General features: G+C 30.3%; 1 protein-coding gene and 1 long non-coding RNA gene across 2 annotated transcripts in view; one reads left to right on the plus strand and one right to left on the minus strand.

Annotated features, from left to right (window-relative positions):
• The first annotated feature begins 5,289 nt into the window (after positions 1–5,289).
• LOC142320118 (uncharacterized) lies at positions 5,290–41,856 on the plus strand. Its single transcript, XR_012755292.1, has 3 exons — positions 5,290–5,395; positions 11,921–12,024; positions 39,457–41,856. It is a non-coding gene; the product is annotated as an uncharacterized LOC142320118 (long non-coding RNA).
• A 29,182-nt stretch (positions 41,857–71,038) lies between these two features.
• Positions 71,039–72,089, minus strand: part of LOC142320464 (proton-coupled amino acid transporter-like protein pathetic) — a 19,783-nt gene continuing 18,732 nt past the window's right edge. Inside the window, exon 5 of the mRNA XM_075358266.1 lies at positions 71,039–72,089. This exon is cut by the window's right edge and continues 1,658 nt beyond it. The gene's annotated coding sequence lies outside the window, so the exon portion shown is untranslated.

Consider the following 72,089-nt stretch of genomic DNA (forward strand, 5'->3'; position numbering starts at 1 on the left):
ACAGGGAAATGGATAGGATAAAGGTAGATATAGTAGGAATTAGCAAGGTTCGGTGAGAAGAGGAAAACAAAATTTAGTCAGGTGTTTTAGGAATAATTAACTCAGCTTCAAATAATGGGCAGGCAGGAGTAGGTTTCATAATGAACAAAAATATAGGGAAGAGAGTAGAGTATTTGCAAATGCATAGCGATAGAATCATTGTAATAAGGATAAAATCAAAACCTAAACCGACAACAATTGCTAATGTCTATATGCCTACAAGTGCTCATGATGATGATGAGTAGAGTGAGTATACAAAGAAATTGACGAGCAATTAAACACATAAAAGGGGATGAAAATTTAATAATAGTTGGAGATTGGAATGCAAGCATTGATAAAGGCAATGAAGGAATTACAGTGGGTGAATACGAGCCGGATAAAAGGAATGAAAGAGGGGACCGACTTGTAGAGTTTTGAACAAAGTATAATTACTAATTGCAGACGCCCAGTTTAAAAATCATAATAGAAGAATATACACATGGTAAAATCCAGGTGATACTGCAAGGTATCAGATAGATTGATTATATCATGGTTAAGTAAAGATTTAGAAATCAACTCCTAGACTGCAAAACTTACCCTGGAACAGACATTGATAGAGACCATAATTTAGTGATAATGAAATGTAGACTGGGGTTTGAAAACCTGAAGAAAAGGTGTCAGATGAATCTGTGGAATTTAGAGAAGCTTGATGAAGAGGAGGGGAAGAAGATTTTTGAGGAGGACATCACAAGAGATTTGAGTATAAATGATAAGGTAGAAAATGTAGAAAAAGAATGGGAGAATGTTAAAAAGGATATTCTTAAATTAGCAGAAGTGAACTTAGACGGAATAAAGAGAACTAGTAGAAAACCTTGGATTTCAGAGGATATATTGCAGTTGATGGATAATGTAGAAAATATAAGAATGCTAATGATAAAGAAAATAAAAGGAACTATCGACAATTAAGAAATACTATAAACAGGAAGTGCAAACTAGCTAAAGAAGAGTGGATTAAAGAAACGTGTTCAGAAGTGGAAAGAGAAATGAATATTGATAAAATAGACGGAGCATACAGGAAAGTAAGGAAAATTTTGGGGTACATAAATTAAAATCTAATGTGTAGAACAATAATGGTACATTGATTTATAATACGAAAGAAAAGGTCAATAGGTGGTTGGAATATATTGAAGAGTTATATGGAGGAAATGAATTAGAAAGTGGTATTATATAGGGAGAAGAAGAAGTCGGGAGAAACAATACTGAGATCTGAAGTTAAGAGAGCATTAAAATATTTGATTGGCAGAAAGACTCCTGGAATAAACGGAATACCTGTAGAATTACTGCACAGTGCAGGTAAGAAAGCGATAGTTAGATTATATAAAATGGTGTAGAAATAATGTAGATGGACCACTGAATATAAAAGTAGGAAGAGAAAAAGATTATGGAGGTAGAAGAACTTTAATATTGGGAAAAAAAAAAATAGTTAAAAGAAGGGACAGTTATAGGTCACATATTAAGTCGTCCTGGAATAGTCGTTTTAATATTGGAGGGACAGGTAGAAAGGAAAAATTTTGCAGGCAGGCAACGTTTGGAATATGTAAAACAAATTGTTAGGATTGTAGGATGTAGGGATTATACAAAAAGGAATGACTGGCACTAAATAGGAAATCTTGGAGAGCTGCATCAAACCAGTCAAATGACTGAAGACAAAAAAAAGGTTTTAAATAAAACAACACAGTCATTAATATTTCATGTGGTGCTACTGTACTGTATGTACAATGGCGAGTTTGAACAAAGTTGTTTGGTGTTCTCACAACAATGTTGAAATGACAAAAGCTCTGCCCCCCATTTACTTTTATATGTCGTAGGCAATGGAGATATATTTTAAATATTTGTGATATTATATTTTATTTGAGTACCTACTCAAATAGAAGAAAAGGTAAATAAATAAAGGTGAAGATAAATAAATTCACTTAATACTTGTATTGTTTTATAACATGTACATTATTATTATTAAATATTTACAAACAAATCTTTGTTATAAGAAAATAAATATTGGTTGATTATTCTGATTAAACTATAGTATGTTCTCACAAAAAAATTTAACCACAAACCATGGAAGCAAAATGAACTGTTCTGGCACTTGCCTTACAACCAAGGGAAACCATGGAAAAACCTTGGTCAGAACATCGACAATATTTTAAAACAATACAGCATTACAAAAAATTAAACGTTACAATCAGAAATAATTGTAATTTCTTCCAATTATATTACATTCTGAAATAAAATAAATTGAGAAAGAAAAATCTCATATTTTTTTGAACATATTCTTGTCAGGAAGGAGCTCTACATTAGTTAACATCAAACATTTACAATTGTCTTTACACATTCACGATTATAAATACAAATAAGAACAAACCCTTGTTTTGATATAAAAAAAAATTAAGTTTTAATACATTAATGTATATTTACTGAGCAACATGAAAGTTTTTATTCATAATATTTGTAATTAAAACTAAATATTTTTATTTTTTCTTTTGTAAAAGAAATAACCATTTTCACAATTACATATATAAATAGTATAAAAGTAATTAAATTAATAAAAAGTTTTTCAGTAATAAAATAATTGTTAATATAAATTTAACACACAACAAAATCAGAAAGAAATTAACCAAATAAATATTTAAAAAAATATTGTACTTGAAATAATAATTAACAATATTACTTTCAATGTCGAAAAAAAATTAATTTTACATAATATAAAACTAAGAATTATAATCTTAATAAAAAATATCTGCACAATATTTCCAAATAAGGATTTATAACATTACAATACATTTAATATAAAACAACGTGAATTAAAAAGATAAATTAGGATTTTGTTTTGATTTTCCTTGAAAATCTGATTTTCTGTATTAATTTTAATAATTAACTGACACAAAGTACACGAAAATGATTCGATTATGAAATCAGTTTAAAAGTATATCCTTCTGCAACCTCAAAATGTTAAACTTTGTTCAAAGTTTATAATCATGATCTCAGTAAGACAGATAAAATAGCACAGCCTGTTACTGGAATAAAAATTCATTTAACTTAATGTACGGAACCTTTTTACAGTTGTAAATGAGGTTTTTGTAATTTCATGAGCTGAATAAATATTTTAAAAGATGGTAAATCTGCGGTAATACAATGTCTGATTGATAGTATTTGGAATGTAGAGTATGCCAACAAATCTTTAAGTCTGCCTCATCAATTTCAGTGGATTTAAACATCCAACAAATCTTTTATTTTAAAGAAGTAATTTTCAATACATCGACAACAGTATTCAAAAGAATCAATATTTTAAATGTAAATAATATTACTGCAATACAACTCAATTGAATTTACACTGTATTCTTAAATTAATGCATCTTCTTAAGTTAGTTAATTTGCAAATGATTTTTATATTAAGTACCTTGTAAGAAGCTTTTTAGTTAATCTTTAAGACCATTGATATTTACAAACTGATGAAGGTAACAAAAATAATTATAATTTGATGAAATTTGCGACTGTCATATGAACAACTTAACAGATGTTATTCAACGATTTGGTTCCTTAATTTCTGAACTCAGTGATGTTATGATGAAATCTTAACTATAAGTGCTATACTCCCTCTGTCATGATGATCCTACATTTGATGAAATCTGCAAAGATATATAAATAGTCTTTTAAATACTTGTGTTAGAAAAAATTGTTAAAATAAATAAACATAATGGATTATGTTTCCGTCATTTCCCTGAAAAATGGAGCGGTCATTTCATGACCGCTCCATTTCTCAGAAATCTTTTAGATTTTTGCATCTTGGGATGCATGAAAAATATTGTATATAAAACAAAAATACATCTAATGAGGAATTAATTGTTCGCATTATGGATGCTGCCTAGTAACTTAAGGATAGCCCTGAAGAACTATGAAGAGCTACAAAAGCGAGCCAAGAAATATTTTGAAACTGGCAGGCTTGTTTTTGAATGTTTATTATAAACAGATAGGTACGATCTTCTGTATTGTTTCTAAATAAAATTCTAATTTTTCTAAACTTTCTTTGTTTTATTCAAATTATCTTACACCATTTTGTTCAGAATTAAGTTCTCTACAAATTTTATTTAAAGGTTTTAGATGTTTATTACACATTTAACAAATTTATTGTACGTCAAACATAAAAACGGGTTTTTTACCCTAATTTATTGATTTTCATCCCAGATTCCTTAAAAACTACTACAGATACAGTTGTGGTAGGTATTTTATTTCATTTTTAAGATAAAAAACCATTGAAATCACTAATTCTGCCCCCTAATCAATGTCCAAAAAATTTCAGTATGACCTGTTTCACCTTTTGGTGAAACAGGTCTTTCAACACCTCTTTCAGGGGTTGCTGAAGTCTGAGTGAAATCTGTCATTAACCATTACTCACAAACGAAGCATTTAAGGGCGTACATTTATATGAAATTTTCCATCAATTTAAGGTGTAGAATATGTTATGAAAATCTCGGGAGAACTTTTTTATACATCTATACAACTTGATTTCAATTTCTTTTTCTTCTTCTTTTTATAAAATTTAGTTTCCGCGAATCACAGTCGGGTATTACTTCTGAGGATGATATGTGAGTGTAGATGAAGTGTAGTCTAGTTCAGTTTTAGGTCGACCATTTCTGAGATGTGTGGTTAATTGAAATCCAACCACCAAAGAACACCGGTATCCGCGATCTAGTATTCAAATCTGTATTAAACTGACTTTACTAGGATTTGAATGTTGGAACTCGCGGCTACAAAATCAGCTGATTTGTGAAGTTCGCTACACCCAGTGGATGTAATGTCAATTTCAAAAAAAAAAAACTGCAAGTTGGCTATAGTTTCAAACGTTATGTAAGACTCCCTCTTGTATATATTGCTATGACCAACCGTTATTTTTCTATTGGAGCTAAAGAACATATTAATAATATAAAGAAAGTCTGTTTCGATAAATCCAATTATGCTAATCATATTTTATAAAATAAACATAATTACAACTAATTATTAAAAAAATAATTACAAATAATTTTATTAAAATATTAGATTTTCCCACCGATTATTATAAAACAAGCAATCTCGAAACATTATTGTAATAACAATAAATTAATAAAGGAACATATAAAATTTGAAGATGATTTTCTATTTAAATTAATAATTATCAAGTTTTCTAACTTATTTCCGTATACAATGACGTCCTATTCGTAGGTTATTAGTAATGTATAATTTTTTATTTACGTTTTTAATTTTAATGTTTTAAATTACAAAAAAAAAGTATCTCTTCTGCGGATTGTCGAATGACCCAAAGCCCTAAGGTTATAATATGATGTTGGTAAGGGTGATTTTTTTATTATAACAAATTATTTAACCTAACTTGCTAATTTATAAATAAATGTTTTTTCTGATCTGAAGAAATATAAAATTTGAAAAAAATTATAGTTTTATTTCAAGTTCATATTAACTATTTAATCAAACACATGAAATAATATTAATGTAAATACATCAATAATATGTTACTACAAAATAATTAACGGTTAAGAAATCGTTACTGAAAATTATTTCGAGCATATACTTATATCTGAAGTGGTCGCAGATAAATCATATGTTTGCCCATTTTTTAATTCATCAACAGAACAATATTGTTTTTGTAAAAGTAAATCTTTTAATTGTAAAATAAACTGATTGTACCTTTCTCACACAGTATGCGTCTAAGTAAGCTTAGTGTTTTGTAAAGGTTCTTCAGAGTAAAACGGTTCACTCAATTTTGTTAACAAACAAAACCAATTTTATCATCCCACAAGAATCTATCAAATAAAAAACCCAGACGTTTTGTTTACGGACAACAAAAATAGTATCAGTATCATTAATGGGAATTCTGGCCATGCTATCTGCAATGTTATGTTAGATGGATACATCTAGTGAATAATTTTTTAAAGCTGCAATTATGCAATTTTCAATTTATTTTTAATAATTATCTTTAGAAATAGGTAGTTGTGTTACCTGTGAGAACAATCACATCATTAATAAACAATAAAGAAAGCAAGAACTTTTATCTGAGGTGCTCCACATTCTACAACTTGAAGTGTGAACCTAAATTTACATGTGCATTTTTTGTCAAAAGATAAAATTTCTACTACCTGTTCACAATTTGTGAGGTACGATTTGAAATTAAATTTTCTCCTCTGATACTGATACTACAGTTACTAAGTAGTTTTATCGGTATAATAAATGTTTTAAAAATATATCAGAAAATTTAAAATTACATTTTTTTTATCTTAAAGAATTTAAAATACTTTCCAAAAACTGGGAAATTGCTACGTAGTACACCTGCTGTTAAGCTGTCCTGTCAGTACACTGCACAATAATATTTATAAAGAATAAACATAGCAATATACGTGACTTTCTATTAATTATCATGCATTTGAGTATGATATTTTAAGTACATTATAATACACATCTTACTCTGTTCAAGTAGCATTTAGGTAGGTAATACAGAACTTACTTTAAGAACCGATTCAATGTATGAAAAACAGAATAAAAATCCATTTATTACCATCAACCATTCTATCTATCTCTATCCATATTATCAATCCCTTTTTTGTTTTTTAAAAATTTATTTCTCATTAGTAAGTTTTAAATGAAAAAGATTTATAAGATTAAGAATTTAATATGGTACTTAGAACAAAGTAATGTATGATAACAGAATGATCTCGGAGGCAAATGTTAGATTTGAAGGCGTAATAAATCATGAAAGTGTATTTTATATGATATTGCTGATAATAGATTGGAAGTGACAAATTATGTCGATTGTAGACTACATCAACAGCAGCTGTAAGGTGAGTTTTTTTTCAGAAATTATATTTTGATAACAGAAACTTTCCCACCACTGTACCTCTCCTGAACAACATTGCAAAATGACAAGTTTGATTTAAAATACAATTTTTCTTTACTAGTCAATAAATAAACTGCCATGATTACATTAATTTTCAATGATTATCTCTTCATCTCATATGTACTATTAAATTATATTTTTTGGTTTAACCGTTAAGAATTTTATTATCACAAAATGACATCATTTATTAAAATATAATTTTTAGTTAAGGCAGAAACTACATGTAAGTGCAGGTACACAAATTTTTAGTGGATAACAAAGTAAATTATTTACTACCATAATTTACAGGTAAGTTGCAATTAAAAATCACACCTGAAAGTGAATTAATGATTTAAAGGGTTTTTGTCTCTGTGAGCTTTATTCTCTTAACACTTATTCAAAAAAAAATATATATAAGTGATCTTTGTATGGTTTGAAAATTATAATACTCTAGCAGATTTTGTAAATTCTGCAAAAGAATATCAGTGGTTATAAATATCATTTCCCAACAGTGAAAGTGGAGATGTCACTCTTACCCCAAAATACATAAAAAACTTTCTCATGAAAATTAAATAATCGTTTCTCTCTCTTTGATAGATACATTAAAACCTGCCACCATATGCTTCATCTCTTATATGAAGTAATTTGAAAGACAACCTGGAACTTTAGATGTTATCCAAATTAATCCCTTCATTACTAATATTTTATTGATTATTAAGACAAATTGTTATTCATACAATGGAATTTAATTACATTCATAAGCCTTTAAATATTATAATATCGAATCAAGAATCTATGAGTTAATTCCAAGTTTTCCTAATTTTTAAAAATGTTTTCTCTCAACTTAAAAAACCTATGAACTTTTTTTTTCTTTTTGCTAGAGCCCTTCTAATCTTTCCTTACACATGTCTTCACCCCCCTGTAAGAGCTGCTGGACATTCTTAAATGTACATTGATGTTACCACTTTTCTGCATAAAATTTTTAATGGTTTTTACTTATTGCATTGCACATTTTATATATTGTAATAAATAAATTGAAAACTCACCGATTACTGTTTCTTCTCCAATCTAATTTGATGAAAATGACAATTCTATCTATGATTAAAGTCAGGGATAAAAGTCCTCCATCTGACATTGCTGAAAAAGAAAACTTACCAATTTAGTTGTTATTAAATTACAAATAAGTAACAAAGTCTATAAGTTGTATTGGTATAAATTTTTGTTTAATGATATTTAGTTAACACAAAATTCAATCCACCTTAAAATTATAAAATTTAACTTTATGCTTTTTGTTATGAAGAAATTTGGTGAATTAAATTATAAGAAGTGTAAATTAATTCATCAAGACATCTAAGTTTAGTCTGTTGTGCTTTTAATATAATAATTTGCCTGCGATATAAGTCTCATAAGCAGACGGATATCACTCTGTTAAGGGGCCATTAAGAAAGTAGCTATTGCCTCAGCCTAAGAGATAAATCCAGAATTTTATCAAAGACAAAGCTCAAAGATGTAATCGATATTCATGGAATCTATTTGAGTTATAAGGGATTCCAATCGACTCAAGGAATCTAGTTCACAATAATTAATATTTTTATGTCTCTGAAGGAGTCATAACTCAACAGATAACCTACCTGACATGACACATATCTATTTCCAAAAAAACGCGGAGCCAATCTTAATAAAAACTGAACATCAATAGTTAGGCTTTCTGAGGAAAATGGATATTTTAATGGTTTTCCTGATGCCTTTCCCACAAAAATTATTGCATACCATCATGAAGCTGACTAAACTATAGCTGATATTCAGCCCTGAAATTGGTCCTTTCACTCTGTTCATCACATTGACCGGTTGTATAGTGTCATCATAAATTTAAAGAAATCAACTTTAATGGGAAACTTGTATCTCGCATGACTTGTATAGCACAGAATTCACAGATCAGGAATTTACAATTGACAATTGACAATTTACTTGTTCAACCACTTCTTCATTCTATTTAGTGCTGGTAAAGGAACAATTGATGAAAGACATGATGATATTGCTGTTTCCAACTGTGAGATGTGTTTTGTAATTCATTTTTTGTGAGCAAACTTACAGTTAAACTAAAATCTGTAGATTATAATCTCATGTTTATACTAATATTATGAGTGACATAGTCATGGTGCCAGAAAATCATGAACAGCTGAACATTGATTTGTAATCAAGAATTACCTTAAACCCGATTGATATTTAAATATTTATTTTAAAAAACGATAGAACCGGAGCTGTTATGATTTTATTTTATAATTTTTTTTTTATTTCTAGTTACTTAGGAAGAAATTGTACCTTGAAAAAAAAAATCAATAAAATAATTATAATCATTTATATATGTCATATGCCGTAAACAAAAGATTGAATGCGACAAGATACGAGATGCATGTCCCACAAAATAGCATTGGCATTCTCAAGAAAAAAGAATTTCATGCCGGGCATAGTAAGGAAAGTGAGGACTGAAACAATTGCCCATCATCTTCTACACAGAGTAGGCCAGTCCCACTAAAACGCAGAAAATCTTTCAGCTCTACAAGCAACACCTTCACTCCATTCACCACTGGGACTGGTCGTGTATGAAAATCATTATTCTTAATGAAATAGAAAGCAATTGTACCGCTTATCTCTTTTGTGGTTTATATGCATCAGTACATTGCGATTGTGACAGATTATGTAATTCAATAACTGAAGATAAAACTTCTGCTAGGTCAAAGAAAATTATTTGCGAAATGTACCTCACAGTTGGGAACAGTAACATCATGTGTTTCATCGACTACTCTTTTACCAGCTTTAAATGAATGAACATGTAATTAAATTATCCATAGCTGATTGGTGTTAGCGTATTATATACTTTGCTTCTACTTACTAAAAATGTAATTAATTCTTATAATCTAATATCATTGTAGATGTAAAATAGTTAATAAAAATTATTTTTTTTAAATTATTAAAACATTTCTCCTGACATTAGGTATTCGTGTGTGATCCTCGTATGTCCCAACCGTAACCGGCAGAGGACCACTTCCTCATGATGAGAGTTTCTGCAAGAGGAGCCCCATGGCAACACTGAATCCTTAATCCATTGCGAGTTTGTTATCGACGGTAGCCGTCCAGTCGCGTTGCCACCTCACTCGCAGTGATTGTTTTATATGATTGATAAAATCAAAGGTACTAACTCGGGTGGTGAAAGGAGGCTGAATACACGCTTCCTTGGCAGCAGAATCTGCTCTTTCGTTACCTAGAATTCCAACGTGGCTGGGGATCCAGCAAAAACCTACCTCCCTGTTGCGTTTATTTAACTCAGCGATTTTATCATAAATGTCAATGACGATAGGATGTTTGGAATAAAGATTTTCCAACGCCTGGAGATCACTGTACGAGTCACTGCAAATAAGAATGCTCCTATATTTAGGGCCAACGATACTTAGAGCCCTATCCACAGCGAGTAGTTCTGCGGTGAACACACTCATAACACCGGGTAGGCCAAACATATAGGACTGTTCATTGATAACAAAAGCACAACCAACATTACCGCCATGCTTCGACCCATCAGTATGTATCACCACGCCTGGGTTCGACTTGGCGAGGAGAAACTGAAACATCTGCCGGAAAACAATAGGTGGTGTGGAACGCTTATCGTACGTTGTAAGATCAAATGTAAAATTTACATGGTTTATTCTCCACGGGGGGTTCAAGCACGGACATGATGGAAAGAACAAGGGAGAGTCAACACTCATATGCTGCAGCAGACGTCGTGTACAGACACCCACAGGCGCAGTACAACGCGGACGTTCCTCATATTAGGATTCTTAAGAACTGGGTCAAAAGCTGGGTGATTCGGCTGTCCACTGAGACAGCCGAATCATACAGACATCTGTTGTTGCCTACTACAGAGCTTAACATTTTATTCAGTCTAACTTCAATTGTCTATAATGTGTGTTGTGTTCACACAGTTATTAGTGTTTTGCTATATTTTCATAAATTCTTTATAGTACTGAAAAGATTTTTTTCTCATTTTTATTTGCTACATTGCCTCTAAAACGTTGGTGGATGCTCAAATCATCCAGACAATTATTGTTACATTAGAGGTAAATGTACGCATAAATCTCAAAGAAAAACTTATCTCTGAATCGATAAAAACTGCCTGTTAATTTTGATTGCGCACTCAGGGATCAAGATAAAATCTGGGTGCCCCATGTTAAAAAATAATAAGAAAATAAATGATGCATTTCATTCTATAAAAATATTAAATATGATTTTTAAAAAAATAATATAAAAATTAGTAAAAGGATCAGGTGGTATACTGATATCCTGTATCGATTTTTGTTACCATTCAACATTATTCTTAGCTGAAAATTTTAGCTCGGCCAAGTAGGTTCATATAACACATATTCCTGGATGCGATATAGATTTGTTACCATCTACATCAGTGAACCTTAATTCAGAATAATGTTTTTGCATTTATTCTTGGTAAAGCGCTCTGATCTTGTATAAGAGGAATCCTTGCTGCCTTAAAAGGGGCTTAGAATTTTTTTAAGCGAGTTGTCTTGTTTAGCAATCTTCCTTTCTCACCTTCTATCTTCAACTTTTTTTCTTTTATTTTCTTCTACCTTGATCTATTTAAAGGGTGTTTTTCAATGATTTCTCAATGGATATCTACCCGATGCGGGGTCTGTAAAAAATTCACTGTTCTTTGTATCTATCTAGTCTGGAAGAAGGTATAGCTTTTCTTGTGTACCTACCTAGCTAGTGATTCTATTTCTGTAAAAAATGTCTATATAAATACTTGTACCTCAGGTTAAATATTTAAGAAATAAAAATGGACCACCTAATCATTCCTAATAAATATTTTTGTTAGAAAAAATTAAGTGCTATCATACATGAAATGAATTAAATAACTAAAACAAAACTACTTAATTTCACAACCGCTAATTGAATTTGTCTTATTTTCTTTTGTTTCAGGTAACTCAACGGTTCATTTAATATTCTAAGGGAGAGCTGCCATGTAAGTGGCCCTCCTTACATTGTGGTACTCCCTTTTATTGTAGGATAATTTTCTACTAAAGGTACTTACTTTTGTTATTATTGTTTAATATAAATTTTCATGTTAAAAATAAGTTGTATAGTTTTTAAGTTGATAGTATAATATTCTTATAAAATTGCGGTAGGTGCCTAGTCCCAGTAGGGTCCCCTGATAGGAACTTTCCTTTAGGGAATTTTTTATGTCTATTTTTGTGCATGTTTCTATTTCAGGTTCAACATAAATTTTACATTAAAATTACTTAGATAAGCAGTGTAAATTAAGTTTTATGAAAATAGATATAAATTTTGTATATGCTGTGTATGTTTTTTCAGGTACAACGTAGATATTATTTTATTATTAGTTAAGTCGCGTCCGCGATCCCAATGTAAAACTTGTAACTTTAATTAGACGATGCACTCAAATCATTTTTGATTGTGTCTTTAAACGCCAAAAATACTATCCTCGTGCTAACAAAACAAGTGTTGACTGCAACAACTTCAGTTTTGTCCTACAATTCGATTTACTCAAAGACCTCGAAACAGATTTACAAAGTTAGTAAGCCTCTGATAAAAACATACCGTTCTCTCTTTGCTCTGATCCGTATTTGGGAGTGAGGTCGATGCCTAATCACAGACAATGACTCGAGGCCTCCTTGTACATTTCTGATGCACTTTGACCTTCAGCGTCAAGGTGCATTGCACCTTGTACAAGGGAGTCCTTGCACAAGGACATGTAGGGAGTCCTACATGACAAAACATCCTTGTCGGACTCCCTTTCTTATTACGGCTTCTTTCTTATGTTCTTCGATTATTACTGTTCCAGTTTGGTTCCTGTAAATGTCAGCAATTGCTCTTCTATCTCTATACTTGAACCGTAAACTTTTTAAAATGCTGAACATAGCATTTTTAACCTGGCGATAATGTTCAGTACTCTTTCGTTATATGTTACCCAAAAATTCTTGCACAAATCACTCAAAAATAATTATCATGTTAAAAAACCAATTTTAAATCGAGAAAAAATGTTTTTCAATTTTTGAAAAAACTTTGTCAAATTTTTTCTATATTTTTTTTTTAAATTATCGGAACGTAAAATTATAATTTTACATTTAGACCGTATATTGTAAAAATCGGAGGGGCTCTGCCCCCCCCCCACATGATCCCCTTGAACAATCATTATACAGAGTGATTCAGGAGGATAAGGCAATACTTTGACAACTCATTCTTGAGGCTAAAAATAAGAAAAAAGTTCACATAAACATAGCTCCGAAAACGCTTTGTTAGCGAGTTATACAGAGTGAAAGACTTCGCTCGAGTTTCAGTTCCTCCGGTAAATTAAGGCTTTCTGAAATTCTGGGAAGGTCAATTAAGGGGCAAATTCAATTGTTTCTTACGGTTTTTGAGCTGGGAAATCAAAAAAATAGGTCCCAGAACTGTATCTGTCATAGTTTCTAAGGTATCCCGTGTAACAACATTATAAGTATACTACTTATAAGAATTTTTACGTATTTTTCAAATTTACCTTATGCTTCAAAGTAATTGATAGTGATTTAAGGGGAGGTAATACAAAATTAAGGAATTTCTTTTTCATTTTGCCTCTAATTCAAGCATATTTTTTCGGGTAAAACCTGAATTACAGCTTTGGAATTTTTCAGTTGTGAATTTTTGTTTCAATTCTTAATGCTGGCTTTCAGATGGGTATTTACGTTAGAGAATTTTTTTTATTTCATTTTTTGGCTTCATCATTAGAATCATTATTTGAGTTTCAAGTAAGCATTGGGTGTGTGTGTGTTTATAAATAGTGAGTTAATCGTTCGATTATTTTGTTGTTAAATACAAAATGGCCTCGAAAAACCAAATATATAGTTTGAAAAGCTGCAACTCGTCAAGGAAGAAAAGAAATGGGGAAAAAGCACGTGTTAATATAGAACCAAGTGCTAATTTGGATTAAGTTCAGGTAACATTTGTAGGTTGTCAAATTTCAAGCAGTGTACTAGTAATGTAGCACACACATGTATTAATATGTCGATAAACAGCCCACTGTTTTTGATAGTTGCATATGAAAATGTTTTACCTGTAAAGCAAAAGCTTGTCCGTTGGTAGAAGTACTAAATCGGTAATTATAATTAGAAACATTAAAATAGAAAACTTTAGTTTTCTTCAGTTTCTCCTCTTCTCCCCCTACACACACACATATACACAATATTGATACCACGATGTATATTAATATAACATTTAAATTTAAAATTGACTACTCTTTCATTTAGACAAAATCACCGTTGAATACAGTGCTTCCATTTCATCTAATCAATTTTAAAGTAAAAAATTCACTCTTTTAAATTAATTAATTTAAATTATAATTACAGGTACTTCTTACACTACCCATTAGGCACTTAAAGAACATAGGTGTAAACAAATAAAGATTTTTAAAACAGTGTACAGTAAGGCCTTTGAACAGTAACATTTTCTGTAAAAGTTTGCTTAGTGTTATAATAGCTTTCACCCGTAGCTGTTACCACTTCATTTGTAAAAGGTTAGAAGACCTTATAAACAAAAGAGATTAATGTAAAATACAGGTATTTACTGAAAAAAGGTGGAAGAATGTTTTCCTAGTCGTACCACACATTACCTGTACAATAGCATTTTGCAAAATTATAATCAGGTGAAGATAGCCAATAAGTTGATCCCCAGCAATGCAATCCATAGTTAATTTTGAATGAACTATATCAAAGTAGATTTGATGAAGATCATGTAAACAAATACCTCTTAAAAAATCTTTACTCGTATATGTAAATTCCTTGATAATTTGCAGTCTACCATCAACCCTAAGTATTTAATACATTCACCCAAGATACGACTGAAAAGTGACATTGTATTTGAATACGAGCACAATCAACACTGGCATATTAATGGAGCTAATAATCTGGAAGCAGATGATAAAAAAGAAATTAGATATTTAATTTTTAAAGCATTCCAGATAAGTCTGTCACCTATCAATATTCTTAGATGAATGTACTAGAGCAACATCTGCAAAAGATATATAGCTTTCTCTTACTGTAAAATTTTTGTGAAATAGGTCTTTAAGAATAATAAATAGAATAGGTCCTTAATAATCGGGCTATGGGGATTATACAATTCACCGGAAGATTATTCCTCATAACAATCGCCCACAATTATGCATTTGCTTCTGCCTTATAGATGATATGCAAACATTTTAAAGCTAGATCTCTAATTTAAGTTATATACATTTTAAAAATGAATTTGATGACTAATCGTATCAAGTACTTTATAAATACTAAGAAATAATACAGAAATATGCATTGCAAATTCAGTACTCCCCCTCCCTACTGAAACCCAAATCACTTTCTTTTTTTTTGTCTTCAGTCATTTGACTGGTTTGATGCAGCTCTCCAAGATTCCCTATCTGGTGCTAGTCGTTTCATTTCAGTATACCCTCTACATCCTACATCCCCAACAATTTGTTTTACATATTCCAAACGTGGCCCGCCTCCACAATTTTTCCCTTCTACCTGTCCTTCCAATATTAAAGCGACTATTCCAGGATGCCTTAGTATGTGGCCTATAAAGTCTGTCTCTTCTTTTAACTATATTTTTCCAAACACTTCTTTCTTCATCTATTTGCCACAATACCTCTTCATTTGTCACTTTATCCACCCGTAAGAAAATTAAATTTCCTTAATTTTTGGTGTAAACAAGTTATATTTCTTACTGAAGGCTCGTTTAGCTTGTGCTATTCAGCATTTTATATCGCTCCTGCTTTGTCCATCTTTAGTAATTCTACTTCCCAAATAACAAAATTCTTCTACCTCAATAATCTTTTCTCCACCTATTTTCACATTCAGTGGTCCATCTTTGTAATTTCTACTACATTTCATTACTTTTGTTCTGTTCTTGTTTATTTTCATGCGATAGTTCTTGCGTAGGACTTCATCTATGCCGTTCATTGTTTCTTCTAAATCCTTTTTACTCTCGGCTAGAATTACTATATCATCAGTAAATCGTAGCATCTTTATCTTTTCACCTTGTACTGTTACTCCGAATCTAAATTGTTCTTTAACATCATTAACTGCTAGTTCCATGTAAAGATTAAAAAGTAACGGAGATAGCGAACATCCTTGTCAGACTCCCTTTCTTATTACGGCTTCTTTCTTATGTTCTTCAATTATTACTGTTGCTGTTTGGTTCTTGTACATGTTAGCAATTGTTCTTCTATCTCTGTATTTGAACCCTAATTTTTTTTAAATGCTGAACATTTTATTCCAGTCTATGTTATTGAATGCCTTTTCTAGGTCTATAAATGCCAAGTATGTCGGTTTGTTTTTCTTTAATCTTCCTTCTACTATTAATCTGAGGCCTAAAATTGCTTCCCTTGTCCCTATACTTTTCCTGAAACCAAATTGGTCTTCTCCTAACACTTCCTCCACTCTCCTCTCAATTCTTCTGTATAGAATTCTAGTTAAGATTTTTGATGAGATGACTAGTTAAGCTAATCCAGTTTGTATAATCTATCAATCGCTTCCTCACCTGCACTGCGCAGTAATTCTAAGATATTCCGTCTATTCCAGGAGCCTTTCTGCCATTTAAAACCTTTAATGCTCTCTTAAATTCAGATCTTAGTATTGTTTCTCCCATTTCATCCTCCTCAACTTCCTCTTCTTCCTCTATAACACCATTTTCTAATTCATTTCCTCCATAAAACTCTTCAATATATTTCACCCATCTATCGACTTTACCTTTCGTATTATATATTGGTGTACCATCTTTGTTTAACACATTATTAGATTTTAATTTATGTACCCCAAAATTTTCCTTAACTTTCCTGTATGCTTCGTCTATTTTACCAATGTTCATTTCTCTTTCCACTTCTGAACACTTTTCTTTAATCTACTCTTCTTTCGCCAGTTTGCACTTCCTGTATAGCATTTCTTAATTGCCGATAGTTCCCTGTACTCTCTTCATCACTAGCATTCTTATATTTTCTACGTTCATCCATCAGCTGCAATATATCGTCTGAAACCCAAGGTTTTCTACCAGTTCTCTTTATTCCGCCTAAGTTTGCTTCTGCTGATTTAAGAATTTCCTTTTTAACATTCTCACATTCTTCTTCTACATTTTCTACCTTATCTTTTTTACTCAGCCCTCTTGCAATGTCCTTGTTTATTTCTTGTCTTCTTTATAGCAGATAAGATAGAGGGATTACATTAACTGAAATTTACTTAACATGAGTAGAGAGATCTTATCGAAAAAAGAGGAAAAACTTCCTTTTATGATGAAATTTTTTTAATGCATATAATCAAATATTTCTTCAAACTCTGTTTATGGAAATCCCTTTATTTTAAAAAAACAATCAACCCAAGTATTTAATAAAATTCACCTGAGATATCACTTAACAGTCGCATTCTATACAAGCACAGCCACCATTAACATACCGTTAATGGTGACTGTGCTTATTAGTTCCATTAACATACCGTTAATGGCACTAATAAGCTGAAGCAGATTGTGAAGTAAAAAGTAGATATTTGATTTTTAAAGTGTTATGAACTAATTTACTGACATAAAACTATAAGCCTAAATTATCCAGATCACTCTGCATTATAGTTTGCAACCTATCAAGATTCTTATGAATATACTAGAGTAGTATCATCTGCAAAAGATGTAGCTTTGCCATAAAATTTATCTTAAAATTTATTTATTTTTTTGATAGTAGGACGTTAATAAAAATTATAAATAAACTAGATCTAAGAACCATGTTCATTAAAAATAGCAATTTTACCTTCAGCAGAAACAACATTTATGTATGTTTTTTATATCTTTTATTTAATAGTAAGCATAGAAGTATACTGGTTTTTTAATTCTCCACTGATTCTTTGCAGGTAATTCCCTCATATTTTTAAAATGTTTTTTAGCTGCCATAATCCACATATATATATTTTTCTTAAACTTTCAGTCTTAGTTTTGTGGCTTTGAAAATTTTATGCCATATCCTATATAACCTGTCTCTGAAAAATGGTAATGCACAGTCCAACCTTATCCATGGTTTAAAATAAATAAATAGATTTATTTCAAAATAAATAACAGATTTTGATTGATTAATAAACCCTAATATTTTTTTTTTTTTGTCTTCAGTCATTTGACTGAAGACATTTGACTGCACCTCTCCAAGATTCCCTATCTAGTGCTAGTCATTTCATTTCATTTCAGTATATACCCCCTACATCCTACATTCCTAACAATTTGTTTTACATATTCCAAACGTTGCCTGCCTGCACAATTTTTTTCTTTTACCTGTCCCTCCAATATTAAAGCGACTATTCCAAGATGCCTTAACATGTAGCATATAACTTTCTCTTCTTTTAACTGTATTTTTCCAAATACTTCTTTCATCATCAATCTGCCACAACATCTGTTCATTTGTTGCTTTATACACCCATCTGATTTTTAACATTCTTCTGTAGCACCACATTTCAAAAGCTTTTAATCTTTTCTTCTCAGGTACTTCGATTTTCAGTTTCTCTTCCATATAAAGCTACACTCCAAACTTTCAAAACTCCTTTCCCCATTTAAATTAATTTTTGATGTAAAGAAATTATATTTCTGACTGAAGGCTTGTTTCGCCTGTACTATTTGGCATTTTATATCACTCCTGCTTCATCCATCTTTAGTAATTCTACTTCCCAAATTACAAAATTCTTCTACCTCCACAATCTTTTCTCTTCGTATCATTCAGTGGTCCATCTTCGTTATTTCTACTACATTTCATTACTTTTGTTTTGTTCTTGTTTATTTTCATGCGGTAGTTCTTACATAGGACTTCATCCATGCTGTTCATTGTTTCTTCCAAATCTTTTTTACTGTCACCTAGAATTACTATATCATCAGTAAATCGTAGCATCTTTATCTTTTCACCTTGTACTGTTACTCCGAATCTAAATTGTTCTTTAACATCATTAACTGCTAGTTCTATGTAAAGATTAAAAAAGTAATGGGGATAGGGAACATCCTTGTCAGACTCCCTTTTTTTATTACGGCTTCTTTCTTATGTTCTTCTATTATTACTGTTGCTGTTTGGTTCCTGTAAATATTCGAATTTGTTCTTCTATCTGTGTACTTGAATCCTAATTTTTTTAAATTCTGTACATTTTATTTCAGTCTACGTTATCAAATGCCTTTTTTAGGTCTATAAATGCCAAGCATGCTGGTTTGTTTTTCTTTAATCATCCTTCTACTATTAATCAGGGTGCTAAAATTACTTCCTTTGTCCCTGTACTTTTCCTGAAACCAAATTGGTGCTCTACTAACACTTCTTCCACTCTCCTCTCAATACTTCTGTATAGAATTCTAGTTAAGATTTTTGATGAGATGACTAGTTAAGCTAATTTTTATGTATTCTTCACATTTATCTGCTCCTGTTTTCTTTGGTATCATGACAGTAACACTCTTTTTGAAGTCTGACGGAACTTTCCCTTTTATGTAAATATTACACACCAGTTTGTATGATCTCTCAATCGCTTCCACACCTGCAGTACACAGTAATTCTGCAGGTATTCTCTCTATTCCATGAGCCTTTCTGCCATTCAATTCTTTTAATGCTCTCTTAAATTCAGATCTCAGTATTGTTTCTCCCCTTTCATCCTCTATAACACAATTTTCTAATTTCCTCCTTATAACAATTCAATATATTCCATTCCACCCACATATTTATTTTTCTTTTTGTACTATAAATCGGTGTACCATCTTTGTTTAACACATTATTAGATTTTAATTTATGTACTCTAAAATTTTCCTTTACTTTCCTGTATGCTCTGTCTATTTTACCAATGATCATTTCTCTTTCCATTTCTGAACATTTTTCTTTAATCCACACTTCTTTCGCTAGTTATCACTTCCTGTTTAAAATATTTCTTAATTGTCGATAGTTCCTTTTACTTTTTTCATCACTAGCATTGTTATATTTTCTATGTTCATCCATCAGCTGCAATATGTTGTCTGAAATCAGGTTTTCTACCAGTTCTCTTTGTTCCACCTAAGTTCACTTTCGTTGATTTAAGAATTTACTTTTTAACATTTTCCCATTCTTCTTCTTCTACATTTTCTACCTTACCATTTTTATTTAGACCTCTTTCGATGTCCTCCTCAAAAATCTTCTTTACCTCCTCTTCCACAAGCTTCTCTAAATTCCACCGATTCATCTGACACTTTTCTTCAGGATTCTAAACCCAAATCTACATTTCATTAACACTAAATTATGGTTGCTATTAATGCCGGATACTTTGCAGTATAACCAGGCTTTTTCCATGTGTATATTCTTCTTTTAAGATTTTTAAACTGGGTGTTGGCAATTACTAAATAATAGTTCATGCAAAACTCTGTAAGTCGGCCCCCTCTTGTATTCCTTCTGCCCAACCCGTATTCACCCACTATATTTCCTATTATCTGAACGTAAGTATTATCTGAGCGGTAATTACTAAAGGCTAATCAGGAAAAAGAAAGACCCATTCATTTCTAAGGTAACATGTGTAGAGCGTTTAACTTACAGTTATTTCTGGAAACTCTTTACCAGAATTACATAAAACAGATAGGTTCATTTTTATCAGAAATACTTGTAATATTGTTTAATAATATAAAACAGGAATAAAACCGATAAACAATAATATTATCGTACAAAGGACTATAGATAATCGATTTGTACGATATTCTGAAAATCTCCATTTGTCCTGAGTAGATTTTTCAATTTGGAATGGGGGTGACCGTGTCGCTCGTTAATGTACCTATAGCTTATATTACATCAGGATATCTTGATTACGACCGAAAACAGTGTGAAGGATAAGAAACCGTATATAGGATAAGAAACCGAAGAGCTGTTAATATTAAAATTAATATAATCTGTTTCGCCAGACCTTGAACCATCGACTATCCTACAGGAAGGTTAGTGCTAACCGTTCTTGCAGCTTCAGCGTGTAAGAGTTAAATGAATGAATGAGGCTAAATACAAAATGTATTCTCAAAGATTATTTTTGTTCTTATTCCTTTATGGAGGTTTGAATAAAACAAATACATCGTACAGAAATACTTTAGCTGTCTAATGAGCATTAAATTATGTGAAAGAATATACACCACATCTACCCTTGGAATAAAATTTTGATGTATGCAACCTACAAAGTTCATATTTCTTTTTCTAGGGGGAAACGTCGCCTGTTTACAAATCAGCGTTGCAAAATTCATTCAAATCGATCAATTCAGTCTGGAGATAACAAAAGAAAGGTAGATACATACAACCTTCCACAATTGTTAATCTCTAAAATAGTGTATTCGGTTATGATATTATAACGGCTGAATATTATACCATATATGAAAGTATACAGACTAGAAAGTATACAACCGGGAAAGTAAATTATCAAAATCGGCCACACGGGTTGGTCTAGTGATGAACTCGTCATCGCAAATCAGCTGATTTCAAGGTCGAGAGTTCTAAGTTTTAAATCCTAGTAAAGGCAGTAGTTTTATAAGGATTTGAAAACTAGATCGTGGATACCGGTGCTCTTTGGTGGTTTTTTGTAACCTCAGGATCCACCGTTAGGCATTCTTCAGAGGATGAGATGGTTTGTAGCGTGTGTGAAAATGCCACGCCTGATCGGGATTCGAACCCGGGTGGTCGGGTTTTAATTAACCACACATCTCAGGAACGGTCGACCTGAGACTGTACAAGACTACACTTCATTCATTCATATCATCCTCTGAAGTAATACCTTACGGTGGTTCCGGAGGATAAAAATAAAAAAATTATATATATATATATATAATTTGTTTTTCCATTACGGAATGGAATGGAACGTAAAAGTGGCGGGAGTATCACAATTCTCCGTACGAATCGCAGAGCCTGGACAGTGTTCCTTGCTGCTATATGATACTATAATCGGGTGTGTTTCAGGGGTTTTCTTTTAATGTCGGTTACAGGTTTTAATTTTTGTTTTATTTGTGGACAGATTTAGTAATTTGCGTATTTTCCATTATTATAACAAGATATCGTATGTACTGAAGTATACAATTGCATGTGTTGACATCACTGATCGATTAATAATCATTTGCAGTTTGTCTTATAGCGTTTTACGGAGTGATTTAATAGATATTAAATTATTAGTATTATATATATATATATGTTGGTTATTCACTTTTGTTTATGTAACTATGTAAGTAATTTTATCCCATGCTAATATAAGTTAATAGGATATAAATGAGATTTTGTATTGATAAATTGGTAGTGTGGGCTTCAACTTAGGATTAAAATTCATTTGAGTTTCTTTGTAAAATTGTTTACGTAGCAACATACTAAATATCATATATCGTGGATTTATTATTAGTCGTTTTTAATTAGTAATTTTCTCTCTATTTATTGGAGATTATAATACTTATTTTCTTATCCGTTACTTTTCGATATTGATAAAAAAGAACAATTGATAGTTTGTAACAGACTTTTGAAGCTTTCATTTATGTTACAATTAATGGAAAACGGATCTGTTTCATGATAACTACTAACAAATGTCAATCGTTTTTAGTAGTGTCGGGTAGAAGTCGCTAAAATAACCGGAGATAGGTTACAAAGAACTATTGTAACGCTGAACAGAACAAGTAAACCATCACAACTAAGTACATATACCTACTTAATTTCGCAAATCATCGATTCTTAAAAAGTGCGAGAAATTAACATCTCGCAAAAATAAGAATTATAAATAATTTATGAAACAAAAAAAGCATATGATTATTGTAATCCTAAACCTTATTCAAGTTCTCAGAAGTCGATAATTCACATTGAATTTTCATACGCATGAGTGTTTACATTCCTTTAAGCAGATTGTAGTCCTTTTGTAAATCTATATCTTACCTGTTTTTCAGATTGAATGTTTCCTTCTTTCACCATCTTTCTCGCATAATGACATCTAGTTTTGTTTTTCTGTGGAACATCACTATATTTTTAAGTTTAATAGTACTCTGATTATCTATTAAGAGAGTTGGCTTTGGATTAAATAATAAATTATCTGAAATCTCTTTTTACAAAATTAAAATGGGCCTTTGTTGTTTGAATCTGTGTTCCAGATGCAATATTCAAGGCAAAGCTTAAGTGTGGAATTTTGCCTGAAGCTAGATAATTTAAGCTTCCAATCATTTGTTCACCGTTGGAGTTTAGAGGAGAGTTTCCAGGTTCCCAACCAAGTTCAATTGGAAAGATTAAGGTTTACAGTTGCTAAACCCATATTTTTGTAGAATTATCTTTACATATACTGATTGGTGCATCTCTATAGATTTGCCTGTTACAGTAATGTATATCTCAAGATAATTTTCCACTTGATTTGATTTTAATTTAAATCAAGAATTTAACTTTGTTATTAGGCTAATGATCATTGAAGAAGGGCCTGTAATAACTGTCATCTACATGAAAAGACACCAAGTTTTCTTTACTGTGGTATGTGCAACATCTACCTTGCTTCTTCTAGACCGTATTACTATAAGAAGTGTGTTAGGTGTTTATATAGACATTTAGAAACTTGTTTAAGACCAATAACTCTTACCAGCTCAATTTCATTTATATGTAACAAATTTTTCTTTTTTTTTTCTTATTATATAAGAAAAAACATTGTTTATTAACTATTATTGTATATCTATTGTTTTACATATATTCAACATGAATTTTTTAAAAACAAAATCCTAAATTAATATCAGATTTTGATAATAGAAATGTGTGTCTTACTATTCTTGATTTTTATTTTTTGTCTTCAGTCATTTGACTGGTTTGATGCAGCTCTCCAAGATTCCCTATCTAGTGCTAGTCGTTTCATTTCAGTATACCCTCTACATCCTACATCCCCAACAATTTGTTTTACATACTCCAAACGTGGCCTGCCTACACAATTTTTCCCTTCTACCTGTCCTTCCAATATTAAAGCGACTATTCCAGGATGCCTTAGTATGTGGCCTATAAGTCTGTCTCTTCTTTTAACTATATTTTTCCAAATGCTTCTTTCTTCATCTATTTGCCGCAATACCTCTTCATTTGTCACTTTATCCACCCATCTGATTTTTAACATTCTCCTATAGCACCGCATTTCAAAAGCTTCTAATCTTTTCTTCTCAGATACTCCGATTGTCCAAGTTTCACTTCCATATAAAGCGACACTCCAAACATACACTTTCAAAAATCTTTTCCTGACATTTAAATTAATTTTTGATGTAAACAAATTATATTTCTTACTGAAGGCTCGTTTAGCTTGTGCTATTCGGCATTTTATATCGCTCCTGCTTCGTCCATCTTTAGTAATTTTACTTCCCAAATAACAAAATTCTTCTACCTCCATAATCTTTTCTCCTCCTATTTTCACATTCAGCGGTCCATCTTTGTTATTTCTACTACATTTCATTACTTTTGTTTTGTTCTTGTTTATTTTCACGCGATAGATCTTGCGTAGGACTTCATCTATGCCGTTCATTGTTTCTTTTAAATCCTTTTTACTCTCGGCTAGAATTACTATATCATCAGCAAATCGTAGCATCTTTATCTTTTCACCTTGTACTGTTACTCCGAATCTAAATTGTTCTTTAACATCATTAACTGCTAGTTCCATGTAAAGATTAAAAAGTAACGGAGATAGGGAACATCCTTGTCGGACTCCCTTTCTTATTAGGGCTTCTTTCTTATGTTCTTCAATTGTTATTGTTGCTGTTTGGTTCCTGTACATGTTAGCAATTGTTCTTCTATCTCTGTATTTGAACCCTAATTTTTTAAAATGCTGAACATTTTATTCCAGTTTACGTTATCGAAAGCCTTTTCTAGGTCTATAAACGCCAAGTATGTTGGTTTGTTTTTCTTTAATCTTCCTTCTACTATTAATCTGAGGCCTAAAATTGCTTCCCTTGTCCCTATACTTTTCCTGAAACCAAATTGGTCTTCTCCTAACACTTCTTCCACTCTCCTCTCAATTCTTCTGTATAAAATTCTAGTTAAGATTTTTGATGCATGACTAGTTAAACTAATTGTTCTGTATTCTTCACATTTATCTGCCCCTGCTTTCTTTGGTATAATAACTACAACACTTTTTTTGAAGTCTGATGGAAATTCCCCATTTTCATAAATATTACACACCAGTTTGTATAATCTATCCTATTTTTGATATCAGTATCATTTTGTTAAAAAAACACAGTTTTATTTATATTACAGAAATATTTGTTAAAAACAGTTTTATTTATATTACAGAAATATTTGTTTTTTGAGTGGAAGAAATGGTATCTGTGATACTGTATGGTTTACAATTTCAGTGTAATTCTTTTGATTTCATTTACATCAGGTGGATTCTATTTCTTCAATCTAGAGCTTTTTAATAATTCTCAGTTTGTATCTTTCTCTTTTCAAATTTAATCTTTTGTTTTGCATAATGTCTCTCATCGACTAATAAATTGAAAATGGCATGATTGATGAAAGTGCATAATACACTGTTTGTGGGGGGGGTGGGTGGCATTTGTACCTTTGCTGTTATTTCATCATTAACTAATAGTGGAAAGGCATTGGGAAAATAACTGGATTTTCACTGGTAGGTTCTAATGAAATATTTATCTCTGTTATTAAGTGAAGTTTCATTCGATTCATTATCTCCTTCATTGTTATTGTATAGTGCATTGTTGAAAACATTGGAGGCTCCAACGGTGCACACTTCAAGATATTTTCAGTTTGACCAGGAATAGAAGATATCTAAATATTGCTGCCGCTACTTATATCAGTGAAATTACTGGCAGACAGATTCATAGTTCTATCATAACTTTCCTCTGAATCACTCACTATAAACCTCTAATTTTTTGTCTTTTGATTTACAACTGGTTTGTCAAATTTTGATCTGTGTTCAGGGTTTTCATCAGAATCTGTGCCATAATCAGCATTATCACTATATTATTACTGTATTTTAGTACCTGATTTTGGCATCTACTGATATGTTCTTTTTGATGAAAATATCCTTTGTAATTGGACTAATTTTATTTTTTTTTTTTCATTCTTGTTTGATTGGACTTTTTTATATCTAAATCATTAATTTAGATTATTTCTTCTATATATCTAAATTTGTTATCTTTATTGATTTTTCCGCATTTTGTGTTTAGAGGCTTGGGAGAATCTTGGTTGGTCATGAATTCTGCCTTTTTCAAACAAATTTTTAGACTTATTTTCCTCGCAAATTATTTTAGATTGTTTACTTGTTCTGCTGCCTTTTTGAGGTTTTCCAAGAAAATTGTAATACTGTCAGCAAATGCTCAGCAGTTAATTCCAATTCCTTTCAATTTCAGACCCAGTTTTATTTAGTAGTGTTCAAAATTTTTTCACCTTTTCCTGTTGTTTTATTACTTTCTCTAGGACAGGTGAAAAGGATTGATGCTAAATTACTTCCTTGTCTTACTTCTGTTTTAATTCTGACACTACTCATTTTAATTTTATTTCTGATTTTGTGTTTAGAATAGTCTGTTTAGTAATGTTAATTCTGTTGGGATCCACACCAAATTTTTCAGGGATGGTAAGGTAGTTCTATAGATTGAGTTGTATGCCTTTTTGAACAAAGACAATTACTTAGTTTTTATGCCTTGTCATTTTTTCTCTTATTATTGTTTTAAGGTTCAAGATTTGTTCTGCACATGATCTTACTTTTCTCAATCCTTCGTATTTTCTCAAATGTTAATTCTAAGATTAATTCAATTCTATTTTGAAGTGTTTTTCAAAGAATCTTATTTGTCAAAGGTAAGAAGGGAAATCGCTATGTTGTTATTTACTTCTGTTTCATCTTGTTTGTGTAGCGGATGTATTAGTGCATTTTCCGGTCTTGTAGGATTTTTTCAGTTTTCCATATCTCTTCTAGCAAGTTCTCCAGTTTTTACTTCGTTGTTTTCATGATTCTTTTTGTAGTTCTGTTGCAGTCAAACTATATCACCTTCTACATTGTTTAATTTCTGGCTGATTTGTCTTATTTTCATATAATTATGTTTTTTGGATCTTTTAATTCATGTTGCTAGATTTTGAAATTGAAATCTTACCTTGGTGTTTGGTAGTTTAATAATTTTTCAAAGTACTTGCTGGAATTTTGCAATTGTCTTTGTTGTTATGACCTAATTTTCTATTTTTACCCTAAAGAAAAGGCTGGGTGATTAGTATTTGGTAAGTTTTTAAAGTTTGGTAATTGTGGTAAATTTTAAGGTGTACTTATTTACTTAATTGAAATAGACAGGCACAAAATCATATTTAAAAGAACATACGTACATAACAAAATTATCATTCATAAGTAGCTCTTGATAAGATATTAATCGTACCTTAATCTACATTTCGTTGTAAATGTAGCCTAGTAATAGGTGATGTATACAAATCGATTGAACCGAGAAAATATTGAAAATTATGCCTAAGCAATCTAGTTCTTAATATATGCAAGTCAAAAAGCTGTAATAAATTAGGGGATTCAACGTAATTACTAAAAATTTTATTAGCAAATATTAAATCCGTCCTCGTCAGAAATGATTCAATTCTTGATATTTTTAATAAATTTAAAATACGAATAAAGCTATGGTAGGTAAAGAGCATAGAATCACAGATTTTAATCATAGATCACAGGCGGCATATCTAAGAAAGATTCTATGTGGTCTTTCTAGTAGTTTTAATTGCAAGTCAGCAAAAGGTCGCCAAACAACAGAGCCATAATTTAATACTGTATAAGTGTATGATTAAAATTCTGCAGAGTTAATATTTCTGTAATTTGTAGAGAATCTCTCAATAAAATTTACCATTTTTAGTGACTTAGATACAGTACAAGTTTATTCACTGAAGGATAACTTGCTATCAAAACATACAGCCAAGTTTTTAATAGAAGATATCTTTTGTATTGCAGTATTTTATATTATTCAGTTGCACAATTATATCAACATCTGCAAACCTTCAAAATTGAATATGAAATTAATTTTTGTAAGTTTTTTTATTAATTTTTTCACAAAGTTCAAGTCAGTTGGAATTAATTGAATGTAAACTAGTTTTGTAATAGGCTTAAACCATTTCATATTATCTGTGAAAAATAAAAAAAAGTGATAGGGTATGAATAAACTGTTATCTATAAATACTACAAAAATAGGAAAACCTAATAAATGCATGCTTTGCCTTACTCCACATTAACATAAATAGGCTTAGAGATAAAATTGTAAATTTTAATATAGGGAATTCTGTATGAAGTGAATGTATCAAAGACAACAATTTATATTATTAAATTGACACGCAGTATCAAAAACTTATGGCAAGTTTTTTAATAGGTAATTTGATATTAACTACATCAAACGCACAATAAAAATCAGTATAAATTGATCAAGATAATTACCATCATTTAGTGCATCAACAGTATCTTCCGTATGTACATACAAGTTTGTTCAAGTAGATTTACCTTCCAAAAAACAATGTTGAGCTGGAACTATATAAATTTTTTTTTATGTAAGTGTGATTTTCTTATAAATTAACTTACCTAAGATCTTTGCAAAAAAATTGTATTTGCCAAGGGCAGTAATTATTGATATCTGAATGTCACTATTTTTAAATAATGGACATATGTAACAAATTTTTGTAACACTAGGATGTAGAAGACTATTTAAAAAATGATTGAAGAGCTTAGTTAAGAACTGTATAAAAAAGGCAGAGCATTTCTTCACTAAAAGAGGATGAATATATTCTGTGCTTGTCAAAGAGTTAGCATTAAGTCAAATGGCCTCTTCAACATCATTTTCAGTTAAAATGTTTAACTGCAGCAATCATTACAACGAAATGTAATTTCAGTTAAGGAAAAATCATTGTTAATATAGACACTCCCAAATTTTTTATCCAAGTTCTACAATATCAGTGCCCTTATTAGCGCATACTCATTTCATAAAGAATACATACAAGATGGACAAGATCTACTGTTGTCATTTTTATTAACAAATTTAAAAAATCTTTGGAAGCATCAGATTAAAGATCCTCAACTTTTAACAGTGTAATTTAATAACAAATCTTTATGACTGAGTATTGCATATACTTTGTTCTTAAATAATTCTTAATAATAAGTAGATCTATATTGTTTTTGAAGCTTATAGAACTTTTTGTTATTATTAATTGTGATAATAATTTCCCTACAAAATTAAATTTTTTTTTGCAGCTAGTTTTGGTACATGACTTTCAACAATATTATTATAGTGGTTGCCATGAAAGATGGCACTTGTGTTTAATCTATTGTATTTCAGTTAAAAAAAAATTGCCCAAAAAATGAAGGTATCATTGGAACTGCAGTTTTTTTCTTTTGTCAACTGGATTTGGCTGATTTTAGTTACAGTCATTCGTTTGAAAATTAGGGGTGTGAGAAGCGGAAAACTCACAATATTTTGCTTTTTTTTTGAGAATGTCAACTTTGATTGATATAAAATTAAAACCGATGCAGATAAAAGTTTTCTGCTTTTGGAGGTAGGTTAAACGATTGTTTCTCAATAAATAATTAGGATTTATCCCTAATCTAGTATTATGTAAGCATGTAGAGTGTTTTTTATGAGACAGCCTGCTTTTAGTTTCAGTGAATATTTTATGGAAAAAACACATCGTTGTAATCACTCAAACAATTTGAATAAGATGACGATATTTTGAATATAATGTATTTAATATTAAGCTTTTAACTGAGGTCGGAAAGGTATGAAAAGTTCATTCAAAAAGTACAGCCGCAACCAATGCTTGGTGTGTGTCCTGTTTGTTGCTATAATAATCAGCTACATGTAGGCACGGTTTAATATCGCCTTTCACACAGTTTTATCAGATTACTTTATACATGGATAATATTAACTAATAAAAAAAGTGGTTGCAAGCAACCACTTTTTTGTGAAGCTATTGTTGGATTTCAGCTTTCCCCCAGCTGTTGGTGGTAACTTTATTTACCGCAAAAGGGTGATAAGTTGTGTTATCTATTATTATTATTATTACATTCCCTTGTAAGTAATTCAAAAACTCATTTGTAAGCCAAATATTGAAACTGTTCCTATTCATTTTTGAATGATAATCACAAGAATTTACTACTAATACTTTCTTTAGCCGAACCTGCACGACATACTATTAAACGACTGCCTTTCTGATGAGTTGTTTAATTTTAGTATCGTATTTTTCTTTGAATCTTGCTATATTTATGAAAATGATTTTCATTAACCCACGTCTCATCTGTGTAAAATATACGTTGATCATCACATGATGCTTTTAATTTGTAAAATATGTTTAAAAATTAAATTCTTTTTAATGCAATATCAATTTATTCCATCAAGAAACGTTGACCATCTTCAGTTTTTTTTATAACAAAAACCAATATTTTACAATATTATAAAATGGTCATAGATGATAGATTTATATCCAGTTTTTACCGTATTTCATCTTTGAACTTTTTAATGGTAGGGATTTCATTTTGAATGGTATGGGTAGTCACTGATATATGATTGTGTGTGGAATACATGATAGTTGAAATCGTTCAGTGACAGATTTGCATTCCTGGTCCTATTTTTCTCTGGCATTTCAAACTGAACGCTACTGTCGTTACTATCGCACTCCTTAGCTGTCCTACATATCCTTTGTAGCGACCTCCAACTAATGCTGCATGTTTTAGCAGTGAGTTCATGAACTTCATCAAAGTAAATCGTGCTACGGAATTCAAAGTCAGATAGCTTTTGAAGAAATTTATATTCATTGTAGATTACATTCTGGAGCCACCCTTAATTGTACAGCCATGTTGATTGGAAAACTGTGTTTCCATCTCATTCATATTAAACTTAAGATAGTTACAGAAAAATTACTTATAACCCGATAAAAAAATGTAAATTAATGTACTATTCTAAACTGTCTTTAATGTAACGTGGCACTGTTAAATAATCTTGCTAACAAACCAGTATGAACTGAACGTATGGAAATAAAATATCATATACTTTGTTAGATACCACAGCTAACGGCTTAATGAACTCATCAGACTGAACACTGGCATTGCAATTAATTTATACTAATATACAATGACATAATATTAATATACTGTAATCAGCATTAAGACAACTGCTCACTGAGACTGCTTCTTCAGTCCTTCATATATTGCCACAATTTTAAATCGATTATTATGCTCCTCACCATAAAACACGAATGTTTTAATTCAACTCTACAAATAAAAATTCTACAAAATTAATGCCTGATATTAATGGAAATTTATTTTTACTACACCTAATATTAACCGAAATGTGATGTTCTATTATTGAACAACCTGTAGACTTAAATAGTAATATTTGTGGGCTAAATCTTAATTAAAATTATTGAGAAACAATCGTTTAATCTACTTCCAAAAGTATAAAATTTTTATCTCTGCAAATAATTGCAGTTTTTTTTTTACTGAGGTGCAATAGTTTAAAACAAGCACCTTCTTTCATAGTGACCACTGTAATACATAGTTGCATTTACTCAGAAAAAATTTATATATCATGATCAATATCAAATTCCAGTCAGGAATGATGTTTTTCTTATGTTACAAAATTGCATTTTCATGTTCTACACACAAGCTCCAAGTTTATGTGGCGACATAAAAAGTAAATACATATTATTTAGAATCAAACTCTCATTCATTAAATGTTGAATCTTAGAAAATTTATGTTTTTATAATTTGGTATGTATGGATCAGACATAAGATTAGAATTCAAAATTTTAGTAGGTAACATTATCTCTAAAGGTATATTATATTTATCGCTATGGAAAATTTCACCATAAACAATATTAACACTATGTGTCGACCATTCCTGAGGTGTGTGGTTAATTGAAATCCAACCACCAAAGAACACTGGTATCCATGATCTAATATACAAGTCCGTGTAAAAATAACGACTTTACTAGGACTTGAACGCTGGAACCCTCTACTACCAAATCAGCTGATATAGGATGATGCGTTCACCACTAGACCAACTCGGGTGGGTTAATGTTCTTCTTCCGAATTGCAGTAAGTGCACTTAACGAAACGGAACATATAAGCACCATCTCTTCGCAGAAATGTTCTGAGTAGCGAACAGATTGCTGTATGGCAATAACTTCTGCCGTTTAATGGACTTTTCCATTTACATATATGGGGAATCGAACACCATGTTTGGTTTTAGAACAGGCAGTATAAATTATTATACATTCTTTGTAACTACTGACGGTTGATAGAAATTACTGTCGGTTGATTACTGCCTGCTTGCTTCTCTTTTATTTTTCCGCAGGAGAGATCCAACTTGTATTTACAACTGATAAGAGTCATGGCGATATTTCTCTTGTAGAAATTGCTAGCATGTCTGGTAGAGCAATTTCATATTTTCTAAATTTCAATCATCTCCTACAGAGGACCTACGTTTTTTGGGAATGACTTTACGATGAATTTCAACATTTTGTTCAAAAGGGGCTTCTCTGAATCGAAAAGGAGTGTACTTGTCACCACTTTTTCTTATGTGAGCATTGAATGTAGTAATACTCAAAAGCCGGTGAACTGCTTTGCCCTTTTTGTCTTTTTCTTTCCAGTGGGGTTGCGCTCAGCATTTGATCCACCCAATCAAGTCCACCCATAAAAATATAATCATTGGAACCATTGCCTTCTTTCCTTTCTGTACTATTTCTACACAATCTAATTGTGAATATATAATCTATATTTGTAATAAACAAGACGTCTTGTTTATCTTGCCACTTCAACGACATAATTTTATCCTCCTTATCACACACTGCACGAATTTCATTTTTATTTAATTTTTTGCGTATATTTTTTGGAATACCATGCCTGTATTTTTTGGCAGTACCCAATAAGTCAGTATTTTGCTCATCCAGAGCCGGAGCAAGTTCAGTACTGCAATAATAATTGTCAGTGTAAATACAGTAACCTTTGTCTAACAGGTTAGTAATTTCTAAAAGTCAAGACATTTTAGTGGTGTACCCATGATTTGGGTTGTTTACAATTTTTGTGTCTGCACCTACATAAACTATCATGTTATAAATATAACCTGTTTCTGACTCTGAAATAACATACGTCTCAATGCCAAAGCATGCCCATTATATTCTAATAAATTGAATGAAGCTTAGCCTATCTTTTCATGGCATTAAACTTTCATCAGCTGTGCGTTTTGTTTTCACGATTTGCAGTCAGCAGCTGGAGGAGTTCAACGGTAATTTTCGTAGAGAGAGAACGTTAAGGAGCCTCCTATTAGGCATACAATTTACTTGGCACCTTCGTTGAGAAGGTTGTTCTTCCAGATAGAATGATCCGTTCTTCTTCCAGGAGGCAATCATAAATGGTAATCGTTTATCTGGACGTGCTTGATAATTTTCTGATTCCCCCCCCACTTAGACAATTATTAACAAAATGAACGCCATTACTACTAACAGAAAAACGGGGAAGCACTCGCTACTAGCCTAGAAGTCCGAAATTTTCTTGATATTCGATTTCCAGCTCGGCAGATCGTGCATGGCCACCTCGCTCCCTAGATTTGACGCGCTAAATTTTTTCTTGTGGGATTTCATTCAAGATGATCGGGTTTATGGGAACGGAGCGGAACGCAAGACTGGCTGAGGTTTCAATATTTCCTCCCTAATCGCAAAGCCTGGACAATGTCCCTTGCTGCTGTATCCTTTCTATTTTCGGGCGGGTTTCATGGGTTTTTTAATGGCGGTTATAAATGTTAAGTTTTATTTATTGACGATTTGATAATTTGCTTTCCTATCCGTATAGACCAGCGTGAAATTTATTTACTGACTAAGCTTTTGAGCCTAGTACTCCCGGCGTGATTTCCCTTCAGTCCATCCGCTGAAATCCTTTCGATACTAACTAACACCTTATGGGCCAGCAGGAATACGCCTACCGGGGCCCTAGTTATTTGGAGAGAACAATGCGCCTCCTTCTCCGGAGGGAGTCGCATATGCTGACTGAATTAAATTGTTTCTCTTCGTGGGACGGTGTGTGTGGGGTGTTGTCTAGGTTTTTATAAGTTTTAACCAAATTTAATTTTGAAAACGGGTATTTTCGCGCGGTTTCCATTTATAGGTTACGCGATTTAAGAATATCTAACCTCAACCGAATCTGTAAGTCATCTAAATAAATTATACGCTTTTAAAATTGCGAAGTCCTTTTTGAATCATCCGGTATTTTAATGTTGTTCTATTATACATATAAAAATATTTTTTAACTCTAAAGAGTTAACCAAGAATATAAAAATAAAACGAACTTGAATGTAGATACATAATATTATTAGAGATTTTTAATTATTCTTTTAAATTTCTGTACACACGATAAGCTGCTATATGATGCCAATTAAAATTATAATTAATGTTTGAATAACCCACACAGTTAGAATCAAGTTTTTTATTTTTGTTATCCTATTTGTTATTAGGATATAAAATATCTGTTATGAATAACAGATATTTTGACATCCTCTTTAAATGTTTAATATATAAAACATATTTGATGATTTAATAACAAATACGATTTTGATTTGTTTCGCAAATACCGATGCGTATAAAGTTTTTTTAATTTGTACCTATTTTACTCAAAATATAAATAAATTATTATAGAAAATATTTATTATATTTGTTTTTAATGTCATTTTTAAGGCTCCAAACCGTATCTAACAATTCACAAAATAGTCACGATAAATACAATTTTTTATTATGTCAATTACAGTAACTTTTACTTTTTTTTATTTTATTTCTAAAAAGCCATGTTTAATTGATCAGCTGTTAAAAGTGGAACCTTTTTTAATAATTTAATATAATATAAATTATATTGTAATGTTTGTTTGATAGTAAGAAATAAAATATTCTTTTTGAATAATTACTTAAAAATTTATGAATTAATAGATTTTTATTTATTATTACTAAATTGCTTTATGTATATTACAAATAAACTGCTTTGCTAAATGGTTTGATTCTTTATCAAACCATTTAAATAGACTGTAAAATAAAATTACGCTCAAAAATTGTTTACTAAAATTTTTACTTAAAATCTAAAATAAATTAATAAATCTAAAATAATAAAATAAATTTTATTATTTTAAGAATGACTGTGTGGGTGTTAACCAAACTTAGGAGACTGATTCAGAATATAAAAATAAAAACGTTCTCGTGAAATTTCCTCTCACTTCATTTTCCCGTTTGTCTGCCATTTTGTGTTTTTTCAATAAATATGTTTATCTTAAATTCCGACTGAGATATTTTAATGAAATCTGGTTTACGTGTACCCTACAATATTCATAAAATAAATAACTTACCTAAACTTTTATCTTTAAAAATTCCAAAATGGCTATCATTTAAATTTTTTATTCATTAATAGACCCGTAAACAATTTTTTTTTTCAAATTATATTCTATTAGATAAAATATTAAGCCTTTTATTGTAAACAAAATGACATTTATTGGTTTATTCAAATTGGGTACGATATAGCTGACTTCTTCTGTTTAGCCTCCGGAACCATCGTAAGGTTTTACTTCAGAGGATAATATGTATGAATGTAAATGAAGTATCGTCTTGTGCAGTCTCAGGTCGATCATACCTGAGATGTGTGATTAATTGAAACCCAACCACCAAAGAACACCGGTATATCCACGATCTAGTACTGAAATCTGACAAAAGTAATTAATTGCCATTTATTTCTAGTGAGATATTTCTGAAATTGTTAAAATGAATGTAACACGAATACCTGAAAATAGTATGTAATGTCTGCACCTACATAAACTATCATGTTATAAATATAACCTGTTTCTGACTCTGAAATAACATACGTCTCAATGCCAAAGCATGCCCATTATATTCTAATAAATTGAATGAAGCTTAGCCTATCTTTTCATGGCATTAAACTTTCATCAGCTGTTAAATCTTTTTCAGGTATATATACTTCTCCGAATCTGTTAACAAGGTATTCAATAATCTGTTTTATTTTTTTGATGAGTTAGTAATATTATTATCAATAAAATGGAGGAAACGCGACAGAAGTTTGTAATTATGGTATAAAGGTTTCCAAATGCAGGAGTACTAAAATGGGGCTTGCATGTTTATATTTTTCAATTTCTGGCTTCCAAATAATTCACGATCAGTTCCAAATAAATTTCATCATTATCAGTGTCTGTGTTCACAGATGAAACCTCAAAAACTGGTTTAGTATTTTTTTCTTAAAGAGATTTTTGCCATAAAGATTAGTTTTTATGGCAAAAATTAGCCGATGTAGTGAAGCTATATCAGCTAATTCATTTGTAAAAAATAACCTGAATAATGAGTATTCATTGTTAGGTACCAGTTAGAATACCAGTAAATATTTCAGTGTTGAAAAGTTTTGTGGTAACATGCTAAGCCCAATGTTTAGTGTTTTTTTTTGTTTTAGCTACAAATATTTGAGGTCTTTTACGTAACTGAACAGAAGGCTGTAAATCCTGTTCCTCATTACTCTCGTCATCGTTAATATCGCCAAGAAAATGAGAATCACTATCAGCTTTATTATTTAAAAGTTCAATTATATTACTATTATTTATACATAATGAACTAATAAATATCATTTACAATGTCTTAATTGTTATATTAGTAATAAAGGCTATAATAAACAACTCTGTTATTTGTTATTTATGTACGGTTACATTCATGGAAATAAAGAGAGTGAAAATTACATAAAAATAATAGAAAAAAAAGAAAAACAATAAATAACAAACAAATAATAAAATTAACATGATCGCAACTTTACAGAATGATAAAAGCAACGAAAAAATGCACAGTAACAGCTGTTCAGAATGATACGAAACAAAACATATAGAATATGCTACTAGCGCTTCACTGTTAAATTATAGTATAAATGCAATTAGACTCGCACACATTCCAGTAACATATCAACAAACAGAATAAATAAAGTTAATTCATAATGACAAATTATTTCATCAGTAGCACTTTTCAGCAAAAAAGTGGATGATGAATTATTTTATCAAGGTAGTTATTGACAAATTATATTGTCAAAAACCAGTAAGGGGGTTAAATACCTATATTAATATCAGAAAGTTTACGTGATTTATGTTTGGCTAAATTGTAGTTTTAATCTCGCTTGTTAGATCAAATTTTTTTTATATACATGTTATTTCACTTGCTCAGTTTCTTTTTCTTCCATATCTCCTTCATCGTTTTCCAGTATTTTACTTTTTTCTTCTGTCCGGGTAAGAAATATTTCTTCCGTGGTTTTTGTTTTCCTGGAAACAGGTATTTTGCAATTCTTTCTCACAGTAAATGTTCTTTTAGTCTTCCTGAATTATTTTCATTTCTTCTATCCCTTTCAGTTTCTCTAGTCCAGTTGTCATTATTTTTTAGATTTTTAAAGTGTGCAACTAGTCTGTTAGGGTTCATTCTTTGTAGGGCTGTCAGATCATTCTCTGGTGTTTATAAGTATGAATCATGTAGACCTATGTTTAGAAAATTAAATATCATATTCTATTCTTGTGTTTCTATTTATGAATATGCAATCTTTGCTGAAAAAAAATTGTTACTTATTTTAAAAAAAATAACTATCCATCTAAACTGAAACAGACAATAGTTCTCTTTTTGTATAACTCAACACAATAAGTCATCTTACAAGTAAGGGGCTTATTGTGATTTTGAATTCCTGAATCATTTAAAAAAAATCTTTCCACCAATTTATTTATAATACAATTAAGTAATTTTCTTTTGCAGAAACAACATTCCTCTGTCAATAAATTTTTAAATAATACTAATTACAAAAAAGAAGCACAATTGAACTGCATTCTGAACAAAATATACATAAATGTATGCTCAAAATTAATTTTCATTACCGCCTTCGGAATTATGAATTGTCTTTTTATGATTTTTTTATGTTTATATATTTACATTAAGATTATTTCATTTATTTTATATGAACTATTGATATAGACTAATCACTTCAATCTTTTTTTATTTGTTGAGCTAAAGTCATACTGAGAGTCACCCGACACAAAATGTTTTCGATGACTTCAGTCTCTTATTGTGGATTTTCACCTTCAGTTATCGATAGTGGAGGAGTTTGATTTATAAACTCCAATCCTTTAAATAACCTAAAGGAAAAAATTGCAGCTAGACAAATTTGGGGAACAAGGAGGCCACTGTCCTCTGCTCACAGTAAAAGCTGCTTGAATGTGTTTTAATGAATTGTTTGATGTGCAACAGATTGTATCTTCATCTTGGTAGAAGAAGCTGTAGTTTTTATCACAATTTGTTAATCAAGAGTAGAATTTTTTAAAAAATTGTACAGAAGACTTTTGTATTGACAGTACAGTAAAAAAAATAGGTCTCCCTACTATATGATTACCAGAACAGCACACTGTACACTGATTTTCTCATAGTGAAATGGACACTCAAATGTGTGATGAGGATTTTCATTCGTTAACCTGTTTGTCCATCGACAATGTTTTAGAGAAGCCGGTCTGCAGTAAGATGTTTCAGTTAAAGTTTAAATCGTGAAGAATTGCTTTATTGTGATTATTATATAAATTTTTTGGACCGACAGAAATTCTTCTTTGAACATCGATTATGACTTCTGTATTCTTAACTGAAAGTCATCTGTTTCATTTTGCAATTTGAAATCAACCCCGCTGTATGCCAATTTTTTAACTGAATTGTGTATGCTATTCTTTGCCGGGATACTGGCATTTAGAAATTTTTCAGCAAGTATTCAATGCGTTCCTTGAAAGGATTCCAGAATACCGATTAGCTTCCATTACAGTAAACCATTCGTCCGATCCATCAGGGCTTTTTTTTTTATAGAAAAACACAATTTGAGGAACGAAACTTATGGCACTGATGCGTGAATAGTTTACAATTGAGAACAGTAGATTAGATTAATAACATACACAACCGATAATGTATGCAAATATATATATATATATATCTATGTTTACATATTAGCACTTTTGTAGTGCATGCCATTTCATTAGATGTATTATAAACCTTTTAAAAATAAATAAAATTTAAAAAGGAAGGTGTCCTTAGTCTGATTGTTAAAAATCTGAGTTTCATAATCTTTAACGATCTGGCTAAGGAGGAACGTAGCCTTCTTTTTTCAATATGTCTTTTTTAAAAGGTTTTTAATACATCGATGAAGAAGTGCCCGTGACAAAAGTGCTAATTTTAAGAATTTAAAAAAAAAAACAAGCAGTAAGTGGTAGTTTTATTTTATTTATTATAAATATATTATTATTCTCTAATACAATGATTCCCAAACTGTGCGCCACAGTGCCCTGGGGAGCTTGTATCCTGTAGGATATTATGTGTGCCTTGTAACAACGAGCTCCATGATAAAACAGGTTGATGATGCCATTATTGTTCCTTCATAATCAGACATTGACTTTTGGTTTGACCCTTTGATTTGCGATTGTAATTATTATTTTTAATTTTACAGGTTACTATCAAGGGAAATACCAAGCGTTGCAAGAGATACATAAATAATTCTATGCGTGATGAAATTATAAAAAAAAATTCAGTGAATGTAAGTGTGCATATGGTGATGTAACAACAGAAGAAAATTAGTTGAAAATATAAGTAGTAAAAACAAGTTGCCTATTCAGAAAGGAAAGAAATCTGTTTGTGAATGTTGCGATTCATTACTCATAATGAAGATAAGAATTATATTTGTAAATTTTGTCAGAAAAGTTTTAATCAAAGTTCTACTTTAAAATTACATTTAAATATTCATATAAAAATAAAAATGTACTTGTAACTTTTGTCAAAAGTTATTTAATCTCAAAGACACTTTAAAGACACATCTTAATACTCATACAAAAGAGGAAAAATTATGTCTGTAACTTCTGTCAAAAGGTTTTTTATCAACCTTCTTATTTAAAGATACACCTTAACATTCATACAAAAAAATTATGTTTTTAGCTTGTGTCAAATGGCTTTTGATTTTCCTTCTAGTTTAAAGGCGCATCTTAATATTCATACAAAAGAGAAAAAATTATGTTTGCAACTTTTGTCAGAAGTCTTTTAATCGAAGTTCTGCTTTAAAATCGCATTTAAATATTCATAAAGAGAAAAATTATGTTTGTAACTTTTGCCAAAAGGGTTTCATTCATCTTTGTAATTTAAAGAGGCATATTAATTTACACACCAAGAGAAATAACATTTGTCAAAAATTTTTAACGAGAGTTACACTTTAAAAGAAATTTGATTAAGGAGAAAACAAAATTTTTATAATTTAACATTACATTTTTCTTATTTTTGTACCACCTCTCATTGATGTAATACATCATTAGATACTGCATCAGAGGATGAGATGAAATAGCAATTTTTACACTGAAAAATACCATACCTCACCTGAATTTGAACCCAGGTCATCGGGATTAAAGAGTGAGACACTAGAACTCTCACCATAGAGGCCAGCCTAGATTATAAACTTCTTAAAAAAAAAAGAAAGTAGATTTTTCTATTACTCTGGTTTATAATATGTGAATAACATTTATTAACATTAAGATGTTAATAAATAACCATCGGCATGGTTCCGGGCTTAAGAGCCCGGAACCATGCCGATCAGATATTTTGGTAGATACTTAGGAATTCCACCGATTCAGAAAAAGCGGTGTAGATATGTAAAGTTCACAAATGAGAGTTGTTTTTAACATTGTTTTTCTCAAATGCTTTTTCACAAAACACTGATCATGAATGAATCTAAAGCTTTGCTCTGATTTTTATTAAAGTTTACTTCACATCACTTATCTTAGATTTTAGTATTGTTTTCAGATATTAAAACCAAACAAGAAGTATATCAATATTGACCTCAAAATCTTTAATGCTTCTTTTATTGCTTCTTTCACATATATCACCTTCTTTAAAAGTGTATTCTTTTATTGTTATCTCCTGTTTATGAATTATTTTCCTTTTTTCTTTCGCACTAACAAATATGATTAAAAATAAATTTTATCAGACATGGCACGTTGGTGTAAATAATTAATATTTAAAGAACCCACTTACCAACAATTACTGTATATATACACGTTCAAGAGCTTTCAGAATAAAATTCCATCATCAGAAACTTAAAAATTTAAGTTATAATCTTAATGAAACTAAAACTTCATCACGTAAATTTGTTTATGTCAACTTCATATCCTGTCATTATGAATGTCTCCATTGTTATGTATTGTAGTATATTAATGACAGGTTACGTTACGTTACATAAACAAATTTACATAACGAAGAAGTTTTAGTTTTATTAAGATTATAACTTAAATTTTTAAGTTTCTGATGATGGAATTTTATTCTGAATATGCTTGAACATGTATGTAAAAGAATTGTTGGTAAGAGGGTTCTTTAATTACTAATTATGATTAAAAATATTTGATAATCTTGAAAATAAAAAAAAATTAACATTTTTAAATATAAGTCCCAAATCAAATCGCGATAGTTGTATTACATTCTCAAATATATTCTGTTCACAGTATAAAAAGGGTTTAGAACGGATAAGAACTGGAAACCTAAACAATAGGGTAGAGGGTAGAGATTTGATGTCGGGTCACTTGCTGTGCTCTGAAATTCTATCTGCATTTCTACTACTTTAAGTTATAACATTGCAAATATGAATTGATGCTTGAAAATAGAAATATTTTTGAAAGTATATACTGTCAGAAAATTTAAAAAAATATGTTTTATTTTTTTTTACTCGACAAGGTAAAAACCTCCTTAAAAAATTAGGAATTTAAAAAAAAATTCTTTGTTACATTTCTTTAAGAAATTTTTTATTGTATATTTTAAGAGATTTATATTTCAGAATTTTCTTTTTTTTTGACTGATAACTTAATCAATTTAATTCTAGAGATTTTAATTATTAAAAATAAACCAAAATCTCTAAAAACTAAAATTAAAGTTTTTAGAGATTTTGGTTTATTTTTAATACTTGTGAAACATTTGTTTTTTCGTAGGAAATACATAATCCTGTTTTTTCTGCGATTAGTTTTAACATTTATATTTGAATTTTTGCTACTTCAAAATTGTTTTCAATTAAAACCTGATTTTTCATAAAAACAAAACAATTCCTAGATTGCCCTTTTTGTAACCTAAAATTTTTGTTTCTACAACATTAAGTTTCAATGTTTTCCTCCATTCTTTTAAGACTAGCAGAACACAATTAAAAGCGATCAGAGTCAACAAGTCTTGTTATGTTACGCCCTTCTTTGATTTTAATTGTTCCGACAATTGCAAATAAATTTAACATCGGAAATTGGTTTGTTAAGTTAAAAAACGTATCATTTATTCCTATTTCCCAGCGGAATCGTATATCTTTTTAAAATGTAAAAATGTAATTGTATAATTGTTATATATCACCGTTCTAACTAAGATTACTAATTTTACACAATCTACTTGTTCTGCCAAGGTCTTCCCCCTTTCTATACAACTCTTAATATACTCTCCAAATTGTTTATTGATGTCTTCTTCTCTTCTATTCTATTTTCTATCGCTTTTATAAGATTTTAAAGGTTACTGAAACCAGAGAACTTCCTCTGTGATTATTAACTTCTATTTTGTCTTCCTTTTTTATGTAAAGTATGAATAACCACAGGACTGGCAAGTAGACTGCCATTCATGTGGGATTCTTTCGAAAAGAACGAAAGAAAAAGGTTCTAACAGTATAGCTTTTCTTCGGGTGTTTGCAATTTTATTAGTTCTCAAAAAATAATTTGCTAAAATTTTACTATCGCAAGTTTATATAATTGTTATATAAAAATATTTTTTCTTAATTTTTTTTAGAAAATAATTTTTTTGGTGAAATAAATATATGTTATTGTAATAATAAAAAGTGCAATCGATTCAGTTTTAGAAATATGTTTATAATATTAAAAATTGTGTTTTTTATGTATTGTTAATAAATAATATTTTCTTCACAATGTAAAAGTTTTCAGAATGATGTAGTTTAATTTTATAATGTGTTTGTTAAGATTCATTTATTATATACTGAACCAGCTGATATTAAATATTGTTAGACTTTATTTATTGTAACGTATTATAATTCAGTGTAGCAATTAAATTATTGTAAATTAAAGGTGAATAAAAGAAGTGTTCAATAAATATTTGTGTATTGTACTTTATTTTTTTGTTTATGGACAATGTTAAATATAATTTGTTTCAGCATTTTTTTTATGCTTTGACTAATTTTCTTTGTCTTTTCTTCAGTCCATTTATTTCCACAACCATCTTGTTTTTCTATTTCTCAAGTCATAATTGAAAATTAATTTTCTAAATACGTGACGTGAAGGAATCTTTTCCTAAGGAAAAGTCAGGAATTTTTAGAAAAAATCAGGAAGACTTGCAAAAAAACTTCAAAGACTTGCATTTTTGTTACCAAATAAAGATGTTAGTATTTTTTAAGTAGTGGTGACCACATTGCAACTACATGCTCTAAGCAGCCTTTAACATGTCCTTTTCTTATTTATATTTCCCAATTATGTTTTTGTATTAAAGGAGGAATATTCAAAATTGGAGTTAATTTTTCCTCTGGAGAAATTTTTTCCATTGAAAAATTTAATGGTTAACTGTTATTGGAATTTATTTCAAACCAACACAACTTTTTTTTTGGTTTAATTTTAGGTAAGTAATTGCTTTTAAATGGCATCTAAAAAGACTGTTTACTGGTGAGTGGTTAGATTAATCCCAGAATTCAGTCGGTTGAGAACAGGTAGAGATGTTTTCTGTGATGTGTGTAAGAAACATTTGGATGAACCATACTTTATTAACATTTATTTTGAATAATAAATTATGGATTTTTACTTACTACATATTACTCAGAAATTTACAGACTAGTACCGTACCAATAATTGTTATACTTATTATAATTAATTATTATGTTTGTTTGTAATGATAATTTTTTAAAACTCAAAAAATTCTGAGTCACTCTAAATGATTTCTTTGACACTGTTCAGTGAACTTTGAAAAATATTTTAGGTGTAAATTAACAGTAACTCCATTAGCGGGTGAGCAATAAGACTTAATTGATAGCGTGTAATTTTTCATGCGATAATGCTTTGAATTTCTTATAGAGTCAGTTCTGTAACAGATAGCTGTGTGGTAAATGCAGAAGGAATATACGAGACATGTTTTTAAAGTAAGTACTGTTTTGAAATTTAAAAAAAAAACAAGTACACTATTCTTAACAATTTTATTTTTACATGAAGCCTGTACTTTAATCTGCTTTTCTACATAATTGCCACCAATATTAAGGCACTTGTCATATCGTGCAACCAGCGATATGACTTCTACACCGTCATTGTAGAAGTCTGCCGCCTGACTTAATAACTACTAGAACATGTTTCCTTTGACACCACCATCATCGATAATTTAAGCATTCTGTCACAATTTCAGACAACAACACTTCTTGAAACTTGAGGAAACTTTTCAGATAGCGAAGAAATCGTAAAGTGTCTGTTCTCTCTCATTTTTTCGTCAACTTTCTGCACCAAATCTTCAGTAATAACAGGTCATCCATTCTGTTCCTCATCATGAATATTCTGGCAGCCATCTTTAAAAGCTCTAACCCATTTTCATACCATTCCATAGCTCATATTGTTCTCTCCATACATTTCACTGATCTGATGCCGCTTTCACATCTTTAACACTAAGAAAATGAATCGCACCACGTATTTCACAGTCGGCGGGATTCTTGATCATCGGAGTCATTTTAAATACTCGCAAAAAACGTAAACACAGTTGAATATTTCCGTAATGGCATCTGTGGCTTGCCAACAGATGCAGCTATACAGTGTGCATATGTGGAATGCCAACTGCAGCATAGCAGCGACGGAATTTCAAAACAGTACTTACTTTAAAAACATGTCTCATAGAATTGTGAATTTCCTTCTTGTTTTTCATTGTTTCAACTTCTTATAGATAGACAAGTGAAATAATTTCTGTAGTCACTGCTGCCTCCATATTGGAGTAAAGTTTGTCTGTATATTGCTAAGAATTAATTTGGGTAAGTATTGGTTAATCCAATCAGAAAAAGTCCCTCTGTGGGTTTTCATCCCTGTTTTCTTCCTTCTCCTTATCTTATCCTTCTTAGTGAACCCTTTCCTATTCCTAGGACAAGTGCCATGGGAGTTGGTAGTTGGCTCAGTCAACCCAGTTCCATTTCTGACATAGTGCTAGCATCTTCTGGCAACTGGCAGGGAAGTTCTTTACTGGGCTTTAGTAAGTATTGACACATTTTCCTGTGAAATTATCCAGGGCTGGAAAAAACTTACTTGTGACAGGTTTAGCTAGGTCTCTCATTCATATCCCTTATTATCTATTTATATTGCTAATAATGCATTTAATACAAAACTTATGCAAAAGCCCATTATTCCAATTTATATCTATTGTTATTTCAGCTAATATCTCAAATTGTGTCTGCATGGGATTATGTATGAATGAAACTTAATGAATTAGTATATTTCACTAAAGCGCAATATAAAATTTTATCTAAATCTGCTGTGTTCACTTTAAATCTTATTACAGGGCAATCTCCTATTAATGAAAATTATAACTTTCACTTTTGCTTATTGAAAGATAGTTTTTATATATTTGTTACCAGACACCTCCTAGCACTACATTGCTTTAGCGTAATGTCATCTCACTTAGCTCACACTTTATAACAGTCTCTAGATTGGACCTAGTGCTGACTGTAGTGTTCCTTTTTACTTCCTTGTACGAAGTAAAGGAAGTATTGTGATCGTGAAAAATTTTGGTTTTCAGGTTTCAACAGAAGTATACATTTTGACCATCCCTGAATCCATTTTGACTAGTTTCAGCATGATCTCTGTGCATACATACATGTGTATGTATCTCACATAACTCAAAAATGATTAGTCATAGGATGTTAAAATTGGATATTGAAAGTTTTGGATTAAGGACTGTTGTAACATCTAATTATGCACCTCCCCCTTTGATTGCAATCGACTGGACCAAAAGTGTTCAAGAAAGCCCAAAATCCAAAAAATTTGGATTTTGGACTTTTCTTAACCGCAGTAGTCCTCTATGAGAGCTTTTCAACGATTATCATAAGTGATACTTATTTTTGATTGGTTCCAGTGTTATAGCCAAATAAATGAAATATTTGAATATTACAAGGGGGAAAGGCATATCGGTTCAAATCAACTTCATCTCCTTCTTTTTAACTTTTTTTTTTTAATTTAAATGTATTGATTTATTAATAATTATTAACCTCTGATTGTAAAAAATCATTTTACAATAAATAATAATTCAATAACAATAAGAATAAAAAAAAAATATCAGAAGTTATTAATGAAATAAAATTTTATATACTTTTCATTTAAAGAAAATGTGTATATGTAATTTAATAGGCGTACAAGTAAGTCATATGGTGTCCACATCAGATTTTTTTTATTTTTATGAAGCGGAAATGTTTTTGACCATGTGTTTTCTTCTGAATATGTTTTATTTTCACTGACTTCAGACAGTTGAAATTTAAAAATAATGGGAAATATAATTTTAGTGATTCTAATTTTTTATATTTTGTAAAGTTGATTTTATTGTATTTTAATTTTGTTTCATAAAATGTACACATTACTTAAACTTACTTCCAGAATTCCACAAATTTTTAATATTTCTTCAGTAGAAAAATCATCTTGAAGATTATAAAACCTGTGTTAAAAATCAGCAACAGATTTTTTGTCGCAATTTGTTTTGGTGTATTTTTTCTTGCATCACAATGTGACTCGAGGATCATAACTGAGGATTTGCATTTCTCTGGTAGCAGATACGCAATTGTGTAATGGACTCATAGCTTGGATGTGGTGAAATGAATTGTGTTATTCTTACCTAAAAGAAAAAGAAAAATGCAGTTACTCTTATGGTTGAAAAAATGGTGTTAGGTTATTGCTTAATATCTTAACATTCATGAAGGTAGGCAATAATTTTAGTAAGATTAATTTAATATGAAAAACAATTTAATATAGCATTTCAAAATAAATAATATACAGTAAAATTTGATTATACTATTGACTAGTATTACTATTTTGATTATACTATTTGACATTAGTTGCAGGACCACTCAACCAAACAACCAAAAAACTTAGCATAAGCTGCTGCTGTAGTTACTTATTAACTCCCCATTGGAATAGTATTATCTATTTCTCAAAAATTACAATAAAATGTTTTTAAAATTATAAATATTTTTAATGCGAATAGGAAACTTGTAATAAAAAGTATATAATTCTGTAACAAGGTAATTTCTGAAAAGTAGAAGTTTCATGTACTGTGAATAATACTTACTTTCTGTCATAAGTGTGTTATAATTGTGAATTTTTAAAATAGGGCTGAATTTGGATGGGGGTTTTCTATAAAATAAAAAAAAATGCAATTGTCAGGTACAACTACATACATGGGAGGGTTAAAATATTTACATCTTCAACACTTGAAGTTTTGTCCACGTGTCTCTAATCTGTAATTGATTGATTACACAACCATAAACACTGAGGGTCTATGCAGCGCTATTATTGTACTGTTGTATTTTTATTGATAATGCTGCAACAATAAAATGAACTCGATATTGAATTTATCAAAAGTTTTTAATTCCTTCACCAGCAATATTGAATTCTCAACATTATTTCTTACTTTGCAAGAATAGTTAGCAACCAGCCCTTTACTTTGTGCAGTATAAATAAACTTTCTTATTTAATCTAGTATCTGTAATTCAAATTATACTAAACAGTTTAACCGAGTTAGTAAAGAAGACATTAGATACATCAGTTCTGTTAGCCTTACTCAGACCCTGAACATTGAAATTCATGATTTTCAAACCAATATCATCCTATAAAAGTATAGGATTGCTGCCAGGGTAGGAAATTTTACTTATTAAATGCTGTAGCGACAGAACAAATCAGGTTTAAAAAAGTCAGTACCATCCAGCTGTTGTTCAGCTGAAATTTTTATTATTTTTTATTTATAAAATTATTTCTGTATTTATCTAATACAGTAAAACTTAGGAAAGAAGACTCAGCAGTAATTAAAGCCTACAATGGGTAATTCCAGAGTGGGGCATGAAATGATCCAACATTTGTTTTGGCAATAATTGTTTAGGTTAATAATTAATTATGAATGTGTTTTGTGTTGGCAGAAGTGACAGCAGTTCATGAATATTAATTTCTTTTTCCGAGTACAGTGTTCTGTATTGTTCCAAGATGGCTGAGGAAGACCGACTGTTGAACAGCACGTAAAGACTATTGTTTTTTAATGAAATGAAAAGTGTGGTGCTTATACATAGACAGTTTTGTGCACATTTTCAAACTCGGTGGTCACCCTCAATTAAAACAATATATAGACTTTATGAAAAATTTAGTAGTGTCGGTTCAGTATTTGAGAGTAAGCACAAACAGCATGCCGATGTTCATTCTCCACAGAATGTCGAATTTGTCAGAGCAGCATTGCTGAGGAGCCTGGGCAAATCAACAAGAAAAGCAGCAGCACAACGTAGGATTTCTAGACGATCTGTGCAGCAAATTTTAAAAACCAATTTGCATATGTATCCATATAAAATAACAGTGTTGCCTAAATTAATGGTTGACAACAAACATCAAAGAATGGCATTTGCTGAACAGGCTGTGAACCAAGACATATTGTATTGGTTTCAGGTGAGGCACATTTTCACCTAGACAGGGTTGTCTGTAAACAAAATATGCATTTTTGGGTTTCTGAAAATTCACATGCTTAATGAAAAAGTGCCATCACACTCCAAGAATTACGGTACGGGCCGCTATCTCAAGTAACGGGTTAATTCAGCCATTCTTTTTTGAAGACAGTGAACAGTGAGCGTTATCATGCTGTGTATTACGCTTTGTTCCTCTGATTCTTGCAAAAGGGTTTCAATTAGAAAACAAGTGGTTCATGCAGGATGGAACCAGACCGCACACAACTAATGTTGTTTTTAGACTTTCTGCATGAAACTTTTAATGCAAATATCATTTCAAGCCGATTTCCTAATCGTTTTGCATGTGGACAGAACTGGCCCCCGAACAGTCCTGATTTGAATCCATGTGATTTATTTTCTTTGGGAATTTCTAAAGGGATTTTCTCTAAACATCCTTGTACAATGATGTAACTGCAGGTCCGGATCATTGAGGTGTGCAACAAGATAACAGAGGATATGTGTCGTTACGTTATTAATAACATAGGAGTTCATGTTGAAGAAATTGTTAGACATGATGCGGTCATAAGCAGAACATAATCTCAGGTTAAACACATTGTATTTTACTTTTCTGTATTGCAATTCGAATAAATATTTTTTAACATAACCAAATGTTGGATAATTTCTTGTGCCATTCTGTATAACTGGCAGGATGGAGAAGAATCACAGTAAGACAGTAAGAATAGAAAATCTCATTGACAATAATACAAAAATAATCAATGAACAACCGACCATTGATAAGTTCTGCCATCTGAGTTAACAGTTTCAGCTATTCTCTCCTTTTCAAAGAAAGATCTATCTTACGTACATTTTGCTAGTAAAAGGCCACACATCAACAAATTTCAAGTTGCATTCAGAACAAAATTTATGAATTATATATCATGGTTTAAATGAATCATTTTATTAACAATAGACACTTGAGGTCATAGCAATGCTACACGCTTTGCACATTTACATTTTACAATTATATAGTGTCAGTTTCATGTGAAACCTTTTACTCATTTAAGCTTATAAAAAATGTTCTTTTTATTTGAAAGTATTTATCATTACTGAGATTTTTCCGAAAATTTGTTACTACCTCCTCAAATTATAATAGATATATTCACCTGCATTGATATTGCTAAGTACAAAAATGTTTTCTCTTGACTTAAAAAAAAGGAGCCCAAGAATAAATATAAATATGCGCAAAATAATTTTGTGATAGCCTATGCTGTTGAAGTTTTTGGATGTTTATTGTTAAGCTATCGCTTATGAATCCCTACTGTGGTTCTCTGGTGAAAGGCTTACCAGATTCACGAAAAAAGATGCTGAAATAGTAAACTATCATTACTTTTTGATTTATGGAAATGAAATTCACATGATATCTGTCTCCTTTGTGTGAGGTACTGCAAAACTGCTAAAATTTGGTGAGAAAGGTCAGAGACCTTATTCCTAGTACATGTAAACTCGGAAAGGGAAAAATTAGAATTCTCAGGAGGAACTTTGTTTTATAGATTTTATTTTTAATTAAGACCTAATTTTTCCCTCGTTAATCCCATTTCTCAAAACAAGGTTTATATCATTCAGACATGTTACAAATCTTTCAGATTTAATGCACCTTGCTCATATTTCAATATTTTCTCTTTTTCATTGAATAATATATTTTTTAAGAGATTGTTTTCATCTTCTAATAAGGATGTATCAGAATATTGATATTTGATATAACAGCAGAGAATAAATTGTCCAAAGCTATAATACACCAGTCAGTTTACTACATTTATAAAATTTCCAGACTCAAATTTGTCTGCCAGTAATGGTAGTTCAGCATAGTCCAGGTTTTCATGGTAAGGTCAGCTAGCTCCCTTGTTAACATTATTCTCCCAAAATTTATTTGTTTTAGAATTTCAACTTTTTGTTTTTTGTATGAACTTTTATTAAAAGGCGTAGAATTTTATAATTGCACAATTGAAATAAATCATTTAAAAATAAAATAAGTTAAAATAAATTTATGAATGTACAACTAGATTTTTAGGAGACTCATAAATAAATAAAATAAATGATTATGAAAAAATCGGTACTGATATTTTAATATTAATGGTACTATTCAATTAAAATTTAGAAAGCTCAATTGAGGCACAGAGTATTGATGAATGGCTTCTTGTTACCTACAATGTTCTGTCATGGTACACTAACCCCTCTACTGCGTTATTAGCCAACACTACTTTAGACACCCTCGTAGAACTACAGAGCATCTATGCATTAACACTTTCTAAACTTTGATGAATAATATCAATAATTAAGAAATAAATTATTAAATGCAGTAAAACTAATTAAAAATAGATTATAAATTAAAACAGAGAATTGTCTGATAAGAATATCAGCAAGTTAGAATTGAAAATGACAGCTCTGAAGTTATTAATTAAGTAGATAATTAGGTAATGTAAATCTTAAAATTAGTTTGTATCAAATTAAGCAGTTATAAGTGGAGATTGTTTTTCGTAAAAGATAAATACTTTATTCATATCACAGTACAGTTGTTGGTGATTGGCGAGTTATTCTGTGGATAATAAAAAGAAAGTGCTATAGCACTTGACTAGAAGGATAAGGGAAACCACGGGAAAACCTTGATTAGAGGATATAAGAAAGTACAAAATTATACCTTGCCTTCAAAATTTATCAAGTAAGATGCTTAAAACTTTTGCAATCAACTATGGAGAACAGAAATGCTATTATTATCGACGGTAACAATATCCACACAACTGCCAATGGTTTATCAACCTGACCAAATTGAAAAGAATTTTATTTATAATTAAGACAAGGTAGTTAAAATTCATCCAACAAATGACTTTTCATATCCTTTTATTAATAAAACGATCATTTAGTCGGCCTTTAATATTAGAATTTGTAATTTTTTGTGTAGTAATTTTCAAATGCAAAAAAACAGGATGTTTTAACACATTTGAACATTACTTACAAGACTTTGTAAGTAATAAATGTAAATAAATTTTTTATATATTCTTCCTGTTAAATAAGATCTTAAAAATAAAAACTGAAAAAAATTTTAATAGGGTTCAGTTTTTGTTGCATTATGCTTTGAATGATCAGGAGGGGCTTTTGACTGTCATCTTGAGATACTGTTTGTTTCACAAAAAAGAAATATAAAGTTTACCATCCAAAACTCAACCTTACACTATAGTTATTTAATTTGTGGGTCATGAAATTAAGACAGTTATATGGAAAAAGTGTATTAAAAGTGCAAAGTGAATTTTATTATAAAAAATGTAAAAGTATATATTCTAATTTCTATTACTATTATGATTAATATTGTAATCTTACAATAGTAAATTTACATTTAAAACACAGTTCCTAATAATTTTATTGTTAATAAATCTACTATTGAAAATGAAATTTTGCTTGGTTCAAGGTTAATTTTTTCTTTGAGCTAAACTTTTTTTTTTATTTTAATTTATAATCGTTGATAGATTGTTTCTATTCTAAATCTAAAATTTTTTTAAGACTTTTTCTCCTATAAAATATTTTTTAGTTACATAAAATAGAATTAGATATATTAAACAATCATGTTATTTTTTATAAACTGATAACTGCTGGTCACGTGTGATCAAAGTTTTTACTTTTGTGTGATGAAAGATTATTTTAATTTAAAAACTCCCTCTATGACTCATGAGATCTTGCCATTGGTGAGGGCTCTTCAGTGCTCAGTGATACAGAATAGCTGGACCGAAGGTGGAACCATATCGGAGAGGAATCTGTTGAGAGCCAGACTAAGGAATAATTCCTGAAATAGAGCAGTAGCTGTAGTTGTTAAGGGTGTAGGTCAGGAGGACTTAAATGGCGATATCAATATCACTCAATCTTCTGAGTACTGCACAGCTGAAAGTAATGGAAAAGTACACTTTTTTTTATTTTAAAGAAAATGTACTCGCTGTATTTTCATGTAACAAAGTTGGAGGCACCTTCCTTGGTAAAATATTTCGGAGGTAAACTAGTCTCCCATCTGGATCTCCGGGTGGAGGCTACTAAGGAAGGGGTCACCAGAAAATTAAAAAAATAACATTCTACGAGTCAAAACATGGAATGTTAGAAGTCTTAAAACAGGTTGGTAGGTTAGAAATAAAGAGGAAAATGGAAAGGTTAAATTTAGATGTAGTAGGAGTTAGCAAGGTTCTTTGGGAAGAGGAAAATGACTTTTGGTCAGGTGATTTTAAAATAATTAACTCAGCGTCAAATAAAGGGTAGGCAGAAGTAGGTTTCATAATGAACAAGAAGATAAGGAAATAAGTAGAGTATTTCAAAATGCATAGCGATAGAATTATTACAATAAGGATAAAATCAAAACCTAAGCTCAACGATTTTTAACATCTATATGCCTACGAGTGCCCATGATGATGAAGAAGTAGTGTGTGTATATGAAGAAATTGACAAAGCAATTGAATACATAAGAGGGGATGAAAATTTAATAATAGTTGGCGATTGAAATGCAAGCATTGGAAAGGCAAGGAAGGAAATGCTGTGGGTGAATATGGGCTGGGCAAAAGAAATGAAAAAGGAGACCAAATTATTGAGTTTTGTACAAGGTATAATTTAGTAATTGCCAACACCCAGTTTATAAATCATAATAGAAGAATTCACTCATGGAAAAAGCCAGGTGATACTGCAAGGCATCAGATAGATTATATCATGGTTAAACAAAGATTTAGAAATCAACTCGTCGACTGCAAAACTTATCCTGAAGCAGACATTGATAGCGACCATAGTTTAGTTATAATGAAATGTAGATTGTGGTTTAAAAATCTTAAGAAAAGGTGTCAGATGAATCGGTGGAATTTAGAGAAGTTTGAGGAAGAGGAGATAAGATGATTTTTGAGAAGGACATCGCAAGAGGTCTGAATAAAAAAGATAAGGTAGAAAATGTAGAAGAAGAATGGGGGAATGTTAAAAAGGAAATTTTTAAATCAGCAGAAGCGAACTTAGGCGGAACAAAGAGAACTGGTAGAAAACTTTGGGTTTCAGACGATATATTGCAGCTGATGGATGAACATAGAAAATATAAGAATGCTAGTGATGAAGAAAGTAAAAGGAACTATTGACAATTAAGAAATAATAAATAGAAAGTGCAAACTAGCGAAAGAAGAGTGGATTAAAGAAAAGTGTTCAGAAGTGGAAAGAGAAATGAACATTGGTAAAATAGACGAAGCATACAGGAAAGTTAAGGAAAATTTTGGGGTACATAAATTAAAATCTAATAATGTGTTAAACAAAGATGGTACACCAATATATAATACGAAAGGTAAAGTCGATAGATGGGTGGAATATATTGAAGAGTTATACGGAGGAAATGAATTAGAAAATGGTGTTATAGAGGAAGAAGAGGAAGTTGAGGAGGATGAAATGGGAGAAACAATACTGAGATCTGAATTTAAGAGAGCATTAAAGGTTTTAAATGGGAGAAAGGCTCCTGGAATAGACGGAATACCTTAGAATTACTGCGCAGTGCAGGTGTGGAAGCGATTGATAGATTTTACAAACTGGTGTGTAATATTTACGAAAAAGGGGAATTTCCGTCAGACTTCAAAAAAAGTGTTATAGTCATGATACCAAAGAAAGCAGGGGCAGATAAATGTGAATAATACAGAACAATTAGTTTAACTAGTCATGCATCAAAAATCTTAACTAGAATTCTATACAGAAGAATTGAGAGGAGAGTGGAAGAAGTGTTAGGAGAAGACCAATTTGGTTTCAGGAAAAGTATAGGGACAAGGGAAGCAATTTTAGGCCTCAGATTAATAGTAGAAGGAAGATTAAAGAAAAACAAGCCAACATACTTGCCGTTTATAGACCTAGAAAAGGCTTTCGATAACATAGACTGGAATAAAATGTTCAGCATTTTAAAAAATTTAGGGATCAAATACAGAGATAGAAGAACAATTGCTAACATTTACAGAGTACATTTACATTTCGGAGTAACAGTACAAGGTGAAAAGATAAAGGTACTACGATTTGCTGATGATATAGTAATTCTAGCTGAGAGTAAAAAGGATTTAGAAGGAACAATGAATGGCATGGATGAAGTTCTACATAAGAACTACCGCATGAAAATAAACAAGAAGAAAACAAAAGTAATGAAATGTAGTAGAAATAACGAAGATGGACCACTGAATGTAAAAATAGGAAGAGAAAAGATTATGGAGATAAAAGAGATTTTTTATTTGGGAAGTAGAATTACTAAAGATGAATGAAGCAGGAGCAATATAAAATGCTGAATAGTACAGGCAAAATGAGCCTTCAGTCAGAAATATATTTTGTTTACATCAAAAATTAATTTAAACGTCAGGAAAAGAATTTTGAAAATATATGTTTGGAGAGTAGCTTTATATCGAAGTGAAACCTGGACGATCGGAGTACCTGAGAAGATAAGATTAGAAGCTTTTGAAATGTGATGCTGTAGGAGAATGTTAAAAATCAGATGGGTGGATAATGTGACAAATGAAAATGTGTTGTGGCAAATAGATTAAGAAAGAAGCATTTGGAAAAATATAGTTAAAAGAAGAGACAGACTTATAGGTCACATATTAAGGCATCCTGGAATAGTTGCTTTAATATTGGAAGGACAGGTAGAAGGAAAAAATTGTGCAGGCAGGCAACATCTGGTGTATGTAAAACAAATTGTTGGGGATGTAGGATGTAGGGGGTATACTGAAATGAAACGACTAGCACTAGATAGGAAAACTTGGAGAGCTGCATCAAACCAGTCAAATGACTGAAGAGAAAAAAAAATCTAAAAGTAAATGTAGATTTATTTTAAATCACCATGCCATTATTTTTACGCAAGGTACAATAAATAAATGTAAGTAAATAATTTTAATTAAATAAAATATACGATATGATTAATGAGTCACAATTAATTATTATTAGTGAATAGTATTTATTTAGTTTATTAACTTGTAGTTAAATAAAAAAAAGTAATAGAATATGTATTCTATTACTTTTTATCCTAATTGTTATTATGAATAAAATATATGCATTTAACATAACGATTGATTAATTAATAATATTAGGCAAAAAAAGAGATATTATTTATCTTAACTTTTTCAATTGGATTAAGGAACTTTTAGTACCAATTAACAGCACTTTCTTCAAAGGAGTTTCTGCAAGCCCTGTTGTTAACGCTGTCCATTCTCCAAAAGGTTAGGAAACCAGTTTAGCATGTAGATGAATAATATCTAACTTTTTCCCCAAAATTTTATTATTTTGTATGTTGTGTCTGTATGTAACTTATATCTATGTATGAATGACTGTGAAGTCTGTTCAATTTAGTATTTATTGCAATCAGTTCAATTAATACACATTAAACGGGTATAAATTAAACATATTCTAATATTTCTCTTTAAATGTGTATGAGTATACATTTATTTTGACACATTTACCTTAACATATTGTGTAGTCATCCTACACAGTACAAACAACAAACATGCTGCTAGCTTTCTTACACAAAGTACACACATCTTTAACAGCTGACAGACTAACCTGAAGATTCAATACAGTAAAATATATGACAATATTAATGACCACATTCTCATTTACAGACAACATGGTGCATAAAATAAGAAAAAGATACACATAATAATAGGAAATGCATAACAGACATCAACATTGTGCTAAGAAACATAAACCAACAGTCATACAAAATTTCATATTTTGAGGAAAAAAGGTTTACGTGTCACTTTCAAAATTACAATCAAAGTACACAAAATTATAAAGAAAACATAAAATTATAATAAAACAATACAACAACAAACACAGTAACAATCCAGTAGGATAAAAGTTTTACACTAATAATTATACTAAATAATACATCAGACAGAACAACAAAAATGTTGCTTCCATTATCTCTTTCTGAAGTTAATACATGCTGTCTATAATCTAATCTAAGAGTTATATAAAATATGGGCAAAAAGAGAAATCATAATTTTTTACCACATTCTGACAAAGCTTGTTTGTGATGAGTAAATAATCCCACCAAAATTGACACTTATTTTTATACATGTTATATCGCTTAATGTACACAACCTTCGCTTAAAATGCAAAAAAAATCTCTCCTGCTGTTTACCTGGCTCAATCAAGAGAAACCGTAGTAAAACCTTGATCAGAGCAGCATTACAAAGTAACAATTAATTATTTGTAAACACATGAAATAATAGTAAAGTAAATAAATGAAATATACATTAAAAATAACAACAAAATAATTCACAATTCAAAATGTGTTAATATAATTACTGAAAATAAAAGTTTATTATGAACATGTTGAATGGAATACAGAAAGTTCAGGATTTTTTTGATATTTTAATTATATTATTTATCATTCTGATAAATGGCAGAATGATATCTGTATAAAAGAAAATCTTTTAACTGTACTTTAAATAAACTGGTAAGAGGATTATTAAATAATTCAATGATCTATTAAAAATCGTAATAATTCCCTTTCTCGCAAGCCAAAGTACTGTGCTAAACTTAAACCATTATCAAATATTTATTAAGTTTATGTATATTCCATTTAAAATATAATATATTTTGGAGTTCCCTTAAAAAATCATAACAAGCTTTTCTAAATTCAAAAATGGGCTGATCAGTACCCATAAGTATGAATATGTAGATTGATATTTATAAAAACAAGAATACTTATGTATCCTTTTGTTTATATTTATGAATGTATAATCTTTGCTGAAGAGAATAATCACTAATTAAACTAATCGCTTATTAAAATTATTATTTTATCACTTATTATATCTTACACTTATCATTTATTAAAATTAACGATATCCACTTCTATCAAACTGTTGAAAACAGTATTGTTTTCATACAACTCAACACAATACTTTGGCTTAATTAAAAACAAATTAAAAAGGAATTTATTACAGTTTAAAAAATTACCAAACCATTTAATAATTTTCTCACTAATTTATTAAAATACAATTAAAAATTTTTTTACAGAAATAATGTTACCTTTGTCAATTTTTAAATAGTACTAATTAAAAATAAAACCCCAGACTTTCCATATCTCATTCAACTGGTTTCGTAAATATGAGCTTAAATAACTTTCATTAACACCTTCTGATTTTTATATATTTTTTTTTATTTAGTGTATTCCATATGTTTACCTGAATATTATTTTGTGTGTATAAATAATTAATTGTGTTTCATTGTGATACTGGTCTAATTAATTAAGTTTTACTGTGATTTCTCTTAATATATCCACAGGTAAATGTTGGCACAATTTTTTTTTTTAACTGTGGAATATCATATCTCTTTCATTTTTCTGTTTAGCCTCTCGTAAGGTATTACTTCAGAGGATAATATGTATGAATATAAATGAAGTGTAGTCTTGTACAGTCTCAAGTTGAACATTCCTGAGATGTGTGGTTAATTGAAACCCAATCACCAAAGAACATCAGTATCCATGATCTTGTATTGAAATCCACGTAAAGTAATTCCCTTTACTAGGATTTGAATCTTAGAACTCTCAACTTTGAAATCAGCTGATTTGCGATGACGAGTTCATAGAGTATCATATATATCCATTCTGTATGTGATCTATATAATATGTTATTATGTATTGATTACAATAAAAGAATTATTTATTTATTTTAGTTGACAACTACATTAAAGAACTGTGTTATAAAATACTTAGTCGATGTTAATGGCTACTTACTCACACTTATAGATAAAATGTTACATAAAAAAAACACATTTAACATGAAATATTTAATGCTACATATAGATTGGTTGTAAAGTAACTATTTTAAATAACTAATAGTTTTTATATTTAATAATATATTATAATGAAACAGTTTTGTTCTGTTTTTTAGAACTTACTTGGGTAGAAATAGAACAGTACCTGTTTATCGGAGAATATGCTCAACAATGCTTTATATCACTTCAGCTAATGCAGTCAGCCTTCTACTATGAAGTGTATTTAATGATATGAGTTCACCAATGGTAGCTGGACCACTCATCAAATCTTGCTGTATTTGATCCTAAGAATATTACGAACTGCCATGTAAAGCCAATATGATCTGTAGAACAGATCATAATACGACCCAGATGCCAACCCTCTACATCCAGGTTATGAGGGTATATTCATAGGCTTTACTTGAACCTGAAGTCATACCCTGCAAAATTTTCTTAAGGAAGTGGATATAGAAGTTTTATTAAATTTTTAATTCTTAGTCGAGTGTTGATATGAATTTGATGCATTCTGATCAATATTCCACTGCAGAGTTCCTGCTGAAATGCTTTGTCATTCTCAAAAATTATAGTCATGAGAAATGCTGGTGCTGATGTTATGTATTAATAAAATAGGTGATCTCTTATATTGTAAGCATCACATATAAAAATTTGTCACTAAATATAAAAGTTATAGCAAATTAAAATATGGAGGTAATTTACAACCTTTCTGTATACCGATAAAACTTCATAAAGATAATTTCTAAATTTTTAAGAAGAGCAGATTTGATGTAGCTTTCAAAACTACCCACAAACAAAAAAATCTACATTATAAGACAAATCAATAAAACAGTGTTGATCAAACAACCCATAAACCCATGAGTATAAAATTAAATTGCAGTACCTGTAGTTAATATTACATTGGACAGACTGAGTGTATATTTTCAAAATACAAGGGACATGCTCAAAAAACATTACTTCATATAAATTATATATATATATATATATATATATATATATACTTAAAACAGTTGTCCTAGACCTCCCTCCTCCTTTTCTAAAATTGAAGGAAGTGATTTTTCTGCAAGATGCAAAAAAATTCTGGTTTTGACCAGAGGAGGGCTAACTAGACTAAAAGTTAATGTTTTTAAATGGGGCACACATATTTGCACCTCGAATTTGGATTCTAGAGACAATGATATGCAAGTCTTGTCTGAAACATTTTTCCATAAAGTGGTATCTTTAACCTCTAAATAACCTTCGAATGAACTTTACCTAGGCCTGAATTCCTTTCAAAAACTCTTTTAAGCACCAAAAACTTTATATTTACAAAACTTTTTAATATTTTCTATGTAAACACTATAAATAAACAGGATGTATCATTAAGCTCTCCCGGGACTTTTATAACCTATTCTGCATGTGAAAATAATGGAAAAAATTCATACAAACATATGTCCTAAAAAGGATTGTTTGCAAGTTACGGCTTGTGCAAAATTTCACTCGGATTTCAGCTACCCAGGTGAAATGAAGTATTGAAATTTTTAGGACGTTAATTAAGGGACAAAATTAGTGATTTCTTATAGTTTTTAACTTGAAAATCTAATAAAATAGGTCCCAGAATGCTACACTGATGTGGTATTCATTTTGGCTGTCTGTAATGGTAATGCTGCAGTAGAATATGAAATAAGTTTTCTGAATTGCAGGATTCCAGATTCCAAAAAACCAAATCGGCATGATGTTTTGCTATCTTCTGGAGAAAGGTTCACTACCTAGTATTTGTACCAGCTACGAAAGACTTGACCTATGAACACGACCGTTATTGATGAAATTATTATTGATGCAGTTCAACGTAGTCCAGCACGACATCTTTCTAAGTTGATCAGCATTTCACATTCAATTGTTTGTAGGACACTAAAACAAAACATGTTTTATCCTCATCATTAACATCCAGTTCAACATATACACCCAGGAGACAGTCTACTTTGCTTGGAGTTCTACAACTGGTGGAATACAAATCAACAACTCTACAAGTATGTTTTGTTTACCGACAAGGCTAATTTCACTCGAGATGGTGTCAAAAACTTATGCAATGGGCATACTTGGGCAGAAGTAAACTCTCATAAAACAGTGGAAGGCAATCATTGTTCACCACAGACTTAGCGTCAATGTACAGTGTGGCCTTCTTCACAATCAGCTGTTTGGACCATTCATATTGCCTAGCCGCTTAAATGCTGAGGTCTACTTGTACTTTCTTTAAGAAGAATTGCTGCAGTTGCCGGAAGATGTTCCTCTAGCACCAAACGCAAAGTATACTTCCAGTATGATGGCACGACTCCCCATTCCTCTTGTCCCAATTCCACTCTCTTAAATCATCATTTTCCAGAAATGGATTGGTGGTGGAAGTTCACTTTCCTGACCACCAAGATCGCCTGATCTAACTCCTTTAGATTTTTCCATCAAGGAATGAATGAAAAATATTGTTTGCAAAACAAAAATACATTCTCATAAGGAATTAATTGTCCACATTTTGGATGCTACTGAACAACTCAAGGACAGTTCTGAAGAACTAATAAAATGCAACAAAAGCAGTACAGGTAGTGTGCCAACAAATGTGTTGAAAATGGTGGGTTCATTTTTGAACATTTATTATAAACTGGTATGTATAACGTACCTGGTATGTAAAACTTTTCTTACTTTTATTCAACTTATCTTACATCATTTTGTTCAAAGTTAAATTCTCTAAAATTTTTTAAAGTTTTATGTGGTTTTTGCTCATTTAAAAAAGTTATTGTATGTCAAACATAAAAAATGGGGTTTTTCCCACCAATTTATTGGTTTTAACCCAAGACTTTCAAAAACTGCTGAAGATATGGTTCTGGGACCTATTTTATTGGGTTTTCAGGTCAAAAACCTTAAGAAATCACTATTTTCTTACAGTTTGTGATGATTTCTCAATGCTCCTTATTTAAGTCCTAAAAATGTCAGTACAACCTCATCATTTCATCCAGGTAGCTGAAATTTGAGCGAAATTTTTCACTAACAGTAACTCACATACAAAGCATTTTAGGACATATGTTTATATGAACTTTCCTATTATTTTCATGAGTAGACGAGGCTATGAAAGTCCCAGGAAAACTTCGAGATACATTTGTACATTATATGAAGGTTTTTACTGCAACAAAAAAAACCTGCAGTATTGTGTAATGTTCCTGGCTTTTCCTTGACAGATTTTTATTTCAAATACCCTGTAAAGTTCTTAAATGTTAATGACTTAATTATTTAACCTTTAGAATACAATTGCAAAAAAGATCAAAATATTGAGTAAAAATTTATTTTTGATTTTACCTAGTTAATCAAATAATATTTTTATACTAAAAATATGCAGTATTTAAAGTATAATTAAGAAAAAAGAAATCAAAACTGTTAATAAAAAATTTTGGGTTCAATTGGTGACTCTCTTGATCAAATGACATTTTATTATCACAGATAAATGACATTTAAAAACAGATAAAAGTATTAGAAATTAAAAAAAACTATAAAACATTTTTTTTTTAATTTTTAAGTTCACATTCCCCTTTTTAAAAACATGTTCCCATACTGTTTATATTAATACTAGATATAACTGGATTTCAATCTTGAAAATAAAAGTTTTAGAAATTTATATTTTATGTATGGATTCCATGCAGCCTCATTGTTTTGCAGTTTAAAATTTATTTATTGGAGTAATTATTTACTTTAATGAGTGCCTGATGAAAAAAAAGCACCTTAAAATTTTGTCTGATGAGGTCGAAAATCAGATCAAAGCTAGGATATATTTTTGCCAAATTACTGTCTTTACGAATTTCTTATTTCTTGAGTTTGGCGATGTAGAAAATATATGAAGTAGCTTCTAAAAAGATTTACTGGTATTTAAGTTTTTCCATTATAGATTGCTTATTATTAATAATTATTTATAGCTTTCTTTCTTTTTCTGTTTAGCCTCTGGAACCACTGTAAGGAATTACTTCAGAGGATGATATGTATGAATGTGTAAATGAAGTGTAATCTTGTTCAGTTGCAGATTGATCATTCCTGAGATGTATGGTTAATTGAAACCCAACCACCAAAGAACACCGGTATCCACGATCTAGTATCAAATCTGTATAAAAATAACTGCCTTTATTAGGATTTGAACCTTAGAACTCTCAACTTTGAAATTGGCGAATATAATTCTGCTTTTAAAAGTATTTTCACATATAAATTCAAGAAAACTAGTTAGAAAATTTTAGTGTTAAAAGTAATATATATTCTTGTAGGGTTAAAAATAATAGACGGAGACCCTTATTTGAAAATGAGTAACAAATTTGTACACTTTTCATAACTTTATTAAACTCTTGGTTATATATATATATATATGTATATCTTTGATATCTTGTAAATAGTTTTTTCACAGTGGCAGCATTTTGCAAGATCTATTTCAATCTTGTTATAAAAATAAAATTAAAAACTCAGTTAAGATTCTTTAAAATAGATGAAAAAGCGAAAAAAAAGTTTTTCTTTCACCCTTTTAATTTAGGGTCCGATATTCCCTAAAATGAACTAAAAGTATATAAACTTACTAAGAGATAAAACATTAAAAGAGTTGGGAACCATGTGATCATATCACCTCCACCTTCTTGATCAATTGACCCATCTTTGGATCATACAAAATTTCATAAAAATTGGTTAACCAGGCAGAATATATCAAACAGAACAATAACAATTGATTAAAATAAGGAAAACATTAGGTATATATATCCTCCTTCCCTGAATGAAATTATTTAAGTACATAATCAGAGTGACATACTAATATAATGGAATCATCTAATTAGTACAAGATTGTGACTTAGATTACAATGATAAAAAAAAGGATTTTTTGCACCAATATGTATGGAGATTTGAGGAAGAATGAACGTCATTAGAAAATACTTTATTTACCAAAAAGTTAAGTGAAAAAAATTACTTACCGTTTGAGTAAAATTTTAAGGTACAAAACCACTGATAAGATGTCCCATCTCCTGATGGGACATCAGGAGATGGATCTCCTCATCCCCTTGATCGATTGTTATGACCAACATTTGATAGAATAATGCTCTATACATAGATATCATTCATGCCAAATTTCATCCAAATCAGTCTAACCAGTCTGACAATATTCTAGCAAAAACCGTCTAACATATTCGCATAAAAACTTCAGTTGAAATTTTCAATGTTATAATTATGTTTTTTTGTTAGAGGAGGTAATGAAATGTCTAGTCACACAAAAACTACGACATGCAAAATCAGATCTGATTGGTATAAACATTTCACTTGTAAAGTACATTATATATGTATATAACTGTAGATTATAGATGTGTAGATAGAATAGCAACCTGGCTTGGGAACCGTCTGGGTCCTTAGTTTGTCAAGATAAGTGTTTTGGTTTCGAGTCCTGGTTAACTTACATATTCTCTAGGATAAGATGGATGTGTGGAGAACTCTGTGATGAAGCTGCAGTGTGGGAGGGTGTAGGGCACCTCACTCACAAAAGCGGACCAGAGCAGAGAAAGATAGAGTATGTTTTCATTAGAGGTTTATTAAATTTGTGAATCTGTTTCTTGATTTTTAAGTAAATCAAGAGAACTTTGAATTGCAGGACAAAATTGTCATTTTTGCGATCAGCATCATTGTATGAGGGTAATATTTTTGGTGTTTAAAGACTCAGTCAAGTAATGATCTGAGTACATAGTCCAACTGAAGTTTTTGTGTAAAACCATTGGTGTTAGAGGAAGGCACAGGGATGAGGTCTCCACAAATCAGTTAATTTGATTGTAAGTTATGGTAGGTGGTTGTGGTTGGAAGGGACCTGGAGGGTTGGTGTGAGCATATCACACGGCTCGCTGGATTACTATCTTACACAGTTTCTGGCAGGCCATGGGGATTTATAGGTTTGGATGACTACTTTCCATGTTGTCCGGTTTGTGAGAGTATGGATGAGACAGCATACCACGTCTTTTTCAGCTGTCCCAGATTTGAGGATCATAGAAGTGAAGTTTTGCATGCAAAAGGCAGAAGGGATATGTTTTCACCTGAGGAAGTGCAACAGATTATGCTTGAGAGTGCAAGTAATCGGATGGCCATAGCAATGTTGGCCAGGAAGGTAATGCAGGAGCTCTACACCTGGGAGGAATCTCGCAGGGGCATGCAAAGAAGGGGTTGCCGGAGAGCATTTGGGAGGACAGGCTCTCAGCTGAACACCTACGGCGTCCCCCGTCCATGTGGAGGTCGCCTGAGTGTGATGAGGTCAGGAGTGCTCCTCTTATGCATTCGATGGTGGCCTACCACCTACCACAGGTGGTATGCGATAAGTATGTTGTATGTCAGAGACTGTTTTGACTGTGTGTGTTGTTGAGGGATGTGTCTATGATGAGATTGTGTTGCTGTTGTATGCTGAGTAAGTTTAGAAAAATGTGATTGTTATTAAGAGGATGGATGTGTAGCGGCGTGTGTAGCTTGTGGTTGCTGTTAAGTTGTGTGTGTGGTGTGCTTTTGCCTTATGCCATCTTGTTTGTGTGTGTGATTTTCTGAGTGGTGTTTGATAGTGTGTATGGGCGTTTTACTCCCTCCCTTCCTGATGAAATGCACACCAGCTGTACTAGGAAGGGGGCAGCCAGGGGTGAAGGTTTAGTCAGTAGAACGCAGAAATGCAATACACTCCTAATATCATCTTGCAGAACCTGTCAGCAAGTTCGACACTGCTTCAGTCACCGTAAATGGGATTCCTCCACCTCTTTAAAATAAAAAAAAATTAAAAAAAGTGATTTTGGTTGGAAGAGACTATATGAATGCAATGGTAGATTGTCTAAATACGACTGATGGAAATGTCTACCAAGGCATCTGCATCGTCGGCATCCTGACAAGAGGCCATGACTGTGTTGTGTTATAGGTTTAGAGGGTTTAAAAGATGACCTCCAGTAAAGCCCATTACTAAACGATAGTAATTTTAAAAAAAGTAAAGATTTATCTGCATCCCATTCAACATGTACATAAACATGAGCTCAAAATAATTTTCAATAGCAGCTTCTGAGTTATGGGTTGTTTTTTTACTAATTTTTTATATTAAAATGTGTTTACCCTAGATTATTTCATGTGTTTATATTTAAATAATTAATATGAACTTTCAGCACAATTATATTTTTTATATTTAAAATTTATCTTATAGTGCCATCATCCGTATATTTTACTAATATATTCAAATCTGAATAAAAGATTTATTTATTATTTATAACCAGGAAAGTAAAAATTGTCACACTAAAAAGTAAAAATAATACTTTATATTATGTCTTTAAATTTTATTTTATTACTTATATTCACTATAAAAAATTATTCATCAGAAATGCCTGTCATCTGAGTTAGGTACCTCATAACTTCATCAAAAATTTTGTAATTAAGAATTGTATAAGTGTAATATATATTATTTTTCAACTAAATAATTTGGTTTCAATAAAATTAAGTTAAGAATGAGATGAGATTTATTTAAAACTAAATTAAATTAGGTTAAGCTTAAGGTATTGGTTTTGAAAATATGCCACGTACAATTATTTAAAGTTGTGTAAGTGAAATTTAGTTAGTTTTAGTTAAGGCTATGTTAGATTGGTTTATAAGTAATATTTATAAATTTGAAAGAAACTTGCCATCATTTATATGAGTAAGTCACAATTCAAGACTTCTGCTCAACTTAAACTTTATCAAATCTAACCTTGTTCTAAACTAAATTTAACTGAAATCAAATTATAGTCAGGAAACAATGTATATTTGCTGACACATATATAGTGTAAAATAATGAAATTTGGGTGCAGATACTGTGGAACTTATGAGGAACATAACTCGAGTGAAAGGTGTTTCCGATAAATAATTTCAATTGTAATGAATAACCTACGTACTAAATAAGATATATTCCAAAATTCATCAAAATTTGTTTAGAAACAATAGTTGGTCACCCGGTTACGGTTTTATAATGATAATTCAATTTTTAGTTTATGAAAAAGGTCAAGCAGTTAGAAAATAATTTTAATCAACTGTGTTCTATTACCATAAAACTTACCAGCTATAAATTTAACGCATATCCATGTTTCAATCAGCATTGAAACATGGATATGGATTAAATTGATGATAGAGATGTAACAATGAGATCTGGTTGTCCTTTTTTCTTAGGACAAAGAATATTTGAAACGTTTAATCATTTTTGACAGTAAAAGTTAACTGTAATTTCAACAAAAAATTATATTACACACCTATCAAAATTATTTTTATAAGTATAATTAAATTGTTGGTAAATGAAAAATATCTATCTATAAATTAATAAAATTTAAATTATTACAGAATTTAAAGTTACAAGAAGCAATTTGTAATACAGTATAGTTATATATTTCTTGTAACTTATTTGAGATCTTTTACAGCAATATTTCAAAGAATAAACAGCCCAATAATAATGTGAAGACATTAAAAATGAAATTAAGTGAGGTTGCATCAATAATTTTGTGAAATTTATCTACGGTTTCATAAAGATGTCCCGTTTATAAATAAAAATCAACTTTCACGATGAAGTGGTAGTATCTCTGCCTTTCATATTGAGATTCCAAATTCAAATCCCGGTCAGATTTGGAATTTTTTACTTTTTACAAAGATTATTTTTCATCAATCAGCAGTTGTAACAGCTGTAAAACGACAAATGTTGTTTTTTTTTTTACAATAGAGGGAATAAAATTGGTTCAAAATTCATTCTGACTTTGTACCATTTTAGAATCTGAGCACCAACCCAGCGGGTTGGTCTAGTAGTGAACTTGTCATCGCAAATCAGTTTATTTTAAAGTTGAGATATCTAAGGTTCAAATCCTAATACTTAGTTACTTTTATATGAATTTGAATACTAGATCGTGGATACCGGTGTTCTTTGGTGGTTGGGTTTCAATTAACCACACATCTCAGGAACGGTTGACATTCCGTTTACATTCATTCATATCATCCTCTGAAGTAATACCTTATGGTGCTTCAGAGGCTAAACAGAAAAAGAAAGAATCAGAGTACCGATATGCCACTACATTTCTTTTATTGTTTTGAATCATATTTTAATAAGCTTATTGATTTTTTCTGAATAAAAACTAGATTATCCCAATTAAAACACAATTTATTTTGTTTAGCGGTTATAGAAAGATTAATTATTAAAAAAACTGCAATTTTGTAATTTTATTATTTATTTATTTACTCCTGAAACAACTGGCCGATGCCAATTAGAGTTTAATCATGTTAGATGAATTTTGCAGCGTAAGAAAAATGGCCAGTCTGACCAGGATGAAAGGCAGAGATGTTACTGCTCCACAAATCTGTGGGTAGAACAGTATTTCATAAATAAAAACAATATTTTGTAAATTATAATTGAATGCTTAAGTACGACAGAATATTTCTGTTTGTTTTTGAAATATGAATAATTATGTAAAAAAAAAGAAAGCCATTAAAATTGAGAATGAAATGCTTTCAAATATTTTTTGTAATAAAATGTTTCTATTTATGTTAATGTTCTGAATCGCTTCCTGAAAGTATTGTATTTATTTACACTTCATGGGGGAGCAATAAAAAATGTTAAATGGAAAGGTTAGGATTGTGGAGAATCATTTTAAAGAGCATTGAAAAACAAATATTTTGATATAAAATTCAGCTATGACAACTCTAACCAAAATAAAGGCCATTTAATTTTCTTTGCCTGATTTCAAAAATAGCCTAGAGTACATCTGAAGTAATGATCTTATAACGAAAAATAGATTGTTTTGCAGTAGGTAAATCTGCTAATTAAATTTTTCTGTATTTAACTACTGAAAGGTTATGTAAGGTTTTCATATATCAAAGACAAAAGTATAAAAACCATTTACCACCAAGAGTACAGAATTTGATAATGCTTCTTACTTTATGCTTATTATTTTTTTCTATAGTACTTTCAAGGTTTTCCCTCATCATCGGTTAAATTTTTATTTTTTTTTCTCAAATCACACATTAAACATCATTAAAATTATATCATATAAAAATATTTAGTCAATATATTAAAAATATAAAGTTAAAAAAAATTAAGATCTTTTTTTATTATATGGCTAGTCACACATGCAGTACTGTACTGAAGTTATTTGCATTTATTTAAATTACATAAATGCGCCGCTAAGGCAATTTTGATAAGAGAGTCATTATCAAATTCTGTCTGTACATTAATCAAATTAAACTTTTGTCTATACTTGTACATAAAATAGTTTTCAAAAATATTAATTTTTTTATTATTATCACATCCTTTTACTACTTCTACTATATTTAAATTTGTATCCGAATCTGTGATCGAATGTTTGTTGATTATTAAATGGCCTGCAAGATTGGAGAACCCTAACTTGTTTTTATAAGATCTAAAATGTTATGAAAACCTTGCCCTAAATGATATATTAGTTTTCCCGATATAAATTTTGTTACAATCATTGCATGTTATTTTATAGATCCCACACCAATTATTATGAAATTTTAAATGTTTTATTATATGATTGTACGGTGTATAAACATTTTTATATTTTTTATCGCTATAAACGTTAACCAAGTTTTCAACAATGTTGTTAATATAGGAATATTTTATATAAATATTTTCATCAACAATTTTATTATTTAGGAGTATCACTCTTGGTGGTAAACGGCTTTTATACTTAGATGGTTTGATTTTTTGCATGTTGTTATATCCACATTAGAAGGTTTCCTGTAAGTACTGAATTATAAGCTGTAATGATTTCTGGTTATTGTAAGGTCTAAGTAATTATTTTCTTTTACAAAAGTAAGCTCTTATTTCTGTGCAAACTATTGGTTAGACTGTTCGTATTATTAGGTAGGCTCATAATGTATATTTTTATTATGTATTAACAAATACATCAGCATATTGAAAATATACAACAACATTGTGATCTTTTCTCCAAATCTTGCAAAAATATTTCAGATAATATATACTACCTTTCGGGTCCTCCATCATTGGTCCATTTTTTGTTGGTAAATATTATTGAATCTAAAATAGCTTTGTTTTATGGTAATATTTAACAGACTCATAATCTGTTTAATATAAGCCAAATTAAAATTATTGTATAACATCAATTTATCAGTTATCATACTAATGACTTTAGAAAAGTTTTTGTATATATTATTTTTATCAAAGGAAATCATACACAATTTAAGACATAGTGGTAACTGCATAATTTTATCAACTAAATCAGTACTACTTTTAACATTGAAGCTGCATTATAAACTCATATTTGTTATCATTCTATTAGACCAAATTTAACATATTTATAAATTAATTAAATTTAATACTTTTTTTGTCTTCAGTCATTTGACTGATTTGATGCAGCTCTCCAAGATTCCCTATCTGGTGCTAATCTGTCTCTTCTTTTAGATATATTTTTCCAAATGCTTCTTTCTTCATCTATTTGGCGCAACACCTCTTCATTTGTCACTTTATCCACCTATCTGATTTTTAACATTCTATAGCACCACATTTCAAAAGCTTCTAATCTTTTCTTCTCAGGTACTTCGATCGTTTTACTTCCATATAAAGCGACACTCCAAACATATACTTTCAAAAATCTTTTCCTGACATTTAAATTAATTGTTGATGTAAACAAATTATATTTCCGACTGAAGGCTCGTTTTATTGCTCCTGCTTTGTCCATCTTTAGTAATTCTACTTCCCAAATAACAAAATTTTTCTACCTCCATAATCTTTTCTCTTCCTATTTTTACATTCAGTGGTCCATCTGACAAAGGAGTTTGGAATTGAGGCCTTTAAGAGGATGGAAAAAAAGAAGGAAGAAAGGATATAGCCTAAGTGTAAACCTAGGGAATAGAACTTAAGAAGTTAGTTCTTTTGTGCTTTGATGTGTAATGTTTTTTAGTGTGTTTCAAGTGTTTTTAATGGCAAGGGTCCTTTACACCCTTGCCATCTTGTGTTTCTTTGGGGTTTTAATATGCTTTGACATATCTATTTCTGGTGATTTGTTATGACAAGACTAGCCTTCTGGCTATATCACTAGCTATACCATTTTTATCTGGGAGGAAAAGACATTTATTATTTTTTTATTATTTTTTTTATGTAGAAAGGGACTAATGGCCATAGTAGTCAATGCCTTTAACACTTCAAAAAATAGAAGAAAAAAATAACAATAATCTAGCTTTTTTAAAAGTTTACAAATCTTCTTTTCAATGTTATCTTCAATATTAAGTTTTTTTCTCTTTCTTCGTCTTCTTTACATAATAAATAACAACTAGTAATTTCATAATTTAAATGTATAAATATAATTAATTTTTTTTTTTTTATTGTCAATAATTACAATTTTTAATCCAGAACATATTATCTAATATTTATCAAATCTTATCTAAAATTAAGTTTACAGTTTTTATAATTTCTAAGTATGATAATTATGACACAGTAATAAAATACAATTAATAAGTGAAATTAAATGTAAACAAAAATAACTGTAATATTTACATTTATTTTACATTTAGCTGAAGATGCAATGAAATTGCATCTTCATATAAAAGTGTAAAATTGCTTCTTGACAAAAATGTTTAATGACTTTAGTAATGGTTGGTTTTTGTTTAAGTATGTTATAAAAATTTAACAGTTTTCTTAATTTGTATTTTCATATTCTATGTGTGGAATAAGACATTTTATTTAAAAAAGATTTTATAAGGCACTTTTTGTGATATTGGCACAAAGTTCTTCCATCAACAGAGAAGTATTGGATTAATAATTCAAATCTTGAATCCAGTAGATGAATGCAACTCATCAAACACTGATGAATGCCAGCATTAAATACATCTTTTTGACATACATTTCTAAGTATCAAAATGGGCTAACATAAGACAAAATATTAAGGAGAATCAAAGTTGTACATAATAGCAATATTGGCTGTTTCTCATCATTCTGAAAAATAATCCAGTATTCTAAATAAAATATTTTTATGACAGGAATTTTTTTTACATTATTTTTACGGTTTAATTATCCCTTTGACTCAGATGTGTTCTTTATAAAATGTCTTCTGGGTGACCAGTAGTATTGGGCCACCATTTCTCTGTCAACTGTGAATTATTTGCACAGGTACTATTCTCCTGGCTCAGGTAGCCAGCTGTACTGGCCATGTTAAAATCATTTAAATGCTTGGATGGCCAGGACTGACCAAGAAATGTTCCTTATCTTTATTTTATTTGAATTTCCCGCCCGTTGTTACGTCCTGCTGAGCCATTACTTAGTTAGTTTATAATAATAACCTTTATTGTAGTTCATGTTTGCATTCCGCTGGTCTTATCTAAAGTACTGTAATGTGCAAAATGTGTATGTAACACCACAAAATTTACTTGATTATTTAGTGAAAGTTTACTTGTTTATTTAGTGTTTTATTATTTTTTAATTTGTTGTAATCGGTGATCATGTCAATTTAGGATCAGATGATATTTGAGAATTGTTGTACGGTCTGGCTTACCAGACCAGGTACAAACAAAGAGATCAAATAATAAAAATCGACAAGTTAAGAAGAAAAATGTTAATTTAGTGAAATTAAAAAAAAAGTGAGATTATCACGTTT

This window comes from Lycorma delicatula, chromosome 2 (genome assembly GCF_047948215.1).
Source record: "Lycorma delicatula isolate Av1 chromosome 2, ASM4794821v1, whole genome shotgun sequence".
Lineage (NCBI taxonomy): Eukaryota > Metazoa > Arthropoda > Insecta > Hemiptera > Fulgoridae > Lycorma > Lycorma delicatula.